This window comes from Paroedura picta, chromosome 1 (assembly GCF_049243985.1).
Source record: "Paroedura picta isolate Pp20150507F chromosome 1, Ppicta_v3.0, whole genome shotgun sequence".
Classification (NCBI taxonomy): Eukaryota; Metazoa; Chordata; class Lepidosauria; order Squamata; family Gekkonidae; genus Paroedura; species Paroedura picta.
This window is the reverse complement of record NC_135369.1, coordinates 120,100,744-120,172,832: the sequence shown is the minus strand read 5'-3', so window position 1 is coordinate 120,172,832 and position 72,089 is coordinate 120,100,744.

The following is a 72,089-nucleotide window of genomic DNA, read 5'->3' as shown; positions in this document are numbered from 1 at the left end:
GTCAAGCATTGAGTGGTCCCCGGTGATAAAAAGGTTGGGGACCACTGGTTTAAACCCATTACTGTATGTCCTTTCCTCTTCAGCCAATGTGAACAGCATCCTGCCCTCCTCCAAATGACAACCTTTCAAATACTTAAAGAGGGCTATCATGTCCCCTCTCAACCTCCTTTTCTCCAGGCTGAACATTCCCAAGTCCCTCAACCTATCTTCATAGGGCTTGGTCCCTTGGCCCCAGATCATCCTCGTTGCTCTCCTCTGTACCCTTTCAATTTTATCTACATCCTTCTTGAAGTGAGGCCTCCAGAACTGTACACAGTACTCCAGGTGTGGTCTGACCAGTGCCGTATACAATGGGACTATGACATCTTGTGATTTTGATGTGATGCCCCTCTTGATACAGCCCAAAATGGCATTCACCTTTTTTACTGCTGCATCACACTACCTGCTCATGTTTAGCTTACAATCCACAAGTACCCCAAGGTCTCGTTCACACACAGTGTTACCTAGAAGCATATCCCCCATCCAGTAGGCATGCTTTTCATTTTTCTGACCCAGATGCAGAACTTTACACTTATCTTTATTAAACTGCATCTTGTTCTCATTTTCCCATTTTTCCATTGTGTTCAGATCTCGTTGAACTCTGTCTCTATCTTCTGGAGTATTTGCCAGTCCTCCCAATTTGGTGTCATCTGCAAACTTGATTAGTCCTTCCACCTCCTCATCTAGATCATTAATAAATATGTTAAAAAGTACCGGGCTGAGCACTGAGCCCTGAGGTACCCCGCTACTTACCTCTCTCCAGTCTGACGAAACACCATTGACAACAACTCTTCGAGTGCGGTTCTCTAACCAGTTCCCTATCCACCTATGTGAAAATCCAGATTGCAGTCCTTCAATTTATCCATCAGAACATCATGGGGAACCTTATCAAAAGCTTTACTAAATTCCAAGTAAACGACATCAACCGATTTTCCCCGATCCAGCAAACCTGTTACTTGGTCAAAAAAGGAAACCAGGTTGGTCTGACAGGACCTGTTGGAGACAAATCCATGCTGACTTCCTTGGATCACCAAATTGTCCTCCAGATGTTTGCAGATCGCTCCCTTTAATATCTGCTCCATTATCTTACTCACAACAGAAGTCAGATTCACTGGTCTGTAGTCTCTTAGTCTCTTTGAATCCTTTTGGAGTAAACTCTCAGCTCGGAGAAGGCATTTAAAGGGACCGTGAACCCTTTAAATGTCTTCAGAGTTCACTTGTGTGCTGCAGCCACCATGGCTTTCAAAAGGCATTTAAATGTTAAAAGGACCACGTTCTCTTTAACATGTAAATGCATTCTCCACCTTCCATGGAAACAGTGAAGTATGGGGGCACCTTTTTGGGGGGATCACCAGTCCAATCTTTTAGAACACCAGTCCAATCTTTTTCAAACTTTGGGGGGGGGGAGTTTTAAGAAGAGGCACCAAATTTGCAGAATTTAAACTTTAATTCCAATATTTTCAGATTTAATTTGCACTCCAACCCTCCAAATTCTGTTTCTTTTCTGCACCCCCCCTCCCATGACAAGGAAAGTATTTCAATTGACTATCATAAACAACTTTAGTTGTTATTTGCCCTATGTATTTGGAAGGCATTTGGGATGACCAAATGATATATATCTTTGCTCAAAATGAGTCAGGTTTACAATAATTAATGTAGATCACTTTTTAACTTGGGAAATGATGTAAAGTTCAGATATTCACCATATCAAAATCAAAATGAAAATCGCATTCTGTGTAGATGGAAGGGATTGAATTGACCTGGGATTGGAATAAAAGTTCCGTGCAAATTCAGTCATGTATCGGTATTTTGGCCATCACTATACAAATAATTAGGCCTGTTTAAAAAGTATAACTGCGTGCTTCTCTTGCTCTAAGCATGCTGATATTAGATAGTATATCTTCATTATGCAAACTGGTTCCATTAGCAAGGAAATAGCTTATTATTTAGCTTATTATTATTCTCTGTCTGTATGTGTGTGTGTATGTATTCACCCTTCAGCTTATAGAGCTGTCAACTTTTAAAATATATGAAATGTTATGGTAAAATTTTACTTTTGCTAGGAGAGAATTTTCAAGAACTCCATCTGCTTACTAATGCCACCTAAGAAAATCAGGAGTGCCATTTTCTTGAGCAATTTCTAAGTGATATTCTTCCACAGAAAAGCAATGTTGTTTTGTATTTTCCTCTCCCCCCCCCCTCTCCAACTGAGAATGGAAGTAGGGAAAGCAGCCAAACAAATGAGCTGTTATTTTTGTTCTTAAATTGCTTTCCTCATTTTGTCATGACAGTAAAAATCAAATATCATTTCAAATTATATTACCCACTTTGTTAGGACATGGATGATTACTCACCTATGCAAAGCTGCAGGCTTACCAAAAGATGAAGCACAGCCAACAGCAGGATTTGGGAGATTTAGAGAGGCAACATACTGGTGTGAGAGTTGCTGTCTTTGGAGATTATTGAAGTGGGTTAAGGGGATGAGGAAATTAGGTCAGAAAGCTGATAATGATACTCTATGTGTGAAATACATCAACTTTAAGACCTTTTGTTTCCCCACTCGTTATTCATCTTCTCTGAAAACAACAGATAGTGAGTGACAAATAAAGCATTATTCCACAGAACTTATGGACAGCTTACTCAGCACTAAAAGCCACTTTGGAAATCTATTGCAAGCTGAAAGTCTGCAGACAATTTGTGTATTGCATACAGTTGGCATAATTTCCATGTCATTTTCATGAACAGAGCAGGAGGTGAACCAATCACAAACATACAGGCAGCAAACATTATCTGGTACCTTTCATCAAGAGACACCAACATTTCTCAACCAAGTTATGAGAAGAAGAAAAGGAATAATTAACATGTGTTTTGGTAAAAACAAACCCAAAGCAATTATTCATAAATCAATCTGCAATGCAAAAACTATAGTGACTCAGTATTTTTGTACGAATGTTAATGCTAAATTGTTAACCTTTATGTTTTACCAAATGTCCCTCAGGAGGAAGCATAGAAAATTTTCTAAATGCATAATTAAATATTTAAATACACCACAAAGAATTTTAGCTTGAAATATGTTGAGGTCAATACGTTCAACACACCCTGCAGCCATAAACCCCATTCAGATATTCATTTTGTATTTTGTACTGATAAGGGTATGGGTAAATATATGCTCACTGTCTCTACGTCCTCACTGGATCCAGTCCTCATGAATTCTAGGCCCTCTCTGCATATGTATCGATTTGACTTTGTGAGTTGCTAAGGGAAGGGTGGGTTCTAAAAATTATTATCTTTATCCTCCATTTTTGAAAGACAGCAAAGACTGATCACTCACACATGTAGGATCACACTCCAAATGTCTGGAAATCTAGTGCAGTAAGGAGCAGTAAGGAGCAAGATGAGCAGGTAAAACCTTTCTCAACCAGGGTTTTGTAAAACCCAGGGGTTTCTTGTTGGCCTTGGAAGGGTTCCCTGAACGGGTGGGAGTAAAATTATTTGATTGATTTATTAAACATTTATTGGTGATATAACACACCCCTCCCTCCTAAAATGGCCAGTGATTTAGACCACATTATTCATAGTAGAAAATAATGTATCCTCCTATTTACATCTCCAACTGTATTTGTTTGGATAGTCTGCCTTTTCAAAAAGAATGATTAGTTGTATGAGGGACTTTATCCAACAGATACGCCACGGAGAAATTCCCTTTCCAGTTTTTGTATACCTACTCAATGGTATAATAAATCCTAGACACAAATATCCACTTTTAAAATTTATGCTCCTATATTGTTTCTCTTCTCCTTCGTATAAACTAAGTACACAGTTGTATTCAGCAGTGTGTGACTATATAAAATGAAACATCATTTATTCTGTAAATAACCCTCAATAGTCATTTTCTGCAGCAAAGTTTGTTCTCTTTTGATGTGCTTGCTTATTTATTCTATATGATGTGAATGGACTAAATCTGTATTGCAGTGAAAGAACTATAGGTACTTAAGAGTGACTGAGGATATTCAGAACTTCATAGGTAAACATTTCTTTATGCTCTGCTATCATGCTTTCTTGTCTGCAAAGGACATGAAATACAAATGTAGAAAAATGCAGATGGGAGCGAAAGTATAGCAGTTGGATAATATAAACTATGTTCCTCTGGAGTGAAAAGCAGTTTTTTGTCTCAATACCAATCTCTCTCAACCATAAGATAGACCTGAATAGAATCTGTCATGGATGGTGAGGATTACTTGCAAGGAAAACCATTATCTTGCCTAAACATTATTGGTAGCCTTCTTACAGTGTTCTGTGACCAAGATAAATAACTGCCATTGGTTCATTCCTATTATTGTTGATCAATAAGAGGTCTGGGGAATAAGTATGCAGAGTTGCTTCTATCGGTGCTTCTTCATCTTTATTACAGGTCAGTCTTTTAAATCTGTTATCCACACGCACATATCTTTGCACTGCAAGCTCCAGCTTTGACTCTTCACTGCTTTCAGCTTCATCTGGATTCTTAGGGTTTTTCTACAGCTTGCTTTCCTCCTGTCTACCACAGCTCATTGTTTCCCTTATAAGAACAAGAGAAGCCATGTTGGATCTGTCCAATTTAGCAAAATATTTATTTATTTAGCAAAATAAAACACATTAATCTATGTGAAAATTACAATAGTTCACATTCTTCAGGATCACATGGCCAAAAATAATAATCTGTTTTCATAAACCATTGCCTTTATGAGTACTGAATCTAGCATACTTGATAATCCTAGATACAGTACTTAAACAAGGAAGTAAATTTGACTCCTGGCTCAAGGAATAGTATACAATTTCTTTTTCATGCCATTCCTGATTCAGTGAGCTCAAGTTGTACCCTTGAGTCCCATGATAGAATGTTGTTTCATAAAAATATAAATTATATAATAAGAACATAAGAGAAGCCATGTTAGATCAGGTCAATGGCCTACCCACTCCAACATTCTGTGTCACACAGTGGTGACTGCCCCCTCAATAAATGGTGCTATCAGGAGGTCCACCAGCAAAGCCAGAACCCCAGAAATCCTCCCATGGTTACTCCCCAGCACCAAGAATAGAGAGCATCACTACCTCAGACTTAGTGTTCCACTAGGCTCACCTAGCGAGCCACAAGAGGCTCTTAGTCTTCCATCTATACTTTGAGGCTAATAGCCATTGATAAACCTCTGCATGATATATTTATCAAATCCTCTCTTGAAACTCTCTATACTTGTAGCTTCCATCACTTTCTACAATAGTAAAATTCTTTTACCTGTTCTAAACTTACTGCTCATTAATTTCATTGAGTGCCCATGAGTTTTTAGCCACTTTACTGCTTACTCCCAACTCCAAATTATTAATGAACATGTACCATGTCCCTGCCCCTGTTGCCGCTAGAGGAATCTGCACCTGAATAATCAGCACCTGTGCCACCAACTCCGTTGCTGGAGGACTTAGAGCTTGCACTGTCAGCCCACTGCTGCTGTCAGAGCATGTGCAGGAAGAGGAAGGGCTGGGCGGCAAGGAGCTGGGGCATGATCAGCAAACCTGAGCTCCAGTTGGGTAGCGCAGCTGAGGACCAGCCACCCTGACATGCTGCCCTTTTTACTGGCTGGACCCTCAACATTGTCTGTTCCCTCCAGCCTGGAAAGTTTGCCAGAGCACAAAAGGCGGTGATGGTGGATTAACTTCACCTAGTGTCAACGGAGCACCTGGCTCATGGCTTGTTGTCAAAGCAGATGAAGGTCAGGTTAGAGCACTTCAGTGGATGATTCCTGAGGCCATAGCTGCAGCCTCGGCTGGTTAATGGAAGTTTTATTTAAGCAAAACAGGGATTGTACTTGTTTGTGGGTACAACAGCATGTTAAACCTACCCATTGCTTGGAACTCTGGTTCCTCCTTTGACTTTGCTTTAGTGAAGCTTTGCCCACCTGCTCCTCAGTTCCTGATGTCAGAAGCACTTGGAGCTTCTGACTTGGCTCTCTCAGTTCCCAACCTCAGCTTGTGCTACAACTTTCCTCTTAGATCACCCTCTAGGTGTGTTGGTCCTTTTTGGTAACTCCCTGAGCATTTCCACACAATGAAAATGTTCCTGGATAGCCCTCACATGTCATCAGCATATTCAGCCCCCTTAGATGACATTGCCAACATCCCGAGGCTGTCAAGTAGCCTGGCCATAATTTGGCCATTTTTAAATCATGAATTTGGGAATCCTGAGGGAATTTTTGTCTCCTGCCCACAATTGTGGGAAAGGCATCTTGCCTTTTCCCCTCTTCACTAGCATGGGGAAAAGGCACAAGAGAGAGCAACACACTCTTTACTCATGGCTCCTCAGCCTGTCAATCACTGGAGGCAACCAACTGGAGGTTTGTGGGTCTCCAAAGTTCCCCCAAGAGCTATTTAAAAAAAAAACCCTGAAACCTCCACGTGGCAATGCATACTCATTGCAATGCATACGGTTTGCCATGGAAGATACAGCCACCCCAAAAAAAATCCAAACATGACCGGCCAGCAGAGGCAATGGTGAGGGAGGCAGATTCCTACCCCTGCAGTAGCTCAACCACTATCTGTAAGGTTCTTTCCAATGGTCCTAATTAACCGCCACCGCGGCCACCTCACTGGCCAAGCTGCCAAACCCCGCTCATCCACTGTGACCTGCCACCCCCTTGAACCTTCAAAGAATCAGCCTCTCTGTCAGATGGCTATCCAGCCTCTGTTTAAAAATTTCAAGAGATGGAGAATCCATCACCTCCTGAGGAAGCCTGCTCCACTGAGAAACCGCTCTGTCAGAAACTTCTTCTGGATGTTTAGTTGGGATTTCTTTTGAATTAATTTATTTTGACATACAGAGCCATTCCACCTCTGACCCTTCACTCCCTAGCCTTCCAATATAATTTATAGGCAGGAATCACTGTATCCCACTGATTTTCCTCAGCCCATCAAGTTTTTGAAATGTAAATGGCCTCCTCTGACACTAACCATCCCAGCTTGCTCCCCCCCCCCACCTACGTCTAGCATTTGTATATACACATCTATAATTTCCCAGATATGTTAGGCCTGCAACCTTCATTTTGTGGCTTCTAGACCTTGCCAGGTAGTCGATATTGTTTTTCACTCTCTCAGTGGTCATTTCCTTGTAGAACAGTAGCAGCTACTCTTTCATCTCTTTGAGATGAGCCAAACCAAATCAGAATCATTTTCCCCAAGATTTAGTTTTAAAATTTATCTACCATCTTTTTTATTTTAAGCACCAGTGGTCTGGTTCCTTCTCAGGACAAGTGGAGGCCATCTCTTTTGTACCATATGGCTATATATATATGGAGCATGCTCTCTTCCCTTTGATAACCACCATATTCCTGATAAAAATAGAAGCCACATGATTGTGAAGCAGATCTCCATGATTCTTGAGTATGTTCAGTATTAATATTGATAGCCAAACAGCCAAATTAGTTCTTTTGCCAGCCCCAATTAATCACACTGAGACAAAAAAACCTTTAAATATTTTTACTGCAGAAGAAATATAGACACAGAGGAATTCCAAAATCTGTGCAGAGAACAATAGGGTTAACATAGTGATAAATACGCTTCCCTTGGAGGTGGGAAAAGATGATGCCTTGCAGGATGAACCAACAGCCTGGGGTCTCTACCTCCTGATTCCACCTCCCCGAAACACCCAGCAGCCCTTCCAGGAATTGCTGACAGGTCCAGAAAGCTGCTCTCATGCTTCCCCCCCCCAACCTCCAATTGTTTACATTAATGGTAGTGACACACTCTTCTTCCATTTCTCTAGCCTTGAGAAGCACTATCTCAGCCATAAAATAAACTTTGGTTTTGTGAGAGATCTTATCAAAAACTACATTCCATGAAAACGTTAGAGGGTGTCACCCCAAGGGTCAGACATGACCCAGTGCTTGCACAGGTGATACCTTTACCTTTACCTAGTAACTGTATGATCAATCAGAAGGTTGCTATCATTTTCTTTACCTCTAGGCCATCAATATGATGATGATGATGATGTATTTTATTGTTAAACTCTCATGAAAATGTTTTTAAATATTCATGAAGTTCTTGATAGTAGCAGGAATCCATAGATCTGTGGTTGTGGGTTGGGAGACTATTCATGCATTTGGGACTAAGTACAATACAATACAATACAATACCTTTATTGGCATAAAGCAGATAAGCAGGATAAACAAAGTTAGTCAGGATACATCAGACAGTTTAAATTTAAAAACTGAGGACAGAAATTCAGCCGTAATAAAAGTGACATCGGCATCCTTATCACTCAGTAAAAATTGGCAAATCAGGTCTCTTGAATGGTTTCTCCATTTTGGTATGAGAGGTATGATATGCCTTCTCTGTTCAGTGAACAAGGGACAATCCAGTAGGATATGTTGGATGGTGTCAGGAGAACTTGATTCACAGGTGCATAGTCTGTTTTCGAAGGGGATCTTGGCAAATCTCCCTTGTAATACTTTAGATGGAAAGGTGTTAAGCCGAGCAAGCGAAAACGCTCTGTGATGGAGGGGATTTGCCAAGTTATGGAAATAAGCCGGCATTATCCCGTGCTTCACTTGGAGACCAAGCGCACACTCCTACCTCAAGAAACCAATTCTGGCTGCGAGAACAACATCAACACTTTTGAGCTTCTAGCCAAACAAATGGAGACAGTCCTAAACATCTATACTAAACTTGACCAAATCAACATAACACTTGACTTGGCTAAAACAACTTTGAAGTCCCTTTCTGAGAAGTTCCTCTCCTCTCCCCCTTGTGGTACCAAAACAGGTCTGCAAGCAAATACTGCCAAGACACCCTCTACTAACTCTAAAACAGTGAAGGCCATCCCACACATGTCGCCCTGCCTGTTAACTGATCCTCCTCGCACAATTAGCCGCTGCTTCCAACCAAAGAAGATGGCCATGCTAATAGGCAATATAAGGTTCAACCACAACAAATGGAACTCTAGAAGATCAATCAATCTCTCTTTTTCTCAGATTTTGGACTGCAAGCTTAATGATATTGATATTACAGACCTTCATTGGCTGCCAAGTGCCCCCTTTTACAGAAGAGTAATAGTTACCTTCGGATCGGAAAGGCTTCCTTCTCAACTTATGAACAAACAACGTTTCTTGAGAAACTTCTGGATATTCCCAACCAGAGTCTTTGCTGACTCAAAACCCTTACCTTTGTGTAGTTCAGGATATTTCGCCGCATATCCAAAAGCCTCTTCCCCTGCTACCGAAGTACCTGGGGACTAAGTATAGTCTCTGTGTACAGCTGTTTATAATTTTCCTTCTAACTCCTGCTATTTCTCCATCCTTCCCTGGTATTTCAAGTAATGCTCTAGTGATTCAAGGCCATTTGAGCTGTCCTGAGTTCTTTGGAGGAAGAGTGGAGTATAAATGGAAATAAGAATTTAAGGATCGTAAGGCTCACCTTCACATTGACAGTGAGCATTGGGAGCTATCAAAATCCATATTCCAATCCCAGAGAGCATGAATTTCAGCAGCTTCAGTACCCAAAAAAATGAATTGTACTTTAAACAAATTCAAAGGAGAAAGCTGCTGGGCTTTAGAATATAATCAGGAGCAATCAGTTGAGTACGAGGCCAGGATTCTCCACTTTCAAAAATGATTGAATATATGTTTGTGCATATTCTATTCCCCCCTTTAAACTATAAGGTTTTAAAACTATGATTAGAAGGGAGCTCATGCAAGTTCAGTATGGCACATCCAATGGAAAGACTTTCTGCATTTGAAAATGGGGATAAGTGGTAGCATCACACTATGGAACAAAGATCCAGAGAAGTTCCAGAGATCATGAAATCTAACATGGATACATTAGTATGATCCTTAAGTAAGGGAGTGTGAAAACAATGACTTGAAACATTAAGTCTCTAATCCTAAACATCTTTTTTTGCATCAAATCTCTATTTGAAACAATTTTTGTTTATGGTGCAGGGATCTGTTCATCCCCCAAACATCATAAAACAAATATTGTTTTGTTTTTTATTTTCCATGACAACATGTAGTAGCACAGGAATCAGCAGACTTTGTAATCCAAAAGGGTGTCAGAAACCCCCATGTATTTCTGCCAGAATTATATCTCTGCTGTAATTTAGTGTGTCCATCTAACCTGACGTATACCTGATGTAACCCAAATGCTTTCGTTCGACACCTCAAGATTGATTTCCTCCTGTTGTATTTTATGCATACCTACCTCCTCAAACATTCTTCACCTGCCTTTCCTTATTGCTTTCTATTTCCTTCCCCGTTCGGGCCCCTTAATCCCACATCTTCCCATCCCTTGATGCCTGTACTGTTATCTACAAATTATGACATCTTTAGAACTGTGCCTGGTTCAAGTTCCCAGGGCTGCCCTCATGCCCCTATATTCCCTACCCTATGCTTTGTGAGCCAGTTATGCTTTCAAAGTAGATGCTTGCATTTCTAATAAAGAAACTTTAATTCAAAGAGTTTACTTATTTAGAATCAAAGTCTCTCACAGGGGGAAATCTTCCCCCTTTCTTTCTCACGGGAACAAAGTTGCCAAAAGCAAAAATGTAAACCATAAGGACAGGCACAACAAGATCAGCTCTCTCTCTCTCTCTCTCCCCTGATCCTGGTGCTTCAGCCCAAAGACAAACCTCTGTTCCTTTTCATGTGCCTCAAGTTTCATACTGCTTTTAAAAAAATTATCTCTCTATTTCCTGCATAGCTCCTGCTGATGGCCAGGATTCTAGACCATGCTCAGTGGATTTCAACCTTAGCAGTTTCTTACTGGGAGTGGGGGTGGTGGTAGAACTCTATGGATCAAAACTATTCTCTGCTACCACATGTTGCCATGAAAAACAAAAACCAAACAATATTTCTTTTATTATGTTTGGAGGAAGGAATAGACACCCACGCCAGATCCTCCCCTCTGTTTTTGCCTGTTTGCATTAGAGACAGTCTCTGTCTGATCTCCATTTTGTAGCAGCATGTAAGAACTGTTTTGCTGTGTAACCTGCATACGTTTTTTGGAGGCCTGATTGACAGGGTTGGCCAATCAGAGAGCATGATATAAACCCAGCAGAGACTTACCTCGGCCAAAAATTGACGAGGTGGAGGGCTTGCTGGGAAGGAGAGGCAACCACCCAGAGGCCCTCTAGTGTGCGTGCAGGCAGAACATGGTTTGCACTGCATCAAGAACTGGGAAGGACCCATGGCGACTATTTAAGTCACCACGTACGTTGGTCGCACCTTCATCGCCCTCAATGCCACTGCTTCCCTCCCTCCCACCCATCCTATGTTGTTGTATACAGAATTGTTCAGGGTTTTGTGGATGTTTTGTTCAACAATTGTCACAGCTTCAGGTTTGCATGGGATGGAGCCTGTTGGCAGGGAGTCTTGTGTGCGATTGGACTCCCTGATGTTTGGAGCCTCTCTATGAGCCTCTCTATGAGGTGGTGCATATATGAGTGCAGCTTACCCAGCTGGGAGGCCAGGGGCTCATTTGCTAGGTGGACTGGGGGCAGTCAAATCAGGTTGGCACCTGGTGGCTCCCCTGCATAGGTTGCTTCCCATAGTGGTGGATTTCAGTTGGCAAGGGGATCTGCTTTCCTGGCTGGGAATGATGCGGGTCCCCTGGGTGCCTCTGGACTCTGGGATGTTGGTGCAGTCTGCTGACTGCTAGTTCAGGCTCCCTCTCCCATGCTGTGCAACCCTCCTGTGAGGAGGTAATAAAGCTGTGGCCTTGTTTATACCCTGGTGTTGCATCTTATTCCAGCACATAATGCCCTCCTGCAATTAAAGTATGTGTAGCAAGTAAAATTTATTTCTTCAGCCTCTATTATTGTTCCTGTGCCTCACTGAAACTATATCTCCAGCATCCAAGGTAAAGCTTTTACTGTGCTCTCTCAAGTTGGGCTAAGAGTGGAAACTTATGCAGTGGGGAAAAGGGCAATCCTCCTCTCTATGTTTTGGTGACTGTTGCCGTTTGTAGCATTTGGGCAAGTGCAGAAGTTATTGAGGACCACAGCCAGATCCATAACAGATTTTGGTAGCAGAGGGTAGGATCTGGTGTGGGCATCTATTCATCCACCCCAAATGTTGTAAAACAAATATAGTTTGGGTTTTGTTTTCCATGTTTGTTTGTTTGTTTTTTAGGCTGCCTCTCTCCAACAACAGTCTCAGGGTGGCTAACAACAATTAAAATGTAGTATATAAAAATTACATTTAAAACAGCCAAATAAAAGGAAAACATGCACCATCAGTAAAAGCTGGAGAACAGATGAAATCAAAAATTATAACACCCAAGCTTAGATGGAGGGGGAGGGAGCAGTAATGCTTCAACAAGAGTATATGCTATGAGCCTGATATCCTTGGATCAGGAGACAGATAAGTCATGAACTTATTGGGTAGCCTTAAGTCAAATATAATATGATCTTTGTTCCATGTTTTGGCAGTTAATCATAATGCAAAGAAATGGTGCACATGCGTGTTTTACAATAGAAACTTAAAGCAACAATAAAATTTAAAGTAAAAAACATTAATAAACTATCAACAACAACCTACCGTGTTTCCCCCAAAATACGACAGTGTCTTATATTAATTTTAGGTTAAAAAATGCACTAGGGCTTATTTTCAGGTAGGTCTTATATTTATTGACATCCAAAAAAATGTTCATTTATTCCAGTCCCCCCCCCCCACACACACACACACAGAGAACCCTGTTAAATCGTACCTGAAGTGCAGGGCAAAGTTTCTGTCAAGCCAGGGTATTCTGGGATTGTAGGCGGAGCTGACAGAGGCTGAGCGAGCAGGGGCAGGGCTCTGCAGTGTGTATCGCTGCCAGTGGGGAGATGAGTGGCACAGCAGCACAGCATACACGTGTGCTGAAAATTTGAATGTCAGCTGCCCTGGCGCCCTGTATGATTGCAAACATCCCTACAAGAACACCCCTAAAGCTGGCCCTGGCTCTAAGGACCAATTAGAGGTACGTCTTATTTTCGGGGGAGGGCTTATACTAGTGGTACACAAAAAAGTACTGCTAGGTCTTACTTTCAGAGTAGGTCTTATTTTTGGAGATACACAGTATCCGTAGTCACACAAATTCAGATCAAAATGTTATGTATAACTATCAAGAAAAAATGAACTGCCATCTGGCCAGTAACCTGTTAATATCCTTCTATGGACTTTGCCAAAGTAAGCAATATTTTTGAAACCTGTCCAGTAACTAATTGGAGAATCTTAACAATGAGCTTCCTTTGAAATTGCATAGTATCTCCTCTCACTACATAAGCACAAGCAAGTATGTAGGGGTATATTTCTATATTGGCTGACACCAGTAGCTGATGGCAAGTTATATTTTGAGCTTAATGTCTTTTCTATCCTTAAAAGTGGAATAAAATGAGTTTCAGTTGATGTGTGTAATTGAGAAAAACCCAACATGGAATTTTGACTTATTTCATTGTGCATAGAAATGGTAGCAGGATACTTACTGGGGAAATAATAAAATCACAATTATAAATCATTTGGATACATTTTCCAAACCAGTTTCTTGAATCTGGAAAGCCTGGATGTTGACTCTTCAAGTAAACAGATGTTTTATATACTCACATTAGAAAATGATATGGCTTATCGTATGGCCAAATATGGTGTATCTTACATAGTTGTTATAATCATTACAAAGAAGATTAGAGTCAGAGTACTTTTTTGGCATAAACACAAAGACGATTATATACAGAGGAACAAATAAGAGTTCTTTAACTAGCAATATCATTTGAAATTACAAAGGAACATTCTTTTGATTATGAAAGAGAGTTGGTTTTTATAACAACTGATTCTATGTCAGATATTGAAAGCTAAGGAAGATCAGCACTTGGATGTGAGACCAACAAGAAAGAATGGGGTTGCTACAAAGAAAACGTAAGAAAAGAACATAAGAGAAGTCAGGTTGGATCAAGCCAATGGTCTATCCAGTCCAACATTCTATCACACAATAACCAAAGCCCAGGTGCTATCAGGAGGTCCAGCAGGGGGGCCAGAACTCTTATTGTTACCCCTCCAGTCCCAGACATAATGTTGCATCTATACCTTCTGGTTAACTGATGGACCTTTGCTCCATGTGTTTATCCAATCCCCTCTTAAATCTATTCTAGTAGCCACCACCACTTCCTATGACAGGGAATTCTATGTGTTAATTACTCTTTGGGTGGAGAAATACTTCTTTTTATCTGTTCTAAGCCAATGGCTCATTAAGGTCATGGAGTGTCTACGAATTCCTGTATTATGACTTCCAGTCTTTATTGCAACTACTTGGGGCTACTGAAAAAAATATATGTAAGTACATCTTACTTTGACCCAGGGAGTTTCAAATTTAGTCTGGTTTTGCTTACAACTGGAACACATGATTGTTGTTTCATGAAAATCTGATGCTAGATTTAAATACCTGCTTTACAACTCTATTTACTTCCTTAAGGCTCAACAAGCATTTGTGTAAATAAGCAAAAGTGTAAATAAGCAAAGACATGCTCAATTTCCATCCTCAATCTCTTTGTTCTGGTACTGCAACTGGTTCACTACGTCTTCAAAGCCAAAAATCCAACCCACATAAACGCATTTCTTAGGACCAACACAATTGCATATAACCATGTGCCAGCATTCTGTTTTTCCGGAATTCCTTATCAGGCCAGATGTTATGAAATAAAAAGAGAGATTAAAAAAAAAGATTTTAAACAGATTATTCAGGTCACCATGATAATATCTTAGGATGCAGCATACAACGGATTTTCTGACAGGCAAAAAAAATTCTAGCATCAGTTTGCTGCAGGCCAGAGGATCTGGGGAACTTGAAAGTCTGTACACTGTCATTGGGCTGGTCCTAATACAAGTGTTACACTGGATGGTGTTTTGGGCCTTTGTACCAACATGACTGTAAAGAACTACAATACCTCCTAAGCACTTGTTTGCAATTTAGAATGATACTTGAACCATAAAGCAGACATGGATTAATTGGTGATTTTCTGGTCTTTTGTAAGTCTCCGCCTGGACTTTCCCCTGCAAAACATGCTTAGTATGGCAGATGTGGCATTAAAAGATCTATCATTACTTAATATCGGGATTCCCAACCAGGGGTCTGTGAACCCCCAGGGGTTCACAGCCTTTCCCCTCCAGCCTTAATGGAATGGGCCACAAGCTAGAGAACTGGCACTTCCTATTGGTTCCCCTCCCAAGCATGAATGGGTTCTCTTTTGGTTTCTGCACCTGGGAGGGTGGGAAACCTGCATGCCTACTCCCACCTTAAACTGCTTCCTGTCTCTTACCCCGCCCCCCACCCCAGTCCTCCTTGAGCCTACCTATTAATGAAGATGGTGATGCCCCTTCTAGTAACATGTCACTTCCAGGGGGTGTGTAAGGAGGAATAGCCAGCTGACATCACTTCTGGGATTCCTCAAAGCCTGAAACATTATGTCACAGGCACCTTCACAGTCAAAAGGTTGAAAATGGCTGACAATATGATATGGGATTGTAAAAATGGAATGGAAGTGATGACAGCTTTACAGCTTTTAAGATCTAAGAAGAAAGCCATGAGTTGTTTAAAAAGTACAGGGCATGCTCTAAGATACGGTAGTAATGCTAACAAATTGAGGGAAACTGATGAAATAGGAAGGATGTACAAAAGACACCTTGGAACAGGTATTGAAAAAGTCGGCAATACTGAACTAAACAGAATACTGCAGGTTTGTCTGAGTCAATTTTTAGTCAATTTCTGATTGAGACAAATAAAACCTAGTCTGAAGTGAATCACACACTCTTCTGACAAACAAATCTGTCACTGCAAACAGCATTTTCTGTGCATTATTTGGGTTCTATAAATAGCTACTGGATATTTTTTTTCCTCTGCATGCTATTTATATCTGCTTTCCTATCTCATGCAGTGTTGCCATGCTAAAGGGAAAACGTTTACCTAAAAGAACCTCAGAGATGCAGATCACAAGTTGAATATTTACATTTTAATATTGATTCTCACATATGGGCGTATCTATTGTGCCTTAATTATGGTACATAGAGCCTCTTGTGGCGGAGTAGTAAGGCAGCCGTCTGAAAGCTTTGCCCATGAGGCTGGGAGTTCGATCCCAGCAGCCGGCTCAAGGTTGACTCAGCCTTCCATCCTTCCGAGGTCGGTAAAATGAGTACCCAGCTTGCTGGGGGGTAAACGGTAATGACTGGGGAAGGCACTGGCAAACCACCCCGTATTGAGTCTGCCATGAAAACGCTAGAGGGCGTCACCCCAAGGGTCAGACATGACTCGGTGCTTGCACAGGGGATACCTTTACCTTTACCTTTACCTATGGTACATGCAATATATTGTGGATATGGAAATGTTGAACAGGCTATACAGTAGAATGGAACTAAATATGAATCAATCTCTGAGAGCAGTGCTTCTCAAACTTCTTTTAAAAACTGGGGATCCCTCTAGAAATTTCATATATCTTGTATGCTTCATCCCCCCTGCCCCCCCAAAAAAAATCACATCTAGAATTTGTTGGGAGTTTTTCATCAGAGCTTAATGCATCTGCATGCAATTTTATATGTAAGTTGTGGAGTGGAGAAATAGTGTTGCATCAGAATATATCAGAAATAACACAAAAGGAATTTATGTAAGAAAAAAGCAGGACTAGCAAAGGAAGAAATATTCCTTCTCTATCATGAGATTTGGTGCCACTGCCAACCAATGGCCTGGATGGCCTTAAGGGAGATTTTACAAATTCATGGATATCTATGCCTATTTAGATAAATGGAGTTTTCAGATGCAGAGTTCTAGTTAGAAGGGAAAACATAGTAGAAGATTATTACTCTGCTGCTCTTCCTATAGTATTCCCAGGTAGATATCAGATGCTGGCTAAATGCACACTTGTGAACTACAAGATACTTGGCATATTTTGATGACAATCTTTTTGCTTTATATATTTGGATCTGAAATAAAAGGAATTAATTGGGGACAAATCTCTTGAATAATTAATTAAAGGTGTTTATTCCAATAAACAATCCTCTCTACACCTTAGAACTTTCCATAGAATAACATCACAATTTAAGATATAGCATGTTTCAAGAAAATAGCATGTATACCTGTGGAGTAGAACAGAAATAAATTTGCTCCAATTTTCTTCTCAGAATTCTAATTAATGTTGTGTCAACTATTAAATTAAAATTCAACAAATATGTTATGGGACATCCAAAGATGCATTTAATACCTGATAATTATTCAATGTTGGATATAAATAAGATTTTGGTGGGGACACCCATATAATTTAGATGTTAATTTGGGCCTCAACCATGGCCTGGTGGACTAGCTCTGTTCAAGATCCCACAAGGCTCTGATTTGCAATAGCGTTCCACCAGGCTGGGGCCAGGACTGAAAACGTGCTACACTGCAAAACTATGTACATGGAAATACGATATTAAACCACACAAATCAACTTTTCACAGAAGACACTAATGAGAACAATGAAACTTAGGAACCACATAAAAGCTTATACATTCAAGTGACACTCATTATAGATTTGAGTTTGGGAAAAGAATTATGCTTGTGCAGCAGCATCATTGGACTACAAAAGATACCACACATGCATGAAAGCTGAGAGTTTATGTTGTGGAGCTACCCGACAATTAGTCAATCTGATCATCATAAAAAGAAAAAGGACACATTTCTGTGTCTGGTGATTACAAGGTAATATTAACTCACAGTAGTTCACAGTAGTTCTGGATGCCTTAACTGGGAAGAAAAAAATAATATAAACGTTGTAAATAAATATATAAACTAAATAAGATGGTACCCAGATTCGTACAGAATGATAGTGTAAGGGTGGGGAAGGGGAGCAGGCATGCGGCTATATAAGAGAGAGGCAAATATGAGAGAGGCAAATAAATTTAATATAAACAAACAAATAAATAACCTTGGCATGCTTAGTCAAATTCAAAATCAAGAATAATCAATAACATCATAAAATGTGAATTTGGAAATTATGGGCATATTATAGAGTGGAGTGGTTGGGTATGGGGTCCTCAAGTCAGATGCACATTATTTGTGTGGTGCTCCATTCAAATTGGGTCTTTGGTGTTAATGAAGCTATTTTCCCAACCAGAAACAGTCCTAGAAGGCATTATTTGACTCACTGAGTCACTGAGGAAATGCACGTATTCTTTGTGAGTTGGCCTTTTTGGTGGCTCCTCATGGAGGGAATGATTGGGTCACTTCTTTTATGCCTTCATCAGCTACTTTCTTCCCAAGACAAGCCAATATTTCACTACTAATGCACTTACTATTAAAAGTGGGCTTCACATTTCATTTCAAATGACATGTTTATGTTCAGTAAGCATTTTATAATCAAATACACCACCTCTTAAAATATAGTAAATGCATTTGCTATAGTTCCAGACCAGTTATAACTCTTTTGTAAACCATTCCTAGCAACCATGCAGATATCAGCATTCCATAATTATTTAACAAGTCATTTATAAAGAAATGTATCCCTTTAAAATAAAGTAAGCACAGTAATGCTGATGTGTTATAACTATTCTGCTCTGTAAATACATCATAAATTATTTCTAAGGTATTTTATGTAATGCAGTGCACTAGCTCTAGTGTGATTATATGTTATTAATTCTTTGTAACTCATTTGCAAGTCCCTCTTAAAATAAAGCATTGCTGCTTCTAGATAAAGATAGAGGAGACAATGTAAATCAACCTGCAGTGTAAAAATACATGCCTCTTTCAGCATGCACAAAGAGAATGAATACAGGCTGGGTTCATTCATTGGGTATTCTCTAAAGCCTCTGGTATCATCATATGATGATGTCATCAACTCTTTCTCATGTTGGAACCTCTGATTTTATTGGGCTTGAGTGCCAATATAACGCACAGGCGTGTCTCTCCTCCCGAGCACTTTTCTGGATGTAAATGATATACAGGTATACAGCCTCTGGACATGGATGCTACATTAATTCATCAATCCTGTCTTGATCTCTGCTTGATGGGTAGACACTACTGCAAGAAGCAAAAAGGAAGAAATGGCACAATATGGTACCTGATAATGGCCATGAGTGGTGGTATAAGGTATGAATTTAGAAGTGCAAGGGCAGTGTCACATTCCATTGAAACTTCTGTTGTGACCAGATTCTAAAATGTTCTAGGTAAGTTCTGGGAACAGCACAGAAAAAAGTATAGCATGGTCTAGAGATGTCCCCAGTTCACACTAGACTTTGTCTTGAATGCCCAGTGGCCCTGTTACCAGTGCAATCACATCTCTGAAATGTAACCAGTGCTACCAGACCCTGGACTATAACCAGTGACAACCAGACCCACTGGACTGTATTCCATGGTGCTAGAAACCCTGAATCAGCACCTATAATAAGAGACCCCAGAAGTGGCATGATCATGCAGAATATGGTTGGGAAGCAGAGCCCCTCCCCATCACTGGCCATTTTGAGAGAGGGGGCCAATTGACATGACCATATATGATGATATCACTTGATAGATGTTTAACACATGTTTAAATATATATAATTAACTTCAACTCTGCCCCCCCTGGTTTTCACAAAACCCTGGTTGAGACTGTACTATGGCTATGATAGTCCTTTCTTGTGTCCATTCCAGAAATCTTTTGTTCCCCTGGAATCCAGGTTTACAATCTTTATTCTGATCTGGGAAGGAATTTGTTTCATTTCTGCACTTATTTGAACTCTTTAAAGTGAGGGCAATTCTTTGAAAGGGGTGGTAGGGTGTGCGTGTGTTAATTACAATTCAAAATAGTTGCCAATTTTGTCATGCTGATTACAGCATTCCTTTGGTGTACAATGTGAAGCTGTACTTTACTTACATTTATCAGAAATTAACTTGGAAGCAAACAGGCAATTCCTGCAAAGGCATTAACTTTTCCAGCTGGAGCTAACTTCTACATGATAAAATAAGACTTTCAGTCTTTACCACTGAACATATATGCACCACAGTTTTCCCTGAAATGTGAGAGTAGCCTGATCTCCCTTGGGGAATACACAGTAGCTCGATCTACTTTTCTGTGATATATTACCTTTCAAAAGCTCTTCCTTCACATACATTAAGTAACCATTTAAAAGTACTAAAACAATAGCTTATGCCTGGTAGCAAAAGCACAAAGAAATACAGGAAAATGCAGAGCAAACAAAAGCCATTAACATTTAACTCTTGGGCTTTTGGGAAATATCTACAATGCAAATAATCTACAAAAATGAAGTGAACTAGTTGGGGACTACAAAAAAGGTAGGAATGAATTCTATGTTCTCTTGAAGTGGATATACTGAAGTATTTCTTTTAAAAAGGCGAGAGAAGGAAATATTGATTTTATTCAAACTCTCTCTTCTCTACAGATATTTTGGGTTAAGTAGTGTAAGATGCTGCAAACACTTTGGAAGATGTCAAAGGTTTTCTTAAGTAAACAAAGTATATCTTTATTCAGAATAACGAAATAAAAGAACACAGAGGTTAACAGTTCTTCATAGTAGTTTGCCTACTCAAACTACCCTGAGTCCTAAGTAAAGCCTGGTCTGGGAACAGCTCCAGATTTTAGTAACCTGGAACTAAAATAAAGCATGAAATGGACTTCTGAATATTACACGTACATTCATAGTCAATCACCAGAAAAAGTATGCATCAGATCAGTGCTTGGGTAAGACTCAAGCACAGTATACCAGATTTTACCACCACCAGGAGAAATCTACATAAAATAATTATTGTGATTAGAAAAGTAATCATTTATAGGTTACTGGTTACATAGGGTCCAGCTGTGTGAGCATGCTCAAATTCAGTGTATATCATGGAGATGGAGAGAAATTCAGTGAAACTGCTAGATGGGGGGCAAACCTCCCATTATTGCTTGATTTAAATCAGAGCAAGCAAAATTTAGACAGATGAAGTTCTCCATATCAAAGGTACATATATAGATACGGTGGCATACCATGAGCTCCCAAACACCCCCTTTCCCTTTAAGAAAGGTTTTTTTTTTAAAAAAACAGACCCATTGTAACGAATCTGTGTAGATTCGTTGCAACGGAGAGACCCATCCAGCTGCCTAATGTGAGCTGTCGTTTGATCGTATGATCGTTGCCACGCTGCCTCGAGTGATTAAAAAAAAATCCCCCCCCTCTCACGGGCCCGATTTTCGGCTGAATTAATGTGTAAAAAATAAAGGGACTTTATTTCAGCAAACGGGCTTTTATGTGGTTTGTGCTTAGTGACTAAAGGTGAAGGACTGAAGCCAGGGAAGCCTCTAAACAGAAAGAGGCTCGCTGGTGCGTTTATCCCCGCTCGCTCGGAGAAAAAAAAATGGCGATCGCTTCGCCGGAAGTTTGGAGGACATGCTCAGGAGGAGGGACTTTGAAGAAACCGCAACAATGTTAACGCACAGGTCTTTATCGCTAGTGTTGCAGATTGTTTGCAAGAGTGTAGCGCTTTCCGGAGGGTGAATCCACTTTTTGGGATTCCCCTGAAAGCGCTACAATGAAGCGCTTTTTGCTGATCGGTTTCAGGAGTGTTGCAGATTGTCTACGACGTCGTGCGTTATGGCAAATCAATAGCGTTTCCAATTGGCAACCATTGTGCAATTTTGAAGCCGTGCAAAAAGCCCCTGAGAATCACAAAAAGCACTCTAGGATCCGTTAGACGTTTCTTTCTCCAAACTGAAGCAACCCAACTTAACAGCAACTGAACCAGGATACTGGTAGCTGCTTAAAACTAATTGCCAACCTGCAGGTCATTTTCTCCAACAGTCTAGTTTTTCTGTCTTCCTTTCCTTGTACCCAGCTCAGACAGATCTTGCAAAGCAGTAGTTAGGTTATTGCAGCAAGATAAAACCACCCTTTCCCTCTCTTAATTTCTCTCCCTTTCCCACATGTTTGTATGCATCCTCCCCCTTTTATTTTAATGTCTTGGTCTCAAGACTTTCTCATCACCATCATGCTTGCTGACAGAATGTATTTAAGAGTTGTATTGTACCAAAACTTTGTTAATATTATGGGTTTGCTGGGCTCTGTACACTGGTCTGGTTCAGCTGGCCTTCCAACCTGTCCTCCTTGCTTGGACTGTAATTCTATGTTAGACATCAGTCCTGTTGAATTGGCATTGCTACAATGACACTGGGTTCTGCTGGGCACCCTGCTAGTACTGCTTTGTACTTCATACATTGCAAAAATTCTGCTGGGCTGGTAAAAATGCGGCCCTGCCTTCAGTGTCTATTGCAGAGATTCTATGGTTTGACTGTAGTCCTTTGGAAACAAAGGAAGATTGCGTCACTTTCTTTGGGCAATACTATGTTTCTTAATATCTAGTCTGGTGAAGTTTGTGATCACTATTTTGTGATAAGTTAGCTAGCAATGGTTAATGAAAGTATGTACAAAAGTATGTACAAAAGTATGTACAAAAGTAGCTTTCAAAAGTGTCTTGTAGATATTTGGGATGGTCAGCTTCTGGACTTCAAAATGGAGAATAGAACCCTCTAAGTTGCCTGCTCAGAACATGAGTACAGTGATAGATTTTTTTTTTGCCATCAAGTCACAGCTGATTTATGGTGACCCTGTAGGTCATAGAGCTGGTCCAGAGGCAGGGCAGGGCAAACCATTTCTGAATGACTCTTGCTTTGAAAACCCTACAGAGTGGTCATACAGAGAGCCAGAGAGAGAGCCAGTTTGGTATAGTGCAGAGGTAGTCAAACTTCGGCCCTCCAGATGTCCATGGACTACATTTCTCATGAGCCCCTGCCAGCATTTGCTGGCAGGGGCTCATGGGAATTGTAGTCCATGGACATCTGGAGGGCCACAGTTTGACTACCCCTGGTATAGTGGTTATGAGTGCAGACCTCTAATCTGGCATGCTGGGTTCGATTCTGCACTCCCCCACATGCAACCAGCTGGGTGACCTTGGGCTCACCATGGCACTGATAAAGCTGTTCTGACCGGGCAGTGATATCAGCTCTCTCTCAGCCTCACCCACCCCACAGGGTGTCTGTTGTGGGGAGAGCAAAGTGAAGGTGACTATAAGCTGCTTTGAGCCTCCTTCAGGTAGAGAAAAGTGACATATAAGAACCAACTTTTCTTCTTCATCATCATCATAAGTCAGCTGTGCCTTCACTGCACTAAATAGACTAGGTATTCCACTTTATGGATGAGCACTTTTAGGCGGGAAGGAGAAGTACTCTACACACTACACATGTGACCAAAAAGAATTCTGTCTTTATCATAAGAGACCTGGAACAGCATAGCATGTCTCTAAATTCCAGTTCTCATCCCAGCCATTAGAATAATAGCATGCAAATGACATTTCTACAAGCTGCTTGTCCTTCAGCTATCAATGATCCATACCAGACTCAAATTTGTGAACTTCTAGTTAAGTGGCTTGGCTTTCAGACAGATTTGTATGAATTCAATACTTATTTATTTAGAGATTAAGCACAGCAGCCACATTATTAAAAATGCAAACATTCTTAGGATGGTCAGTCTTATTCTTTCTCTCTACCTTACTGCAATTTGACATTGCTTCATGTATACATTAAGAAACTTTTATTGGCCTAAGTGTTATTATCAAGGAATGTCATGTTTACAGCATGGTTTACTATGCCTCCCTGACAGAGGAAACCACATCCCAGAAGCATTTCAGGTTGGGGGAGGGCATCATAGGGAGTAGGCAGGAGCCCCTCCTTTCCCTGATCCAAGGTGGAAAGCAGAATTGGGCCCCAGTGGTACTTGTAAATACTTCCCAGGGAGAAATTACAGCTGGGATATGGCAGCAAATCCTTCTCATAGCTCTGTAGAAAACATAATGTGTGATTTGGCCCCTATACAAAGGCATGCCAAATGCAGTGCAAGTTCATCCAATATCTGTGTCAACCTGTTACTAGATAATTGAAAAAAGTTACAAAGTTTCAAAAGCACTAAATCTGGAGAAATGAAGCTGAAGGGCTGAGCCAAACGACCATAAAAATGTTCTTTTCCACTATTTGCTCCTTCAAGATGTGACCTCAAGACAAATTGCCTGTAATTGCTGATCTTTAAAGCGTGTGACAGGATTTAAACAGAGGAGGAAGCAAAGGTTTCTTGATTTTACTTCATTATGTTCCTCTTTATTGCTTTTCATTTTGCCTAGTGACGGCCTATGCAAGTATTACATCTCCCCTGAAGTCTCCTACCTCACTATACGTTAGACATTATGTCAATGGAACATTCATGGGGTTGGATTTTACTGTAATTACCAGATCTGGTATTGCACATTAACACTGATGGCATTTAAAAAAAAATCTTCACTGGACATTTTAGATGATCATTAATGTCTGTCCCAACATAGGCAACAAAACAGACTTGCAAATCTCTCATGTGTTGTCTTCCCTGCCAGACATTCTACATTAATCCCACAACTGCATCTGCAGTTAACATACCATGGTTTGAGAAGTCTGTAAATATCCCCTTAATTTCAGAGATGACAATAAACTGAGTTTCTCTTCTCTTAGGCAGGCAAAAGTCATTTTATTTTCTTTCCCAGTGTTTCTCTGGGTGGAGACCAGGGAGAGCCCATTGTTTTATGGGCTCATCCTTTCCTGTCGTTCTATACACCATTGATTTATTTCTTTCATTATTGTTTCATGGAACATCAAAGTTAGTGAGTGGGGGCTTCTTTTCAAGCAAGGACTTTTCTTTAATTACACACAATGTGGATGTTCTGCCTCTCCCCTCACTCACCTTTACCCATGCCAGCATCTTATCGATGAAAGAAGAATATTTACTGTAGAACCCAAATGGTATTCAGATCTTCACCATACTATAGAATTGGGCACCCAAGATAGGTTCTGTATACACAGAGCTCTTCTTCACCTGCATGGCAGAAACATCTTGAATTTCCATTACTCTCCCCCATCCCTGTCTATCCAACAAAGCAGAGATTTATGTTTCCAAAAGGTATGTTAACCTGGGAAATGAGCAGGCAGGGTAGTGAAGTGTGTCTTCTGCTGATTGGCAGATACTGAAGATGATTTCCTATGTAGTCCAGTTCATCCACCAGAGAAAAGTCAGGCTGTACCTGCAATATATGAGTGACAGGGGAATAGCTGGTATCAGATCCTAATAATTTGTCTCTTAACATTCCATGTGATACTGAACCTTTATGTTCAGGGAGGAGGGATGGTAATGTGCGATAAAACAATGTATTGTACTGCAGTATGATACTGCATAGACTAACAATAAATTTATCTCCCATGGCCAGATTTGACCCTAGATCAGCAATGTGGAACAGGACATTTTGTGTGTCATCACTATAACATGAGAATACTGGACTGGTGTTTGTATGTTCTGTTTGGGGCAGGAGAAAGTAGAATTCAATGTGTAGGCTGATGGTGTGATGAATGGCACTGAATGCAAACACTGAAATCAGAGTAGAATTTTTTTCCTGGTCAGAAGAAAGGTATCCTGCCTCTAGTAATGGATGATTTAAAGGAAGTGATGGTTAGATCATGAAATGGTGGTGATTGATCCCTAACTCAGCAGAGATTTAGGACCCAACCCATGGCTCCAGTCACACCATGGCATAAACAGCTTATCTATTACTCTACCTCTACCCTTCCTTTTAATTAAAATAGTTCAGAGCAGTGAATACATGATTCTAATAGTCTCCCATGCAGGCTGCTTACAAGGCAAAATTTGGATAAAATAGTAGAAAGACATCATATATCTTCAGACAATCATTGCCATCTGCAGTCAGAGAATCCATTTTAGTTTCATGGCTCTTCTAAGTACAGTACTGGCATATGATGAAAACTCCCCCAGTGATGTATACGGATAATACCTTTCATCAAGCATTTTTTTTCTTGACTAATTGTGGTTGCAACTATTTTGCTCTGTTGGAAATATTGATGATTGAGGGGATTTCTTTAACAATATTTTATATGTTAACATGACAACAATGATGGGTATTGAATCGATTGGTATAATATAAATTTAAATAGAAAATAAATCAGTTTTTCCCATTTAATATTAGAACAAACAGCTTCTCTGTTTCTCTCATGTCCCTTTTATGTTATTATTTCTGGAAATCCAAAGAATTTCTAACAGCCATTCCATTTTTGTGTTTTGTGAACAGCAGAAATCTTCATGAAAAATAGCTGTTTGGTTTAAATGGCTGGGAGCCATTTAATCTTCTGCTTTCTGCTCCCCAGTCTTTAAACAGGGGGAAGAAAGCAGTGGTCTAAATAGGTCCCAGACACTTTAAACCAGTCAGCTGAGCAATAGAAATCTTCCCCCTGCTTTGCCATTTGGTTTAACTGGTCCCCTGCTTTCTGCTCCCTATGACCGATTATGCACGGGCCGGAATGCCCGATGTGGTGGCAACAGGGCTTCGGGGAAAATCCACGATTATGCCTGATGTCACCACCATCCGAGGCCTGGCCTGACTTCTGGCTCTGCGTTGCCTGCGCTGGGTCATTGGGCCGGGGCAGCCAACACACACACAGGAAACTCCACCCCCAGCGCAATGGCTCGGCGCCAGCTCGGCCTAGCTGCCGCCATGTATAATAGGTCTATGAAAAACCACAGGGGGCAGAAAGCAGGGTTTAAACTATCAATCATGAACTGAACTGCAATAGAAGTGGTTTATGCCCATTCCTATATACATCCATCTCAATCCATGTAGGACTTTAAATATGAAAACTAACACCTTGAATTGGGCTTGTGAGAAGATTGGTGTAATTGCTGTAGTATCAGAATCACATGCTCATGACATCTGACACTGACCAGCAGTCTAGCTACAATGTCCTTCCGTAGGCACAGCTTGCAAACACTCCAAGGGTAGCTTCAAACTGAGCACATTGCTGCAGTTCAGTCTAGATATAAGTAAGACATGAATCTCTGGGACTACAGCTGGCTGAACAAAAGCTAGGTAAAAGTAACTATCTCAGCATGATCCCCTGGTTCTCTAAGGTAGAACTACAGTACATTGGGTAGAACTACAAAGCTGCAAATTTGGCTTTTTAAATACAGGAGAGATCTGAAGTCCCTGATCTTCCTTTCTATTACTCTAGGGAACCATGTCAGGGTTAAATTTCAGTTTGGTCATCTTCATACAGCACATTACGTATTATAAGCATTGGTTCAGAATTAGGTGGAAAAGAAAGGTAGAGCTCGGTATCATCCATATATTGGTGACACCATAGCCTATACTTTCTGATGACTTCTAGTCACAACCTCCTTGAGCATGGATGACACAAGTCTTGACCTCAAGGAAGCATTTACTACTCCCCCTCTCTACTCATCCAGTACCCCTCTGGCAACCTTTACCATCTTGGAAGTTCAAGTTTCAAAAACACAGGTGGCAGGTCTCACCTATCCATACCCTTGGGCTTCACAAACTGAGATATATCCATGTAGATTGGACAAAGAAAGGTACATTATCTAAACATGTACCCATGCATGCATCTAACCCAGAGCTTATCTGGCAATTTTGGCTGCACTGTAAGTTGCAAATTGATATCAGTTGGCCATTGGTCAGAATCCACTTCTCTGGGCCTATAATGTAAAAGCCTTGAACCACAAAAAACAATTCAGCTGGACAACTATGTGCAGACACAACAATGGCAGAGAGATAATGCCTCTTTGCTATCATCACTGTCATGAAACGGGGCCCTGAATCCCCTCCCATTCAAACAGGTCTGTTAAGTTGCGGATGTAATGGTAATTATATGATGATAACATTGCATGGTGTGGGTCATATTGCTTGGTGGGCCTGGTTTGGAATACCCCAATATGCACAAATCACTAACCTCAGGTGAGGGAGCCATCACTGGCACCCAGGATTATGCAAGGGGACTTTGATAAATGGGTGCACACTCCCAGACCATGACAGTTGGATTCCTGCCCCTGTTCACCAGTCAGGGCATGGTTGTCCCATCATGTTAGGTATCTCTTAGGGTTCTGAAAGTATTCATGTTAGCCACATAGCATGGACTTTATTCTCCTCCTTGGATGAATGTTAGTGCTAAGTGTTCTGTCAGTGACGCTCTGTGGCTATCCCATCACAAAAGTGTACACCAGAAAGCTTCCAAACAGAGTTCCATGCTGCATGTCCTACCTTTTAAACTGCAAGACATTCCAGCTCATTCCAACTCATGTTTATGTGAATTGAGGCAGCTGTAATGGATTGAACAAGAGACTGTTTGGCCACCACTGGTGAGGGCATGATTCCAAATATTGTTGGTATTCTATGTTCCACTAGGGTTTGTATCTGATTATATGGATGGCTATGGACTATGTGTAGCTTGGAAGGCATAACTTTCTAATGGTTTGGAGGGCATTACTAGGTTTTGGCATCTTAGGGAGCCATCTAACTCCTGCAGATCTCTGGATCTGCCCCTTCCCCAGCTGGCACAGCCTCATGTTCTAGTGATATACCATAACATAGCCACATCAGCAGCTGGACCTGTGCAGTGGAGATGGGGAGCTCCATTGTGTCTCTGAGATAGACCGATGTTGGCTCCTGTCATCCCCTGACAAGATGGTTCTGTTAGTCTGCCAAGTAGAACCTAGAAATATTAAGAACACTGATTATGCCGCAATGTACTGATGTTAATCTTTAAGGTACCACAAGATTATTGTTGCAGCTGAAAAATACAGCCAATTTTTTTGGAATAGTAAGTAACCTCAGATTATGTTACCACAGGCCAGGAGAGTGAAAACTTAAAGATACTGGTAAAAGCTATATGTAAGCAACCAATGGATAAAAATCAACTTATAATGAATAATATATGAAACTTCTAACATGGAACACTCAAAAGTTAAAAAAAGATGGTGCATATTTGAGTAGGTAATATAAAACCGCATAGAGGAAATGTCAGATGATCTTATTTCTAGAAGATCAAAACATCCCACAGACTTTTAAACATCATGCTTTACTTTCCCGTATCATTTGAAATAAGGCCATGAAGAATATATGGGCATGCAAAATTATGCATGATGGAAATGGACTATGAATTAGTAGATGGATAGTATTACACGTGCTCCCATTGGAAGTCTGGCTACACAGAAGAGAAAATGAAGTTGCAGAACTGAAAAGTTTTCAGCTTTGATTGCCAGTGAAAGGTTACCATTAAAAGAATCCTTGATTACGAGGCAAGTTAACAAAACCCATTGCATGCAGGCCTTGAATAAATTAAAACTGGTGTCTCTGTTCCTGTTATCTTCAGCATTGAACTGTGCCTTGTACAGTCACATGAATCTATATAGAAAACGAAAGCACTTTGCACTCAGGAAGGATGTTGGTCAAGTAGTAAGAAGAATTTCAGGTTTGGCCAGATATGTAGGAAAAGTTTGCAGCAGAGTGTGTGGTTATTTTGTGGCCTAATTGGACTTACTGTGTGTCCTTTTAAAACTAGGTTGTCTGAATGGAATACTACCCACAGAATCAACTCCTTCATGGGCTTTTGAAGGAAGATTGGCTGCTTGTTTTTAATATTACTGTTAAAAACTATGTCTTAACCTAATCAACAATATATGTATTTTTATATATAGCTCAAGGACAGCTTTGGTGGAGGTGAGAGGCAGTAGATGAGGATAATAAAGGCAAAGACAACAACAAAATGAGGACACCAAAATAATGGGAAAAAATATGAATTTGGGAATTCTTCACTTGGAAATTGTGAGTCAAGATCAGAAGGGAAAAAAATAGAATCATAGAATCATAGAATCATAGAGTTGGAAGGGGCCATAGAGGCCATCTAGTCCAACCCCCTGCTCAACGCAGGATTAGCCCTAAGCATCCTAATGCATCCAAGAAAAGTGTGTATCCAACCTTTCCTTGAAGACTGCCAGTGAGGGGGAGCTCACCACCTCCTTAGGCAGCCTATTCCACTGCTGAACTACTATGACTGTGAAAATTTTTTTCCTTATATCTAGCCTATATCGTTGTACTTGAAGTTTAAACCCATTACTGCGTGTCCTCTCCTCTGCAGCCAACAGAAACAGCATCCTGCCCTCCTCCAAGTGACAACCTTTCAAATACTTAAAGAGGGCTATCATGTCCCCTCTCAACCTCCTTTTCTCCAGGCTGAACATTCCCAAGTCCCTCAACCTATCTTCATAGGGCTTGGTCCCTTGGCCCCAGATCATCTTCGTTGCTCTCCTCTGTACCCTTTCAATTTTATCTATGTCCTTCTTGAAGTGAGGCCTCCAGAACTGCACACAGTACTCCAGGTGTGGTCTGACCAGTGGCTTATACAATGGGACTATGACATCTTGTGATTTTGATGTGATGCCTCTGTTGATACAGCCCCAAATGGCATTTGCCTTTTTTACCGCTGCATCACACTGCCTGCTCATGTTTAGTTTACAATCCACAAGTACCCCAAGGTCTCGTTCACACACAGTGTTACCTAGAAGCGTATCCCCCATCCAGTAGGCATGCTTTTCATTTGTCTGACCCAGATGCAGAACTTTACACGTATCTTTATTAAATTGCATCTTGTTCTCATTTGCCCATTTTTCCAATGTGTTCAGATCTCGTTGAACTCTGTCTCTATCTTCCGGAGTATTTGCCAGTCCTCCCAATTTGGTGTCATCTGCAAACTTGATGAGTAGTCCCTCCACCCCCTCATCTAGATCATTAATAAATATGTTAAAAAGTACCGGGCTGAGCACTGAGCCCTGAGGTACCCCGCTACTCACCTCTCTCCAGTCTGATAAAACACCATTGACAACAACTCTTTGAGTGCGGTTCTCTAACCCTATCCACCTAACTATCTGAAAATCCAGATTGCAGTCCTTCAACTTATCCCTCAGAACATCATGGGGAACCTTGTCAAAAGCTTTACTAAAATCCAAGTAAATGACATCAACCGAATTTCCCCGATCCAGCAAACCTGTTACTTGGTCAAAAAAGGAAACTAAGTTGGTCTGGCAGGACCTGTTGGAGACAAATCCATGCTGACTTCCTTGGATCACCAAATTGTCCTCCAGATGTTTGCAGATCTCTCCCTTTAATATCTGCTCCATTATCTTCCCCACAACAGAGGTCAGACTCACTGGTCTGTAGTTTCCCGGGTCATCTTTCCTCCCTTTTTTGAAGATCGGAATAACGTTTGCTCTCTTCCAGTCCTCCGGGACATCTAGAGTCCTTAAAGAGGTTCCGAAGATGATGGACAAGGGCTGTGCAAGTTCTCTGGAATGTTCTTTGAGTACTCTCGGGTGCATTTCGTCCAGACCAGGGGATTTGAACTCATCCAGTGCAGCTAAATGCCTCTCGACAAGCTCTCTATCAATGTTATCCTGCCACCCAGACACTATCCTTTGGCTACGGCCATCTCTAGATGTGCCTAAACCCTTTGACTTGTGGGGAAAAACAGATGTAAAATAGGCACTAAGCCTTTCTGTTTTCTCTGCATCTTCCATTAGAGTTTGTCCATCCGCACCCAACAGTGGGCCTATTGCCTCCTTTACTTTACGTTTGCTCCTCACATAACTGAAAAATCTTTTCTTGTTACAATGGGCTTCCCTGGCCAATCTTAGCTCACTCTCAGCTTTGGCCTTTCTGATGATTGATCTACAGTGCCTAGTAACCTAACTCTTCTTTAGAGCTCTGTCCTTCCCTCCATTTCCCTCCATTTTCCTTTTCTTTATTAGTTCCTCTTGAAGTTCTCTGTTCATCCAAATAGGCTTCTTAGAGCTCCTGCAGTGTTTTCGTATTTCTGGAATAGTCATTGATTGAGCATGCAATAGCTCTTGTTTGAGTAGTGCCCACCCTTCACATGCTCCCTTCCCTTCCAGCATTCTCATCCATGGTATGACACTCATCATGTCTCTGAGTTTATTAAAGTTTGCCCTACGAAAATCCAACATCCGCGTCTGGCTACAAGCTTCCTTGGCTCCCCATCTCAAAAGGAATTCTATGAGAACATGGTCGCTTCCCCCTAGGGTCCCCACCTCCTTCACCTCATCCACCAACTCTTGCCTGTTGGTCAGTATTAAGTCCAGTATGGCTGAACCTCTTGTGGGTTCATCTACCATTTGATAAATGAAATTGTCAGCCAGGCAGGTCAGAAACTTGCATGACTGAGGACGCTTCGCAGAGTTTGTTTCCCAGCACACATCTGGGAAATTGAAGTCACTGAAAGGGAGGCATCAGAAAGTGTGAAGTAAGGGAGCATGGAATTCAGGTCTACTGCTGAGGAGTGAAAAATCTGTGTGGAAATTTTGATTTTTGATACTTGAATAATTCATGTGGGGCACGGGGGGGGGGAGGGTTACTTCTATGGAAATGGTCTCAGCAAAGTCTTTTTCCATAGTCCAGGGGTGTGTGTGCAGCACGGAGTTCCTGCAGGAAATGTTTCCAGAATTTCCCTCCATCTCACATAGTATCCAACTTCCTCTTGATGAGTTTGGCCTCCAATCAACTGCTGTCCAGGTAAAGGTCACTAAGTCCAGGCAATGAAATCCCCTCTGATTGTAGCCATATTTGAGAAACACTCTGACATCATTGTTTTTTACTCAGAAACTCCCTGCTCGGGTTATAACAGTTCTTTAGACTTATCAGATCCATATGTAACTTGAGACAAAGTTCCCACTTAAGTTCCTGGCCACAGGGATTGCTACAGCTGATCTTCTTTGTCTACATCAGCCTTTCTCAACTATTTTACCATTGATAAACACCTGAAACATTCTTCAAACTTTGAGAAATCCCGGAAGTGGCAAAATTGTGCAGAATATGGTTGGGAAGCATAGATGTGTACATGCCCACCTGGGGTCTTTCTCCTTCCCACCCCCTCCAGCCCATCATGGCCAATTTTGAGAGGGGGAGGCAGGTCAACATGACCACATATGATCATATCACCCAATAAATGATTAACAATTTTTTTAAATATATTAAAAAAATTAATTAACTCCCACCCATTCAGCAAACCCTTCCAGGGTCATCAAGAAATCCCAGGATTTCACAAATCCCTGCTTGAGAAAGCCTGATCTACAGAAAGGATTACCTTTGCCTCCATCATTCTGAATGGTCACTAATTTTAAAAACTTTAGGACCACAAGAGAAATACATGCTCCTACTGGAGGTAAAAAAAACCCAATATTCAGTAATCAGAGACATTGAAACTGAACTCTTTTGGAAGAAAATGCTGAGAACTGATCTGGCCAATTACATCCTGAAGTGAGAGCAATAAGAACACTAAATGAGCAAATGGAAATTATCTTTCAGGCCACATTTTCTCATAAATGTTCATGTGTCTAGTGTTTTATATGTCATTGCAGTAGACAACTAATTCCAATTTAATATCATTCTGGTAAAATCCCATTTCATAATCCCCTTTGTGCCATTATAATATGACCAAGATATAGGAAAGAGGTAACATAAATAATAGTATGGTTTAGTAGTTTTTGTCCTTATGATATCAGCCTTATATGGAGCTATATAATGAAAAAGGCAGCTTAGCTCTGTAAGCCCTATCATCTCTCTCTCTCTCTCTCTAATATAGTGTAGTTATTAAAGTGGCAACACTAGACAACATTGTCTTCATCCAACGACCACTTAATCTCTATTACCTGAGGGTCAAAAGCCACAGAACCATCATGCATGTCAGTGATTCCTGCAGCAGATTGTTTCTGAACCATGTAAGGCCATTTTAATGGGGGGAATTAGTTCTCAACGGCGTCTCAAGTCACAGATATTAGAGTCCTCTGCCTTCCTCACCCCTGTCAAAAACAATAACAGGTCCTCCAGTCTTCTTAGCAAGGATTTCTTATTAAATCAAAATAAGAAGCTCTAGGTTGTTGTTTTCCCCCTTGCAGTTTTTCCCCTTGACAAAATGAGTTCTATGCAAAATTTTACAGGTGAAACTGAGCTTGGTAAATATATAGGTTGATGCTTCTGTAATAGAGCTGATGTAATGAAGAAGGGTACTATTACCGTGGATCTTTAAATGCCGGAACTTGGTAAATTAACATTTTGATATCAAGCTGTATTCATTCTTTTCATAAGCAACACCATTGAGAGCAAGTTTGGGGTAGAGTGGGGGCCTCTAATCTGGAGAACCGAGCAGGATTCCCCCCTTTTCCTCCACATGCAGCCAGCAGGGTGACCTTGGGCCAGTCACAGTTCTCTCAGAGCTTTCTCAGTCCCACCCACCTCACAGGGTGTCTGTTGTGGAGAGAAGAAGGGAAAAGTGTCTGTAAGCCGCTTTGGGAATCCTTTGGGTAGTGAAAAGCCAGGTACAAAAAGCAGCTCATCTCTTCTTCTAAATTTGATTCAAAAGAAAAACAAGACGGTTGTCAGCAATATCTCAAAAAGAGATTGTTTGACCAGCAGATCATGCTATGAATCAATCTGGCCAAGCCACATTAACTTCAAATGATGAACAAGCTGCAATTGGTTCACAGCAAATCTGTTCAGCCAATCAAGAGTGGGAGGCAGGTCTTCTTATTCAGCATCACTCTCACCAACAGAATTTTGCTATGGCTGATCCCCTCCATAAGGGCATCGCACAATTAGATCGCCACAATATTTACAGCAAAGCAGGAAGGGGGTGCCACCTTGGCTAAGTGGAAAACTCTCTCTCTCTCTCTCTCTCTCTCTCTCTCACTCACTCCCCTCCAATTCCTCTGTGCTATCCTTGCACACTGGGGCCTTTTTCTTTTTAGATAGGATGGCAATCTCCAGGTTGGAAATTCCTGGAGATTTTAGGGGTAGAACCTGGGGAAGTGAGAGGGGAGGGGAGGGAATGCAGCATCTTCTAATGCCATACCATAGGAGCCTTGCAACACAGCAGAAAAGAGGAGTGAAGCTTGACCTCTCTCTGCACATACATCTGGGCAGGCAGTGATAAGAAAAAGCAGCAGAAGTACTAGCTGAATTTGGAGCTGGCATGGATCTGTCAAAAATGTAGCCCAGTGCATCTTGCCCTAAAAATGGTTGGTTTATTGAAATAGGCAATGGTATGGATCATCCATTTAATTAACTTAATAATTTAAATAAACTAGTGGAACCTGGCTTGTTGTCTTATATCACCAGTTGCTGAAGGAAGATACTGTAAAAACTTGAAAGTCCTAGACTGCTATTTCATGCTTGCTTGCAATACTCCCTCCCCCCGCCCCACTTGGGCTCTATAGAAATGCTATTTATGTGCATTGGCACCACCTCATGGGACTGTATATCTGGCTACTGAGATTTGTATGAGTATCATCATTTTAAAGGGGGTGAGTGCAATTGCGGAAGTAGCCATAAATATGAATATATGAAGCTACGTTATTCCGAGCCATACCATCTAGCTCAGCACTGCTTCTTCCAGTTGTCGGAAACACTCCAAGGACAAGGCAATAGACAAGCCTTCCTACCCACACCTATTACCTGAGAATTCTTTCTACTGGAGATGCCTTCAGCATACAAAAAAGATGGTCTGCTTGCTAACTTACTCTTTGAGATGCCAACCTCCAGGTGGGGCCTGGCAATCTCCAAGAATTACAGCTGATCTCCAGATGATACAAATCAGTTCCCCTGTAGAAAATGGCTCCATGGGAGGCGGACTTTATGGCATTATACCGTACTAAGATCCCTCCTCTCCATAAGCTCCCCAAACACTTCTTCATAAAGAAAAGAGAAGCATCATAACTATCCAGTATCACTTCCACTTCATAGCTGGCAGCAAGCCGCTTAAATGGACAAGTGGAAACTCCAGCTGTTTCCTTGCCTGTGTCTGGAAGCAAGATTAATAGAGTCAGAGGGCACAGTCATCCAGCTGAAATCAACCCTTGGCCACCTCAGCATGGAGGCCAGCCTGGAAGTCATTTTGTGGCACTTCTGCTCTGCAAACGCACAGCAAGGTGTCAATCGCCTTGTGAGCAGATGGCAACGGGTGCCCTCTGGAATTATTAGGGTCGTTAATAACAGCGATAAAGTGATGACTTGAATTGAGTTGTTGTTTTTTTTTAGTTCTACAAGACTGTGAATCAAATCTGAAAGAAAGTATAAGTGTCAGGCACCATATGTTAAACAATGCTGAAAATGGTGTCGTACAAGAAGAGCAAGATTATAAACAGATAATACATATTACGTGCAGCAGTATAGACCAGAGTCCTCACTGGAATAATTCCCATCCTTATATAAAACCTTGAAACAATTTTGTTTTACACAGCTTGTGTTGTAATGGAAGCATGATAGCCTTTTTGCCCTCCTTGGGCACATTCTTGGAGGTTCTTGGAGGTTCTAGGAGAATGCACATGAATAAACAGGTACTGATCTTGACCATCTGAGGGTGGCCCCTGCATAAGGTCCTGCTTACATGAGTGAATCTATACTGTAGGACAGTATAGGACACTGTATATAGTACTGTATAGAAGAAGAGGCAGTCATGCACATATGAAGGCCAAAAGCCATGAAGGGCTTTGTATGTGGTAGCCAGCACCTTTAACTGAACCCAGTAACAGGGTTTAATGAGTACCCAACGTAGTGACTGAAGAATGGGAATAATCTGCAGACCCATCTATCTCCTGATTTTAAAAACAAAACAAAAACAAGCTGCAACATTTTGCCCCAGTGTCTCCAGGCTGACTTCAAGGGCAGACTCCTGTGGCATGCATTAGGGATATGCATTCAAATGTTGCCAGTCTGAATCTATAACTGAAGAATACTTATCAATAATTTTATGTTATATCTGAGCATCTGGAGCAATATTCAGATTTTTTGGAATATATTCAGGTTCTGAAAAATTCTGGGAATATTTGGGGCTGGCATTTTAAGGCTACAAAGCATATTTTTTCTTCCGTTTACGAGGTTCTAGAGCTGCCTTTCTCTACTTTCTTGCCATCAAGAAAGCCTTGAAACATTCTTCAGGCTTTGAGAAGCACCAGAAATGATACAATTATGCAGAATATGGTTGAGAAACATAACTGTATATATGCCCACCCCCTCCAGGCCCATTTTGGGATGGGGAATCAACATGACTATATTTGATTATATTACTCAATACATATTTAACAGATTTAAGAAATATATAAAATAATTAATTTTTAATGTGTATATAAAAGTTGTTTGGGAAACCCTTCATCAAGAAACCTCAAGGTTTCTTGAAACCCTGGTTGAGAAAGTCTATTCTTAGGAAATGGGAGGAAGAGGGAAGGGAGGAAGCTCTCCCAGGCAATGGGATCAGGTATTAGGGGAGTATTTGAACTATCTGTCCAATCATGACCTCTCACAGTCCACTGTGGCTGAGCATGGGCAAAAAAGACAAGAAGCAGGCCTGCAGCTTGACTATTTCTTGAATGCTGCTGTTGCTCTGGTCTCCGCCTTTGGGTTTCTGCTACCTACCTAGGAAAATTTTGTTCTGTGCCTGATGATCTCCTTTGTGATTAGTTTGTCCACAGTGGGCTTTATTTTAAAAGACTATCGGACATTCCCTCCCTTTTGAGATAGTAGAAGAGAGTTTCTCTTTCAGTTCTACTAAAAATAGGTTGGGGGGGGGGGGGGCGAGGTGATATTTCTAAGAGATTTAAAAGACCTGAGCTGTTGGTTTCTAGTATCTTCAGTTGTTTTACAATTTTAAATTGCTTTGCATCTTCTCTGTTTCTAAAAGGCTTTCAATTTGTAACGGGTTTGTGTTTTTAGGAGGAAGGGACTTCTCAAATAGCCAGAGCTTAAAACACTTTATCTTTTTGCATTCTTCAGGCCTGGAGGGAAAAACAAATTGAGAAACCCATGCTTACATAACAGGTAGTAATTACAAAAAAAGTTAGATTTTAGGCTAGAATGAACTTCAAATCAGGGTGAAACAGGTTTTGAAAAATAAGTCAACTCAAGTAAGGCTTGGTATAGTTTTACAAAACATAGAAATTTAGATTGTGTGGATTTGGGAGGAAAAGGCAACTGCAAAGTAAGGCAGACAGGTAGACAAAAAAACCCCAGGTTAATTAGTCAGGTTTAAGAGCAGGTTAGTTATTGTTGAAACTCAGAATGCAGTGCAACAGTGAGCTTAGTTTGGTGAAGGAGTACATAGGACAGAAGGAGTGATAGCAAGGGAGTACAGAAGGCCATGCAGGTTGGAGGGAAGGGCTGCATTGTTTCTTCCACCTCTGTGGAATTGTTTCTTTCTTCTGCCACCCTGACTTTTGGCTATGTGGATGAAATAAGGAGGTTTCACAACCTTCATTGCAGCTGTCTCCATTGAGGTGCCTGAGGTAGATGTTGCCACTCAGATGTTGCCACTGCCACTCAGGTTTCTTCTCCTCTAGCTGTTATGATTCAGCAGGAGGTGGAGGAGCACCTGTCATTTGAGTTGAACTTAGGGGACAAGAGTTTTCAAGCTCTCAAGTTCATCACAGGGATCCAGATAATGCCTTCATTACTGGACAGTTAAGATGAAGTTTCCTGAAATTATGATATCATTTATTTGAAAAGCAGCCAGCCCCCTGGAGATCAACCCTGTTAGGGATTAATGGACCAGGAAAAAATCAGATTTCTAGAAAAAGCACACACCCACACCTGAATCTGAATTTCAGAATAATTTTGTTGCTCGAATAACATGGAGTACCAGTATGGATATCATTTGCCAGAGAGTTTCCAGAAAGAGGGTGGTTAATGAATATTATTATTATTGCTTTACAGTTATTATTATCTGAAAGCTGAAAGATTTTTTTTAAGTGAACATCTGGAGAGGCTGTTACAAGATTCTAATTTCAATGTCACTGTGGCATGGATCCAGGTGGCCTGACTGGAAGATGTTCCTTTGCTTTGGCTCAAACTAAACTGAACTGAACTGAACTGAACTGAACTGAACTGAAGGAAATGTTTTTTTTTTTCATCTGCATTAGCTTGCAGCACTTGTGGTGGGTCCAGTGAAATATCTAGGCTCTCAACCAAGTCAGCAAAGGTGATTAGAACCCCATCAAAATTGGGAAGCTCAATGTCATGCAAGATGTCAGATTACTATACCAGAATTTTTGTAAGCAATAAAACCAGCAACAGTAGAATTCAGCAAACATTATACTATTGATAAAACTTTGTACACTGCACAATAAATAATTGTGATAAGGTTAATAAGGATATAGGTTAACATCCAATACATTTGATTTAGGTTTTGACTTTAAAAAACAAAACAGAACAAGCCAATTTTTTTGTTGTGCAGGCAAAAATGTTTACCCATTTCAGTGGTCCTTTAGAATTTCATGAATGTAAACAAACAGCATAAAATTCCATAGAAAAAAATCTTATAGTGCAACAAACCAACAAAACCATTAGCTAATTAAATGATATAAGAGTTAAAGCTTTCAGAAATTTTCTGCTTGAATAGTGTCCATTACACACTCATCTACTCATGCTGAATCACTGCCTTCCGTTGTTGGTGTAACCCTTCTACCGCCCACTGTGAGAGAAATCAAACTTACGCCTGTTGAGTCAAATGCCTGTCTCTATTTGCTATTCCAGCCTATTTTGCCTTCTGTTTCCCAAGATAATTAGCCAGACAATTGAAGTGCCAAAATAACTACCAAATGAGCTCTCAAATGTCAGAAATAACTGAATAGGATATGTCTAATGTGTCTGACTAGGACATGATTTTGTTTCAAACATCATTAGAAAAAAATGAGCACACATCTCTCATGAATATCAGAAATTCAGAGAAGCAGTGGAATAATAACATTCAACTCAAAACAGGTCAATGTATCTGAAGTACTTACTGTCATGAACCCCCCTAGGTTCCTGCCATGTCAGTGCCCACAGACCCTGCTTATTCTCACACTTTCCTGACTTCCCTGGCCAAGGCCATAAAGCCATAAATGTGTCTCTTGAGAACCTTACTCCCTTCCTTTCCCAGCGGGAAGACAACCCCAATGAATGTATCAATCTTACTGTAAGTGTCCTTGCGGAGACAGCAAAGTCTCAACAACGTGCCAACCTCCCGATAAGGCGCCGGGCCATCTGGCAGCCTGGGAATGCTTTCATGCTTTCATTTTTGTCACCTGTACCTCCTCTCCCGCTTTACCCGTTCAATCCCCCCTCCCTTATTCGGTGCACCCTATATCTACCCTCCATGGTTCCTTTGTACTTTGTTATTATCAAGATCTTTGCTTAGGAAGATCTTGGCCTGCTTAAGCTTTCTGTGGACTTTGCCTAATAAAGCTCTTTTGGAAATTTGCAACCGGCTGTTGGATTTCGAATGTGCTTTCACCTGGGACTCCACAGGCTGGGCTCAGCCTGATTCCTGACAAATTGATAATAACCAACCCTCCCTGTTAATCCTCCTGTTGGTGCGCCTCGCTACCCATGGCTGCGGCAGCCCCGGAGGACTCAGGGTCAGACATCGTGGAACAGTCCCCGGACGGGGGCCGTCGGCACCTGATCATCCACGTCCCCATCGAGGAACGAGCGGAGGACGGCGCGACCACGGTGCCCCTGGACACTTCCCCTGGCACAGGAGCCCGCGACGTCCCTCCAGACGCCGGGGACCACCGACCCTTGCCATGCCCGAGCCCTGCGAAGGATACTGCGAGTGCGACGGGGAAGTCGCCCCCCCCCCCCGTCTCTCGAGGAGGAGGACGAGGACGAGGCGATCCCCGAGGACCCCGAAGAACTGGAGCGACTGGTCGAAATGGGCCGTCAGGTGGGGGTCGATTTCACCCGAGAAGGGCGCCAACACCTTGTTCCTGCCGAGGAACTGGAGAGCCTCATGCTGCGCGTGGGAGAGCAACCCCGGGAGAACGAAGCCCTTCGCCAAGCTTTGCGAGAGGCCGAGGCCGCCCGGGATCGCCTGAGCGCCCTCCCCGCCTTCGAGAAGGAGAAGAAGGGCCGACTTTCCCTCCCCGCGTCCCTGCCCGGCGCCTCCGCTGCCCCGGGCACCCGAGCTGCTACGCGCCCCCCTGTGGGCCCCGGTGCCAAGCCCAAGCTCCACAGCACCCCTTCGCTAGGGTACGGGACTCTCGAATCCCTGGGGGGGACAGCCACCGCGGGCCTCCTCTCCACGTTTGCCCCCCCCCAACGCCTGGCCTATTCACGCCCGGTCGGCACCATGACTTGGCTGGAGGAGGACGATGCCGACACCGAACCCGAGCCCCGGCTGGGGCCCGACCGGGTCGCCACTTTCAACGAGCCTCCCCCCCAAGAGCCTCGCCGCCAACTGAGGGGAGCCTCACCATCACATTCCCGGCCGGGAGCCCCGGACCCCGTTACGTTTCTGTCGGGTCCTTGGGGGGAGCCCCCGGCCCGGACCCCGACCCCCCCGGACGTGGCCCCGGTGCCCCGGGGGGACCGCCGAGCGGAGGAGTGGGACCCTCCCGCGAACCCGAGGAGGGGAACCTATGCCCCACTCATCGTGAACACCCAGACCCACCGACCTCGACAGCCACCCCCTGCCGCCCCGCCACCCTCTCCGGCTCGCCAGCCACCTCCTCGACAGCAGGACGACACAGCCGCGCCCGGGGGGCGCCACAACCATCTGGGTGGCCGGAAATTCAAGGTGAAGTTCGATGGTACCTCCGAGAGGCTCACCTACTTTTTGATTATGGTGGATGGCTTCTTAGCGGAGTGGGGGGACTCCTTCACGGACGAAGCCGATCTTGTCCGCACCCTGGGCTGCAACTTAGAGGGCAAGGCAATGGACTGGTGGGTCACACAGTACGAGAGGGGGACGGCGGCAGCTACCTCCTTAGAATCCTTCAGGACCGCCCTCCGGGAAGCTTTCAGGGACCCTTTTCGTGAGCAGAAAGCGACGGAGGCCCTGGCCAAGCTAAAGCAGCGGGGCAGGCCACTAATGGACTATGTCATCGACTTCCGCGCCATTGCAGCCCGAATCACCACCATGAACGACAATCAGGTCATCACCGCATTCCTCGACGGCTTGGACCGCCTGGTGGCCGACGGAATTTTCAACCGGGGCCCGCCTGAGGACGGGGACCTCCAACAGTGGATAGAGGCCGCGGGGGTGATCGAGGCGAACCTCGTGCGGTACCGCGCCTATCAGCGCCGCCAAGAGGCGGCCCGCCTGCTGCGCACCTCGAAGACCGAGAGGACCCCCAGCGCGCCCAAGCCGATCGCGGCCCCGCCCGCCTCCGCGTCGGCGCCGGATCGGGAGAAGCGTAAGCAACTGGGACTCTGCCACGAATGTGGGGGAAAGGGGCACTTCGCTTCCGTCTGCCCGACACGCCTGGCAAAGGCCAAGTCCCCCTCCCAACCGGAGAAAGGCAAGCCTCGCCCTCCCTCTGATCGACCGCGCCCGTCCGACAAGCCGGCTGGCAAGTCAAGCGGGCCCAGGGCGCTCCTCGCCCCCGCCGTCGCCTCCCCGGACGAGGAGTTCTCGCCTCAGGCGAGTCCCGAATCTTCCCAGTCTGACAGTTCGGGAAACGAGGACGGTCCGTCCTGCCGGGCGCCCCTCGGCGGACCCTCCCAGTCGGCACACCGGCGCCCCCACGACGAATCTTACCCCCCATCCTCCTCCCGGCGATTCTGATGAATGAGGAAGCGGACACCCGGGTAGAAGTCCAAGTTTGCGTGGACTCCGGGTGCTCTACTTCCCTGGTGGCCCCCGGCATCGCCCAAGCTCTAGGGGCCCGGCAGGAGGACCTCGCCAAACCGATCATCATGCGGCAAGTGGACGGCGGCCCGGTCGGCGGGGGGGCCATTCGCCACGCCACCAACGCCCTCGCCCTCAACCTGGGGCCTCACTGGGAACGCATCTCGCTCACCATCGCCCCCGTGACTGGCTTCTCCATCCTACTCGGCATGGACTGGATGGATCTCCACCGACCCGAAATCGACTGGGACGAAAAACGCCTCGTCTTTTCCCACCCGAACTGCAAGCTGCATTTTTGGTACCGGGACCGACCCGAGGAGCCTCCAGTCGCCATCGCGGGGACCGTGGTCCCTTGGTCCGAGAGTCCTGCCACGCTCAACCCCTGGCTGCGAGCGATGGGCCTCTACCCTGGGACGGACGAGGGGATCCCCGCCTGCTACCGGGACCTCGCCGAGGCATTCTCTGAGGAGGAGTGTAACCAGCTCCCGCCCCACCGTCCAACCGACTGCGCCATCGAGCTGGTTCCCGGGGCGAAACTCCCGAAGGCCAAACTCTACAACATGAGTCCGGCTGAACTTCGCGAGCTCCGCGCCTTTGTGGACAAGAACCTGGCCCGGGGTTTCATCCGCCCTGCCACGTCCTACATGGCCGCGCCCGTCTTGTTCGCCAAGAAGAAGGACGGCACCCTCCGGCTCTGCACGGACTACAGAGCAATCAACGCTGTTTCCCGCGTCAACGCCTACCCCATCCCGCTCATCAAGGACCTGCTCAGCCGCTTGGGTGAGGGGCGCATCTTTACCAAATTGGACCTAAGGGACGCCTACTTCCGCGTCCGGGTGGCGGAGGGGGATGAGTGGAAGACGGCCTTTAACACTCCCCTCGGACAATTCGAGTACCTCGTCATGCCGTTCGGTTTAAGCGGTTCTCCCGGCGTGTTCATGAATGTAATCAACGAGGTTTTGCATGACCTGTTGTACCGGGGGGTGGTGGTTTACCTGGATGACGTGTTGATTTACTCTAAGGACGAGGCGGAGCACACTGCGCTGGTGAGGGAGGTTCTGCGCCGCCTTGCCGACCACAAGCTGTACGCTAAGCTCCCTAAATGTGAGTTTCACAAACCCCAAGTGGATTTCCTGGGCTACCGGGTTTCCGGGGAGGGAATTGGGATGGACCCTGCTAAGGTCCAAGCGGTCCTCGATTGGGAGGTCCCCCGAACCCGCCGCCAGCTGCAATCCTTCCTGGGGTTCGCCAACTTCTATCGTGACTTCCTCCCGGGGTTTTCCAAGGTCACCCTCCCCCTCACTGATCTCCTAAAAACAAAGGGGAAGGGAGCTAGGGACGGCCGCCCCGGGGCGCCTCTCCCTTGGACCCAGGACTGCACCCAGGCCTTTGAGCACCTCAAGCGGTTGTTCACCTCAGAGCCCATCCTGGCCCACCCCGAAACCGACCGGCCCTTCGTGGTGCAGGTCGATGCCTCGAACGAGGCCATTGGCGGGGTGCTCCTACAGCGGGGGGAAGGGGGTAGACTCCGGCCTTGCGCCTACCTCTCCCGTAAATTCTCCCCGACCGAACAGAATTGGCCCATCTGGGAAAAAGAGGCGTCTGCGGTGAAAACCGCCCTCTCCACCTGGCGCCACTTCTTAGAGGGCTCCACCGTCCCCTTTGAGGTTTGGACCGACCACAAAAACCTCGAAGCCCTGCGGAAGCCCCGCACGCTAAGCGCAAAGCAAATCCGCTGGGCAGACTTTTTCTCGAGGTTTGACTTCACGCTCGTGCACATCCCTGGGCGGAAGAACTTCATGGCGGACGCCCTCTCCCGCATGCACCCGGGCGAGCACCGCCCCCCCCGGGTTGACACAATCTTCACCCCCAAGCAATTAGGCTTGCTGGCCCAAACCCGCAGCCAAACCAAGGCGGGAAAGCCCACACCGGACCCCACCCCGGGGCCTCCGGGGGCCCCCCCAGCGGTTCCGCTGGCCGAATTCCGTTCAGCCTTGGGTCCCGACCCTCAACTCGCCGACCTCCGCTCGCAGCTCCGAGCCCACGAGGGGGTCTGGTACAAGGGGGACCGTTTGTATGTCCCTGCTTCTTTGCGCAAAGCAATCCTGGAATTGTGCCACGACAGCAAGGCCGCGGGGCACTTCGGCTTCCTGAAAACGTGGGGGCTGCTCCGTCGCCAATTCTGGTGGCCGGGGGCTCGCCGGGACGTGGGCAAATACGTCGCCGGCTGCCCTGTGTGCCTCGCACACAAGAGGGGGGTGGGAAAACCCCAAGGGCTCCTCAAACCCCTGGAAATCCCGGACCGCCCCTGGGAGATCATCTCCATGGATTTTATCACGGACTTGCCCCTCAGCCAGGGGAAGACGGTGATTTGGGTGGTGGTGGATCAGTTCTCGAAGCAGGCACACTTCGTCCCCTGCGCGGGTCTGCCCACCGCGCAGCGCCTGGCCGAACTATTCGTATCCCACGTGGTACGGCTCCACGGGTTCCCCCGTAAGGTTGTGAGCGACCGGGGGGCCCAGTTCGTTGCCAAATTTTGGGGGGCTCTCATGTCCCTGGCGGGGGTGTCCCGGGGGCTTAGCTCCGCCTACCACCCCGCCACGAACGGCCAAACCGAGCGGGTGAACCAGGTCCTAGAGCAGTACCTCCGCTGTTTCCTGAACTACCACCAGGATGATTGGGTGTCTCTCCTGCCCCTGGCGGAGTACGCTTACAACAATGCGCCCCACTCCAGCACGGGGAAGTCTCCCTTCGAGGTGGTGCATGGGTACGCCTCGCCCCCGTTCCCTACGCTCACCAAACCCCCGGGGGACCCAACAGCATCCCCCCGGGGGTGGACGAATGGGCGACCCGGGTGCGGGAAGCGTGGGGGGAGGTGACAGAGTCCCTTGCCAAAGCCAAGGCCGATTTCAAACGCTGGGCTGATCGTAAGCGGCAAAAGCCCCCTCCCTACAGCGTGGGGGATGAGGTCTATATTTCCACTAAGCACCTGAAAAACAGGCGCCCCTGCAAGAAACTGAGCTACCAGTTTGTGGGCCCCTTCAAGGTGGTACAAGTGCTAAACGAAGTCACGGTGCGGGTGGAGTTACCAAAGGCTTATCGCAAAGTGCACCCCGTTTTCCATGTAAGTTTGGTCAAAAAAGCCCCCCCTCTGGATGACTGGCACCCGCAGTCTCCCCCTCCTCCCCCCATCATGGTGGGGGAGGAAACCCACTATGAGTTGTCCGACATAGTTGACTCCCGTCTTTTCCGCAAACAGCTGCAATACTTGGTCTCTTGGAAAGGTTTCCCTGACTCTGACAATGAATGGATTAACGCAGAGGACGTGGCCGCCCCCATCCTCCTGCGGAAATTCCACTCCAAATTCCCGGACAAACCCGGCCCCGACCCCACGGCCGCAGGCGCCTAGGCGAGGCAGGTGGAGGAGGGGGCTGTAAGGGGAGGCGAGTGTCATGAACCCCCCTAGGTTCCTGCCATGTCAGTGCCCACAGACCCTGCTTATTCTCACACTTTCCTGACTTCCCTGGCCAAGGCCATAAAGCCATAAATGTGTCTCTTGAGAACCTTACTCCCTTCCTTTCCCAGCGGGAAGACAACCCCAATGAATGTATCAATCTTACTGTAAGTGTCCTTGCGGAGACAGCAAAGTCTCAACAACGTGCCAACCTCCCGATAAGGCGCCGGGCCATCTGGCAGCCTGGGAATGCTTTCATGCTTTCATTTTTGTCACCTGTACCTCCTCTCCCACTTTACCCGTTCAATCCCCCCTCCCTTATTCGGTGCACCCGATATCTACCCTCCATGGTTCCTTTGTACTTTGTTATTATCAAGATCTTTGCTTAGGAAGATCTTGGCCTGCTTAAGCTTTCTGTGGACTTTGCCTAATAAAGCTCTTTTGGAAATTTGCAACCGGCTGTTGGATTTCGAATGTGCTTTCACCTGGGACTCCACAGGCTGGGCTCAGCCTGATTCCTGACACTTACCATATGATTACTCCTACACACAGGTAAGTCATTATTTGGTAAAATATCCCTGTATTGTTTAGCTAGACACTAAGGATTATTATATATGGGTATTTATCCTCACTTTCACCGTGAATGTTCATTGGGTTTTCTATGTCATTCTGCATTGATTTTCCTCCTTTTAGTGTTTACTTCAGTTTCCGGTTGCTGTTTGCCCAGGTTTTCTGAGACTGCTTTTGTACTGATTTCCCCCATGTTTTGCTTCCAAGTTGAAGATATTTCAAAAGCATGCAAATTCATTTGGATTCCCTCCCTTTTGCCACCCCTCCAAGGTCATTCCCCACCCACATCAAGATTCTTTTATCCAAATTACATCTGCCACCATCCTTCTTTCTTAATTGGTGTACAAGTTCCATTTTTCCTTAATTGATTTACTTTTTTTTTGATGACTGGCAAGATGAGACTATTGATAGCCTTGGATTGCTGAATTTAAAAAAAATTAAATGAGGGGGAGTTTAAAAGAAAATGTATGAGGTTTAGTTCCCTGCAGGTGTTGACTTTAAAGGGGGATTGGAGAGGAGACAAATGGCAGCATCCCCAATACAAAAAAGGAGGATTTCAGTGCTGTATACCAGTGGTCCGCAACCTTTATTAGGCTGTGGACCGGTGAGGGGGAGGGTGATCTGGCTGTCGTGCATGCGCGGCAGCCCATGCGCAAACATGCATACACGGCAGGTCCACGCATGCGCGTTTGCGCCATGTGCGGCCACAAATGCGCGAAAGTGCTGCACATGCACTTTTGCGTACACGCATGGCGCAGACGTGCATATGCGGACCTACCACACATGCGTGTTTGAGCTGGCGGGCACACTTCCCTCTTCCCCCTCCTGCAAAACGAAGCTTCCCAGGCCGCAAGCTTGTGGCCTGGGAAGTTTCTCACTGCGGGGGGGAGCGGGGGGAAGGAGCCGCAGCCCGGTGCCGGGGCCTTTGCATCCCAGCACTGGGCCGCGGCCCAGTGGTTGGGGACCACCGCTGTATACAAACAAGATAAGGGGGAAAGGGGAAAGGGGGGATCATCTGAACTGAATGAAATTGATATGAGATGTAAAGAGAGAAACCTGAGGCTCTGAAAACATTTCCCCCTTTAATGATTTAGTGAACAAAGTTTTTGGGAGAACCATTTTGGGTGTTTTCTAGAAGCCTAACATTAAAACGGCAGCTGAGCCACATGGATGTTTTGTAAACTGCCAAACTTAAGAACACCTTGCGATTGATCAATTTGCAGGATAGAATGCAATCAGCACAGGACAGGCTTTAAAAAACTGCCAAGATCACAACTAGTGTGCAGGATCAACTTAGATAATTACAAAATGAAAACTACTCACATTTGCAAGGAAGGGCAGGAAATTAGCATTAGTATTCAACTGCAAGAGAGCGTCAGCAAAAATAACTCTCATTTTTTTAAATGTAATGGCACAAGGCTAAAAAAGTTCTCCAGAGCTTCTACTAGAGGGCTCCTCCCCCAGAAAAGTTGCAGCCCCATGCTGCATGGTGGAGTTGCAACTGACTTTGCACAGGTTTGTGAATGTACAACAACACACAAATGTTGTTAATGATCACAGCTGGCATTGTCAGTATTAAAGGGCTCTACCATGCATTCTGTACACTCGACACATTTCCCCATATTATGAGATTATGTGACTCTTTCCCATTTTTTACAGTGACTGATAACTTGGGAGAGAATCACTCAGTGACTGGCAATCTGGGAAATGGGACTTCAAAACTGCTTGTCAGTTTCAAAGCAGTCTTGACAATTTCAGCATCAGGTTTCCCCCCTTTGCCTGCATTCCTTTTCCCTTTCATCCAATGAACTAATGCTAAAATGCATGTGCAAAACCTGAACAACAGGGATTTAAATGGAGAGTATTTGCTGTGAGCTACTGGGCAGCTGCAATAGGGCAGTAGCAAAATTTTGTTTAAAAAACTAAACACCACCCCCACACAACAGAAAAAATGTTCCACCGTGACTGAGAAAAGTGTGTTTTTAAAACTGTATTTGCAGAATAAATACAACAGAGGAAAAAGAGTAGTCTATAAGGTGAACACAGAATCTGAAGTCAAGATTGAAGGCCTACTGCTCTGAAAATCTGCAGTAATATGTGTGTGCATAATGGGTCTAAGTCTGTTTTGAAATTAAAAATAGAAAAGAAAAATTTAACAGAACCATATTTCTGGCTCCATTTGTCATATATCATTCATTCACTCTGCGAGAATCATAGAAGTTAATGAATTGCAGCATGTACCTTTCATTGAGCAATTACAATCATAGCTAAAATCTTCCAGATGCTTTCTTTTAGCAATTTCATAAATCATTCTATACTTCATCAATCTATGGAAACTAGGACGTGCTAAAGGCATTTGTGCTATGGGCTTGTGTTTATTATTTTGCTTTACAGTGCATCTCCTTTTAGCAGATATATTTTCTGACATGCCTTGTATTATATATACATGATTAGGGATCCATAATCAGTTACAATGATATAGGCTAATTTACCTTTGTACTATGTTTTATCTTCCTTTGCTAAGTAGTAGTAAAATGAAATTATGGTATGTAGACTTGCAAGCCCAAAATATATGGATTTCGAGGTACCATTCTGCTGCACACTCATGTAAACCAGGTTTTCTCAACCAGTGTTTTGTGTAACCCTGAGGTTTCTTGAGAGCCCTGGGTTTCCTGAATGGGTGGGAGTTTATTAACTTTTAAATTTTGCTATACATGTATTGTGTGATTTGACCATATATGGTCATGTCAACCTGCCTCCACCTTAAAGGGCCAATGATGGGCTGGGAGGGGCCCTGGGTGAGCATGTACACAGGTATGTTTCCCAACCATATTCTGCATGGTTGTACCACTTCTGGGGTTTCTCGAAGCCTGAAAGCTTTTTCAGTGGTTTCTCAACAGTAAAAAAGTTGAGAAAGTCTGGTATAAAGAAATAAAGACACAGTTTCTTCTAACTGCATTGTTTTGAATGCGATCCACACCCTGATGTATTGTACATTAAAATACATATCATCATTTATGTTCTTAACCAATTAAAATGCAAAAAATACTTTCTCCTTATTGATTCTGCATTGTGGTGCATGCACAAAATCCCCCCCACTTTTTCTATTTCTATCATCGTTTTTTTTTTTAAGTATCAGGTAGCAGATCTTTCTCTCTCAATATGGCTGTACCTGACTGGCCTCTAGGAGAAGACTGTTAGGTATAAGAAATTATGCGTGCTGTGTGGTCGAACATTGGAAAAACTCTTGTTTTCTAATGCCATGTAACCATTTTAGGAGGCAAGACTGGGACCTTTGAACACTCTTACTGATAAAACTTGGGTGATGGGGTACAGGCAAACTTGTCTTCAACCACAGTGTGAGTTTTCTGAATTAACCTTTGTGAAGACTCTAATGTATTCAGTGTTCAGACCCATCACATGAAGCTACGTTATACTCAGTCAGACTCCTGGGCCTACCAAGGTCAGAATTGTCTATTCAAACTGCCAGTGGCTTTCCAATGTCTGAGGCAGAGGTCTTCCACCTCATTTACTTTCTTATCCTGTTTAAAAAGTAGATGCTGGGTCTGAGACTGGAACACTCTGTCGACAAAACAAATGCTCTACCAGTGAACCACAGACCTACACTATATCTTTGCTGGGTTTGCCAATTGCAAGGTAGTCTATGAGCTGGATCAGCACCATTAATTAATTCACCCGATGATGAAGTTCCCAGTGTAGAGTGCTTCAGAAAACAAATCACCTTCTCATGTAAGGAAAACTACCTCTATTAATCCACCCTGAGTTAGCAGTTGAAGCTAAGATGCAGCAACAATCTTTTATGGCAGACCTAACACTAGTTTAACCTCAGTAATATACATCCACCTCAGGGTTCTGAACAAAGTCCCCTCCCCGCCACCTTCTTGGCAAGTAGCAGCTAATCCAGTTAAGCAATTATTCCTACTCAGTAATTATTTATGCAAAGTAATTATTAGGAACACGGTTTCATCAACACACCTGTTATGCTTCTTTGCAGGGGAGGGGGACAAATCACCATCAAAGTTCTGATAGGCCTTCTTGAAACAGTCATGCTGTTAGCAAATTAAAGTGCTTGCATTCCAAAACAAGAAGCTGTTTCCACCAAACATTATTAAGAGACATTGTGCAGAGCTTAATTGATCTGACTTCCTCTCCAGGTAAAAATTAGAAAGCCACTGTACTGTTCACGAGAGTTTCTCTTCAGCTTCCCCCTCCCCATTCTTCCTTGTTTGATAAACAATCTGCTGCCTCCTCTCCCCCTTGCTTTGCTTTCCAGTTGCAACTCAAAGAGCAGAGCAAAATAGGCCTAACCTCGATTTCTTGTGTTGAACATGCAGCTGCCTGATGGATGGTCCTATGAATTATGAATGAAAGGACCTTGTGTGCATAATCATGCTGATGTCTCTTTATTAATTCATAAAGCAGCTGCTGCTGCTACTGCAGCCGCAGAGAGAGAGTGAGAGAAGGCGTCAGTCTCCGCCCCTTGTTAGAATCCCTTCTTTCCTGGCCTCTCACATTCACTGTCTCTGCACCAGCTTGGCTTTTATTAGTAAGTGATGACAACATTTCATCCCTCCCCCCTTTTAGAAAAAAGCAACGCTTCCCTCAATGCTCAGGAAAATGTCTGAGCTCATCAGCCAGCCATCAGCTGGGAGGAGTGAGAAGGTTCTTTAGCTCCCAGCTAAGGTTGCTTAAAAAAAACAACACCATTTAATGGGCATACTAAAGGCCACGACTCATTTCAATTAGTTTTAATTGTTTTCAGATGCTGCTCTACATGCTTCATTTACCTCTACAATCAACACTACATGCTGCACAGTGAGGTTTGCCACGGGAGAGGGGGAAAATATATCAAAACATCCCATAGGAAATGATGAAAAATAATAAGATGGTTACCTATGTGTGGATATGCTTTTCAGTGAAATGAAACAGAAAACCCTGGAGAATGGGTAAAAAAAATATGTTCATGAAGTATACAGATTCACAATGAGACTTACTAAAGAACCTGAAAATCAGGTAAGTGCATTAGTGCTATGCAGAAGATTCTTATTTCCATTTGGACAGAAATCTGCAGAGATCCTTGTTCACATGCTTTTCAACTGCATATCACTTTCATGATTTAGATTGTATGATAGCTGCTGCATTATGTCCCTTTTATCTGATTCTTCCTCGTTTAGGAGCCCAGAAAATATGTCAATCTTGTGTTTCACTCGTTTCCTTCAAATGTGCTGTACAGAAGCTCTAGTTAAGGTTGCTAGCTCTGGGGAAACATTTGGAGATTGGGGGGCAGAGCCTGGAGAGGGCAGGGTTTGGAGAGGGGAGGAACCTCAACAGGCTATAATGACTCACTCTCTAGTGGAGCTGTTTTCTCCAGGAAAACTGATCTTAGTCCCCTGGAGATCAACTGTAACAGCAGAAGATCTCCAGATGCCACCTAGACATTGCTACTGCATGTATAGTTAAGTGTTTGCAGATGCACTTGGTGATCCTAAAGAACAATATGGTTGGAGATGGGATCGAAGCTCAGATTTTTGAATTGCAAACTTGTCATTATAGATCATGCAGCCACAGGAGCAATGGTATAAAGTATTCTTGGAGCCCTCACTTCAAATGAAAGACACATTAAGAGCAAGGAAATATTTCAGGGCTCTTCAGATATTTGACAAATAATCCAAGACATAAATTGGATCTGTTGTGGACTGGATACACTGGGTCCAATGGAACTTATACAATGGTCTCAGAAATAGTCTTCCCTTCACTGAATTCTCTTAGTGGATCAGGTGGCAGCAGGGAGGGCTTTTGGTTGGTGTAGGCCATCATAAGGCAACATCATGGAACACTGAGATCCATCTCCCTGTGTTCAGCATCTCTGTACACTGCCACAGGCATACACATCAAAGTCTAAAAGTGGGCTCTTCTCGTGGTTCTTTATGCTTCTAGATTCAGCTGTGTGGTCTAGAGTCTAAATTTTGAACCTCTAATATCAGGATAGAAAAGCGAGTCCACTGCCAAAATTAAATTTGGAAAGAACAAAAGGGTAATAGAGTGCTGGAAACAAATTTTCTCAGGATAACCCAGTCTCCAAAGTCTAGATAATAATCATGAAATCCAAACAGACAATCTATTATTCGAATCCTTGCTTTCACTAACTGCAGATAGTTTGCAACAGAGTAGCACCACTATTAATTTGTAAAAAATACAAGGAATGTTTACGCTACCAGCTGAATCTGTTATTCATCAGCTAAACTGCCAAGGAGTATTAGAAATGATAATTTGGTGAGGCTGCAAAAAATTCTTCATCGAAGATTTCTGGGCATCTACTTGCAGAAGTAAATTGTTAGAATTCCTTAGACATGGAAAATATATTCCCCATTGGATCATGGAGCCCTTGGCAGGGGATTTCCCACCACTATTGCTCCCTGCTACTCAGATGTTTTAAACATTAAAAGGACTGCAGAAGACAGCCTGAATCAGTCTGCTCCCCACTGCTCAGCTGTTTTTTTTTGAGGGGGGGGGCTTTCTTCATTCCTCATCTAAAGAAACTGCAGTCCCTGTCAACTGAGTTTGCATGGCCATGAAACACAAACCAGTTCAGTTTGCTAATAAACCTTAATTTGGTTCATGGTTCAGTTTGTCTTTTGCCCATGAACTACAAAATGATATTAACTGAATTTTTCTGGTTCATGCCCATCCGTATCTGTTAACCAGTCTTTGGCTTTGTGATGTCTTGTACATGGAAGAAGAGGGAAGAGACCTACTTAGAAGTTTTAAAAAATCCAATTATCAAAGCAGCATAGTTGAGTGCTGGCAACTATTAGAAATATTTTGTGGGCAGTTACTTAGGAGGCAATGCCATATCAAATCCAGTTGAACCACCTCTGATTCTGAGGAAGGCAACTATAACAGCTATACATTTGGTAAAGACCCACAGGTGGGTGCTAGGCTAAATGGTAGAACTGAATACTAAAAGATTTCCAGTCCATAACAAAAATGCAGGTACCTGTAATATGTAATGTATTGAGCAAATTGGGCAACTGCCCCTTTAAGGCATTGCAGAAGGTTCCTGTGCCTGTGAACGGAGCCTATATAAGTAATGAACATGTGTTAAATAGTGGCTAGTTGATAGGTGCCCCTGTTGTGTTAATAATGGTTTTTTGGAGTGTATGTGTCTCTCTCTCACTACATAATACTGGTGAGGAGGATGGGATAATGGCCCAGAGAGAGAGAGAGAGAGAGAGAGAGAGAGAAGTGATGGCGACGCAGGGGCACATTGAGGAGTTCAGTGTGATTGACCCAGGAAAGTGGGAAAGCTGTATTGAGCGGTTCGAGTTCTATGTAGTTGTGAATGGCATCACCAATGGCAACAGGAGGAGGGCACTTTTCTTCAGCGTGTGTGGAGCCTGGGCTTACGAACTGGCAAAGGCTCTAGTGGCCCCGGCCCTACTGACGGTAACATCGATAGAGAATGTACTGACCACGCTGATGGCCTTGTTAAAACCTCATTGTCTGAGTAACTTTTCATTTAAAAATCTATGTCATTCATTTTATTCTTTGAGTCCTTTTGTCTAATATTTGTAGCTAAAATTTCTATTACTATGATAAGTAATAGAAGAGACTGGTGTGTTCCTTTTTTGACCAAACTTTTCCATTCAGTAAAAATGGTCATGCTAAATTATCAATTGCTTTCTCTACATCCAAAAATAAAAATGTTGATTTCATTTTTCCCCCTTATTCACAAGTGCAATTGCATCTGTAATAAATGATATATCTTTCATGTACCTCTTTGGTATATAGCCTGTTTGATCAACATATATTAAATTCAGTGTACATCTTCTTAATCGTTAAAGAAAAATTTCCCTGTTTTTGATGTTAAGCTAGATATCCAGGAAAGGTGACTAAGAGTTTTCCTCATGTTTCTCATCATTATGTTAACTTACAAATGCTATATTTGGAAATACTTTCATGTTTTATTTTGCTCCTTCACCATGATTACAGATTCATGTACATCACTGGGCTGTCTCACCATTTGGTAATCCCTCACTTGATGACTTGCAGTAGAATATGTGAACTTTCTTCACTGAAATACACGGAGCTTGAAATAATGTCAGACTTTAATCTACTTGTTTTCATACTTATAAACAATTGAGCTTTTTGCTATTCTAGTCACATCCTTTCTGCCCCCCATGCCGGGTCCCTTTCCATTTTCTTCCCCCCTTTCCTTGTGCAATATTTCTGTTCAAGTATCGGTTGACATTGCAACATAATGATTGCAGAGAGTTAGGTTGGGTGTGTGTGTTGGTGACAGGATTCCCAATTGTTTGAAGAAGAAAAAAACTTCTGTTCCTTAAATAGAGGCCTAAAGGGATGTTATTTACCAGATAGTATTATTTATTTCAAAGAGCCTCTTGTGGCGCAGAGTGGTAAGGCAGCGACATGCTGTCTGAAGCTGTCTACCCATGAGGTTGGGAGTTTGATCCCAGCAGCCAGCTCAAGGTTGACTCAGCCTTCCATCCTTCCGAGGTCAGTAAAATGAGTACCCAGCTTTCTTGGGGGGTAAACGGTAATGACTGGGGAAGTCACTGGTATTGAGTCTGCCATGAAAACGCTGGAGGGCGTCACCCCAAGGGTCAGACATGACTCGGTGCTTGCACAGGGGATACCTTTACCTTTACCTATTATTTATTTCCACATTATGCAAAACCTCTGCTACCCATTTCCACATGTCAAAACTGTATTAAAGAGACAGGATTTTTTCTCCAATGCTACTGGCAATTCTAGTCAAGGGGTACATCTTTGATTTCTCCCTTCTGCCTTGAAATAAGGACACAAATGGCTTAAATGTATAGTTATAACTCTTTGCATACACATATTATTATGCAAATGTCTCTTTACATATAAGAACATGAATAGCTTAAGGAGAGGGCAAGCTTAAGTAGGTCTACTCAGAAATGTGCCGCTTTATTCAGGGGTGCTTACCCCCAGGAAAGTGTTCTGAGGTTTGCAGCTGTAACCTTCATTTGCCATCTTAAAAAAATCCTCAAACAGCATTAAAGAAACTAGAATAATGAGTCAACATCTGCTATGTAGCTTAAGTGATGATGCCTTTCTCAGTAAGCAAAAAAAATAAAATAAAATAAAACAGATAGCAAGCGTTAATTCCTGGAAAAATTGGGCTAGCCTGCCACAGGTGTTTCTAAGTTCACCCAGCAATTTGCCTCTGCATTGACTCCATCTATCTGTTTATATCATGCTCATCACCATGACATCTGAGTGTTTGTGCTGGAAGGCACCCTGCTCTGCCTCTAGCATTCTAGCACCTTCCCCACTGTATCACTTTTCTTTTTCTGTCACTTCCTCTGAGAGTTGATCTGTCCATCATGTGTGACCTCAGTGCTCATTATTAAGACACAGATAGCATAGTCAGATGGCTAAGAGCCACCAAGCCAATTGTAACAAAGCTTGCACTCTCTGTACAGCTTATTGTGCATGATAAGGAAAGAATAAAAATAGGTCAATGGTAATTCATTTCATGAAATGAAAGGTGTGTGTGGGGGGAGGGAAACAATCCTGCAGGATAAAGAAAAGCAAAATGCATTTTAATTTTACCCCAGCTAAAGGTGAAGAGATGCTTAATCTTCCGTTGAACAGCTGAATAAGTTAATGTGGTTTTCTTAATGTCAATACCTTTTATTATATCTTAAACATTATTTAAAAATCAACAAAAATTATGGCAACAGAAAGCCTTGAGGTTTTCATAATGAACCTTAAAGACAAAGTTATGTAGCTAAGCAGCCATCCAGCTACCCAGGGTTTAGGACTTCATGTTATATGCAAACAAGCAACCTGCTTGGTGGAAATTGTTAGTAGATGCTCAGTGCAATATGCTCTTGGCCTTTAGTATGTTCCCTTCAGGCCAAGGCAGCAGACTTAAAACTGGAAGTGCTAGAGAGATGTAAATAAGACCTTGAGAGAAATGATGGAAATGTCCCTCTCCTACACTGACAGCTCATCTGTTGCCATAGAAATTTGGTGTCCTGAGGCAGGTATCATACTAAGGAAGAGAGAAATCCCTAGAAGAGATCACATATTTTATTACATGATACTGGGAAATGCCCCCTTCAAGGATCGCTGCCTTGTTGTGGCAAGGGGGCTTGCGTAGTTCAGTGAAGCTATGAGCTATGCCGTGCAGGGCCACCCAAGACGGACAGGTCATAGCTGAGAGCTCTGACAAAAGGTGATCCACTGGAGAAGGCAATGGCAAACCACTCCAGTATCTTTGCCATGAAAACTCTATGGACAGTTCCAATAGGCATAACGATATGACGCTGGAAGATGAGCCCCTCAGGTCGGAAGGTGTCCAATATGCTACTGGGGATGAGCAGACGGCTAGTACGAGTAGCGCCAGAATGAATGAAGCGGCTGGGCCAAAGCCGAAAGGACGCTCAGTTGTGGAAGTAACTGGTGGCGAAAAGACAGTCCGATGCTGTAAAGATTTTTATTCCATAGGAACCTGGAACGTCAGATCCATGAATCAAGGCAAGCTGGACGTGGTTAAACAAGAAATGAGAAGACTGAACATCGACATTTTAGGAATCAGTGAACTAAAATGGACAGGAATGGGTGAATTTAATTCAGATGACCATCAGGTATACTACTGTGGACAAGAATCTCGCAGAAGAAATGGAGTAGCATTCATAATCAATAAGAGAGTAGGAAAAGCAGTCTTGGGATACAATCCCCAAAATGACAGAATGATCTCAGTTCGAATCCAAGGCAAACCATTCAACATCACAGTGATCCAGGTCTACGCCCCAACCACTGCTGCTGAAGAGGATGAAGTTGATCAGTTCTATGAAGCCCTACAACACCTTCTAGAAGCAACGCCCAAAAATGATGTGCTTATCATCATGGGGGATTGGAATGCTAAAGTAGGAAGCCAAAAGATAACCGGGATAACAGGCAAGTTTGGCCTTGGAGTACAAAATGAAGCAGGGCACAGGCTGGTAGAATTTTGTCAAGAGAATACAATGGTCATAGCAAACACTCTTTTCCAGCAACCCAAGAGACGACTCTACACATGGACATCACCAGACGGTCAACACAGAAATCAGATTGACTATGTGCTCTGCAGCCAAAGATGGAAAAGTTCTATCCAGTCAATAAAAACAAGACCAGGAGCTGATTGTGGTTCAGATCATGAGCTTCTTGTTGCAAAATTTAGGCTTAAATTGAAGAAAGTAGGGAAAAGCACTAGGCCACACAGGTATGAACTAAATCATATCCCTGACGAATACACAGTGGAGGTGACAAATAGATTTAAGGAATTAGATCTGATAGACAGAGTGCCTGAAGAACTATGGACGGAGGTTCGCAACATTGTACAAGAGGTAGCAACTAAAACCATCCCAAAGAAAAAGAAATGCAAGAAATCAAAATGGCTATCTGAGGAAGCTTTACAAATAGCTAAGGAGAGAAGGGAAGTGAAAGGCAAGGGAGAAAGAGAAAGATACACCCAATTGAATGCAGAATTCCAGAGAAAAGCTAGAAGAGATAAGAATGCCTTCTTAAATGAACAGTGCAAACAAATAGAAGAAAACAATAGAATGGGGAGGACCAGAGATCTTTTCAAGAAAATTGGAGATATGAAGAGAACGTTTCATGCAAAGATGGGTATGATAAGGGACCAAAATGGTAGGGACCTCACAGAAACAGAAGAGATCAAACAAAGGTGGCAAAATTATACAGAAGAACTATACAAGAGCGAGCTTAACATCCCTGATGACCACAATGGGGTAGTTACTGATCTGGAGCCAGACATCCTGGAATGTGAAGTCAAATGGGCCTTAGGAAGTCTGAGCAACAATAAAGCTAGTGGTAGTGACAGCATTCCAGTTGAACTATTCAAAATCTTAAAGGACGATGCAGTAAAAGTGCTACACTCAATATGCCAGCAAATTTGGAAAACTCAACAATGGCCACAGGATTGGAAAAGGTCAGTTTACATTCCAATCCCAAAGAAGGGCAATTCCAAAGAATGTTCAAACTACCGCACCATCGCACTAATTTCTCATGCTAGCAAAGTTATGCTCAAAATACTACAAGCTAGGATCCAGCAATATGTGGACCGAGAACTTCCAGAAGTACAGGCAGGATTTCGAAGAGGCAGAGGAACTAGAGATCAAATTGCCAACATACGCTGGATCATGGAGAAATCTAGGGAGTACCAGAAGAACGTCTACTTCTGCTTCATTGACTATGCTAAAGCCTTTGATTGTGTGGAGCACAACAAATTGTGGCAAATTCTTAAAGAGATGGGAATACCAGAGCATCTTATTTGTCTCTTGAGAAATTTATATGCAGGTCAAGAAGCAACAGTGAGAACTGAACATGGAATCACTGACTGGTTCAAAATTGAGAAAGGAGTTCGGCAAGGCTGTATACTGTCGCCTTGCCTATTTAACTTGTATGCAGAGCACATCATGAGAAATGCGGGATTAGAGGAGTCACAAATTGGGATCAAGATTGCAGGGAGAAATATCAACAACCTCAGATATGCAGATGATACCACTCTAATGGCAGAAAGTGAAGAGGAACTAAAGAGCCTGTTGATGCGGGTGAAGGAGGAGAGTGCCAAAGTTGGCTTGAAACTCAACATCAAGAAAACAAAGATCATGGCATCCGGCCCTCTCAATTCCTGGCAAATAGAAGGGGAAGAAATGGAGATAGTGACAGATTTTATTTTCCTGGGCTCCAAGATCACTGCAGATGGGGACTGCAGCAAAGAAATTAAAAGACGCTTGCTCCTGGGGAGGAAAGCTATGGCAAATCTAGACAGCATCCTAAAAAGCAGAGACATCACCCTGCCAACAAAAGTGCGTTTAGTCAAGGCTATGGTCTTCCCAGTTGCAATGTATGGCTGCGAAAGTTGGACCATAAGGAAGGCCGAGCGTCAAAGAATTGAGGCTTTTGAACTCTGGTGCTGGAGAAGACTCTTGCGAGTCCCTTGGACTGCAAGGCGAACAAACCAGTCAGTCCTAGAGGAGATCAGCCCTGACTGCTCTTTAGAAGGCCAGATCCTGAAGATGAAACTCAAATATTTTGGCCACCTCATGAGAAGGAAGGACTCCCTGGAGAAGAGCCTAATGCTGGGAGAGATCGAGGGCAAAAGAAGAAGGGGACGACAGAGAATGAGGTGGATGGATGGAGTCACTGAAGCAGTAGGTGCAAACTTAAATGGACTCCGGGGAATGGTAGAGGACAGGAAGGCCTGGAGGATCATTGTCCATGGGGTCGCGATGGGTCGGACACGACTTCGCACATAACAACAACAACAACTGGGAAATGAGAGCCAGTGTTGTATAGAGGTTACAGTGTCAAACTAGACTCTGGAATACCCAAGTTCAAATCCCTACTCTGTCATGAAAGTTTGCGGAGTGACATTGGGCCAATCACTCTTTCTCAACCTAACCTAACTCAGTGTATAAAAATGTAAACAATAATAAATACATAAATAATCTTATGAGGAGAAAATTCAGACTATTAGGGTTTTAAAGTAATCTGTGGTAGCATTTCAGAAATGCTACAAATAGTACATGCAGAAAGACAGAGAACTATCGAGTCTGAATACATGATGTGGCTACATGTCTCTTCTCTTTCAGGACCCTGGACAGTGACCCGTTTGGGATAACTTGAGAAACTAACAGAATTCAGAGCAGAAAGTTGATGTTTTCCTTGCTTTCATGACAGAGTGAGGACAAGGGCTTTGTGAGTCAGAGAGCTCATTAAACACACACACACAATATCAATATTCCAGACAATGACAAAGAAGTTTATGTACAAAATAAAGAAAGATTTGGGGAGGGGGAGTAACTTGTATTATTTAGATTAAAATGAGTAGCCATGTTGGTCTGAAGTAGCACAATAAAATCAGAGTCCAGTAGCACCTTTAAGAGGAAGGGTGCTTGCACTCGAAAGCTCACGCCTTGAATAAATCTTTGTTGGTCTTAAAGGTGCTACTGGACTCTGATTTTATTGTATTATTTATTTACTTTATTTATACCCTGTCTTTTCCCCCAATTGGAGATGCAGAATGGTTTACATCATTCTTCTTTTCTCCATTTTCTCCTCACAACATCCTTGTGACGCAAGTTGATCTGAGGGCATTTGACTGGCTCAAAGTCACCCTGCGATCTTCCATGACAGAGTAGATGAGACCTAGTTGTCCCAGATCTTATGATTCTATTACACCACATTGAGTCTCCAATCTAACTGAGCCCTCTTTTCACTGTTCCAGGACATGGTACATTTTAAAACTCAGTTATTCAACTGGGTCAATTCTGTCATAAAACATGGTGGAAGGATAAGGATTCAGACTCCATTATGGGCCAGATATAAATGGTTTAATAAATAAAATAAAATGAATTAGGGAAGCTGCAAATGGAAACTATTGATATAAAAGGTTGCTTCAACTAAGATTGTATTGCTTGGATACATATATTTTCAAGTTATGATAAAGGAGATAAGGGCATTTTCCCATCTTTGCCAGGCGAGGATACTAGCGCCCTATCTGTCCTCCGAGCATCTGGCCATGGTGATCCATGCGACGGTCACCACCAGGATTGATTTCTGTAACTCACTGTATGCTGGCCTACCCATGTCTCTGACATAGAAATTGCAATTGGTGCAGAATGCAGATGCTAGGGTCCTCACAGGACCCATATCCAGCCTGTACTGAGGCAGCTGCATTGGTTGCCAGTTGCAGCCCGGATCAGGTTCAGTGTTCTGGTATTAACCTTCAAGGCCTTACGTGGTCTGGGACCCACATATCTGTGAGACCGCCTGTTGCCCTATGCTCCCCACAGGGCCTTGTGCTCTGTGGTTTCCAACTTATTGGTCATTCCTGGCCCTAGGGAGGCTCACCTGGCCTCAACTAGGACCACGGCCTTTTTGGTCCTGGCCCCTACCTGGTGGAATGAGCTCCCAGAGGAGCTGCGGGCCTGGCCGGAGATTCCAGCTTTCCACAGGGCCCTGAAAATGGAGCTCTACCACCAGGCTTATGGTTGAGGCCAGGGTGAAGAGAAGATCTATGGGGATCCCCAATGAATACCCCACCATGTGCCATCGGTAGGGGTCATCCTCTCCCTGATTCCCCAGCAAGGCGGGTGGGTTGATTACCACCAGTTGTTGTTGTTGGGTAGCTCATTTTAACTGTTGGTTTTGAGGGAAATATATATATATATATTTGCGAAACACACCGGTGGGTGGAATGTGTCTGGGTCGCTGAGATGGTCCGATCTCGAAAATGGGACAATCAGGGTGCGGCCAGAAAAGCTGGATACACCCTGATTGGGCTGGCCCCTACACAGATCACCCTCCCTGGCTGCCCACTTGCCTCTTCAGTGGCATCTCATCCAAGTTGTTTCCGTGCTTAAATACTGAGAGATGACAAGTCCAAGCTATACCATGTTACCTCCCTTCCTGATGGGCAAAGTGCTAAAGGATTAAAATAAGGAAGGAAATAATAAAGCAATCCACATTTATTTTACCCTCTGTAAAATAACTTTAAAAGGGTCATCCAAAAATTTCAGTTTCAACATTCATAACTTTTAGATTGTGTGTGGAATTTCTACTTGCAGAATTTATCAATTTGCCTGAGTCATGAAACTAATATGCAATATGCAGTCTCCAACAGAATTTAATTTGACAAAAGAACCTTTTGTTCCTTAAAAAAATATGCTTAAATATTTACAAGCAAGGGACCCAAAAGGACTTGAGGAGAGCATCTCATCTTTCCCTCTCCCACTATTTCCACTTTCCCCGCCCTAAAAGCCCACATAGCATTTTCCCTTGTCCTGCTTCCTTATCTCCAAGACACCCATCATCTGTCCCTACCATCTTCAGCTTTTCCTCCTTCCCTTCCCGTGCAGCTTTTACATTAGAATCTCCCATGTACCTTTTGAGATTTTTCTGCAAACCTACTTTGATCTGTCTTGCCTATTCATGGCTGATCTTGCTAATCATTAGATATATAGATAAGAGACAGTGAAATTCCTGAGACTCACTCATTATGCTACAGAATGTTGTTATGCATCTCTATCTTGCACCATTGTTTTGCATCTCTATCTTGCACCAATGGAACAAATCTGTAACATTTGGTAGATCCTCCAGCATTCTTATGCTCTCCTTCATTCTGTGTTAACCCCAATGTGTTTGCCTTTTGTTCTGGTTGTCCTACAGCAGGTCTTTTATTGCCTTTGGTTTTAATAAAAATGCCTTCTGGTACTCTAGCAGCAGGGCTGCAACACCTGTTTCCCTGCTGATAGGCTTCCTTACAGGTGCCAAGCCGCTCATCCAGCAATCCTTCCAGCTCCTGAGCCTGATGCTCTCCGTCTTGCTTGTTCTCCTTTTTTCCCTATGCTAAAACAATGCCTTGATTAAATTTTGAAGAGAAATTGCTCATATAAGCTTATATAAAATCTCTCTGGTGTTTTAAGTGCTGGATGCTTATTAAAGATACAGTTGGCCACTACCAGAACAGTACTAGCAATTTAGTCCTAACAAACAGTCCTGTGCCACTTTGAAGATAATACTTTTGTTAGTCTTTCTTATGCTACAGCACTTTTAGTTGGCAGATAACGCATGAAAAATGCTAAGTATCTTTCTTTGACAGGAACTGACTCCTAAATTGCAAGGAACAGACATGTAAAGCATCAGGAAATGCAGGTAAGGGGGGAAGAATGAAACAATATGCTTTTAAACGAGTGGGTCATTCTTGCTCCCTGAGTCCCTTCTCTTATTATAACTAGTGCCTGCTCTTGGAGATACTGCAATGTGATTTAACGTCCAAAATTTGCCCTCAGACATACTGGAATATATCAGGAGCTCTTCCACTGAAATCAAGCGTAGTGGTTCTGATTTATGTTGACATAACTGTATTTCCCTCAGAAGTGAACCTTGTAGGTTTTTTGTTGAGTGTTATATACTTGAGCCTTGTTTGTTGTTTAAAGGGTGAGGTCATTTTATGTAACTGCCATGGAGTCAAGATGATCCTATAAATCTATGATCTCTGCAGAGGCACACAGCATCACAGTTCTCAGTGTTTCTTGATATGACAGATATTTTCATAATTCTATGACTCCAAACCTCTTTGCTAGATGAAGCTCTATTCATATAATCAGCATTCCATTATATATATTTTCTTTGTTCTATATATGATTTTGTGTAGATAAGGCTTGGGTTATCAACCTCAAGGTGGGATCTGGAATTGCCTGGAATCACAACTGATCTTTGTTCCCCTGGAGGAAATGGCAGCTTTAGAGGGCACACTGCAGTGGTATTATGTTTCCACTGAGCTCTCTCTCCTTTCACTGAACTTCACCTTCCCGAACCACTGCCTCCAAATCTCCAGGTATATCCCAAACTGGAGTTGGCATCCCTGATTAAGGCTTATATAGCTTTAAAATCCTATCATAATCAAGGTATCTGTTTTCAAGTGGGACCATAATAGCCTAAAGCTCAGATATAGCCTTGTGAGCCATCCAGAACGGAGTGAGTTCATACTTCAGGCAGCTACAGAGTACAGGGATATATAGTATTACCCTTGGAGGTATTCTGGGTTGGTCAAGAGGTATTCCACAAAGACCATTCTCTAGTGCTAAGAAAACAATTTCAGTCCTGAGTCAGAAATAACATTGGATTGAAAGAGGCAAAGTACTGAAATCCTATCTAAGAATGTCTGAAGCTGTGTAAATTTCCTCAAACACCATCCAGGACCAGTGAGACAGAATATGTTTTCCCTTCACTGCTCTCCCTTTGTGAATTGTAAGACACAGTCATATTGCTACTTTCTCAATAGGAGATGAGACTGTGTTGTCCCTTAATGAAGCAATGACAACCTCAATGGAAAATGGGCAAAATGATTTCTAATACTTTTGGTCAGCCATGATGGAACCAGGGCAAATATACGTGTGTGAGTAACTTTCTTAGTAAGAGAAAATACACTGAAAATGACTTAACAAAATTGACAAATGGTCAAATGCTGATCAAAATTGTGCCACTCCAGGCTACATATGTCTGCTAGTAGACATTTCATAGGGTAATTTTGACCACAGGTTGGACAAGACTAGGACCAGCGTTATATACATAGGAAGCAAAATGGGCATTTTATCAAATATTTAGGCATATGACCAGTTATAATATCTTCTCGTTCTATATCCATCCACTATATTGACAACTTGCACAGAAATGAAACCAACAGAATTTAATTTGACAAAAGAACCACCTTACTTGTTTTAATTCATTTTATATTACTTCTGCATGTCAGTGCACAGAAATTCAGACTTGCCTGCAGTTATGCTGGATAGGTGGCACATATTCATTATCTGGAAGTGACATTTCTAACCTGGGTAGCTATCCCCACAAACATCTATATATAATAAGTTATGTCAGAGCATATATGGTGGGACACTGAGCACAGGAACACAGGAGGAAAACAGCTTCCTGATACGAATGTGCTCTCCGTCACTCTGCCTGCTGTCATGGTCCCCTTCCAACCCCTCTCTGCTGTGACAGCAGCTTTAAGGGGTTAGCAACACATTGCCTTTTGATCTTATTTCAGCAGCTGTGATTAAAAAGACACACACCACTTGCTGTGCCAAACTGTGAGGAACCCAGGGTTCACCTTCAGTGAATCAGTGCCCGCTGAGCACCGCAAATATTTGAAATGTCAATCCATTTGATAATGTCAGGGAGGGCTGCAAATACCACAAAATGGCACCAAAGAAACACTCAAGACATGCAGTGGCATATATAATATCTCTTTTCTTCTAGACAAAAACAAAATTACAATTCAACAGAAACAGCAATCCCCAAAAGAGGTGACTAAGGTCAATAGATTTAATAACCCAAAGTGGAACATGTTCCTGAAACTTGGCACCTTAATATTTCAATGTGAAAATAATATGCTCCAAAATTTCAGCCCTTGACTGTTCTGGAAAATTAATTTTATTATGACAAAAGCTTGGGGAGTTCCTTCCACTACACTATAAGCATTATGTATTCAGTAGATATGTGCATTTTCAGCTCATCCTTAATTTCTACTTTGACATCCTTAATATATTCTTCCAACTAATGGGCCAGGATTAGTAGGTGCCTGGTAGCAATACTTTAATTGAACTGGATGGGAATTTCCAAGCATTTCCACATGTTATGCTAAAACTGTCTAGGAATATATCTCTCCTGAAGGTTCTTAAGGCTATACAGACAGAAGAAAAAGTCATTTAAATATCAGATATATGTGTTCAATCAATATTTATTCACGGTCATTCAGACCAAAACCCAAATACATGCAGTTAAAACCAAGACAATCCAAAAAGCAGGAAAACTGCCAATACTATAAAAATGTTAAAAGTCTGACATCATAGTCAGTATTAAAAAAAAATAGCTTTGTACTTATAAGGTTGGATCATAAATAATTTTTTGATTCATGTACCGAGTACGCAGTTTCATGGCGGCGGTGCAAAATTTAGCTGTGCAGAGAGTTGTTTGCTTATCTGCGTCTTGAAGCAGTACTTTGATTTTCTCCTTTGTGGAAGATCTCAGGTAAGTGTTCAGAATTGGCTGGATAAAGGTGCGTCTGATAGTGTCATATATAGGGCAGAACAGAAACACATGTTCATTTGACTCTATCCCTCCGCTGGCACAAGGACAGAGTCTCTGAGCAAGGGGCTTCTTTCGGTAGCGCCCCTCCAGCACGGCAGTGGGTAGAGTTGAGCATCTTGCTTGGGCGAAGGCCCTTCTATGGGTGATAAGTTCTAGGTCTGACAGGTATGGAGCTGGAACAAGCGTGTATCGGATCCTATCTGGACACAGAAATTCTGGTGTTTTGGCTAGATCCCTTTGCCGGCTGATGTCCTTGACCCTTTGTTTAATTATGGATTTAGCTTGATCTTGCTGTATGAAGGCTAGCTGTTGTTCCATAAAGCCAAGCTGTGATAATTTGCATTTCACAGTTTTTAGCCAAATTGGCTGAAAGTTGTCTCTTAAGATCAAGGCAGACAATCGCTTTGGGTCATAGGTTAGCTTCAGCCAATATAGGATCGATGACACATAGATCTTATCTTCAGATATATGTGTTAAATGACATGACTTTTTTCATTCAATTGATATACAAAGAGAGCTACTGGTATCATTTGTTAAAATCTGAAAGGTGTTTGAATGGGCCACCAAACAATAGTGCAAGAAAGAAAAAACAGATATTTGTAAACCAAAGCTCAGACAACTGGATTATTAGGATCTGCACCAGATTCCTGAACTTATATTCTATATCAAATATGTTTTAGGATGCAGTTAGAAGCTCTCTGTTCATCATCATTTTTGGTACAATAACTTTTGAGTCCAATGACACTTTTAAGTCCAACAAAGGACGCTTTTGTGTGCACAGCACACTTCATCAGATAATGAAATGGAAATAACCAAACCACATATAGTCAGTTGTGGGTTAGTACACAGCATCATGAAGATTTTTTCCAGATACACAGTCCTCATAGGAATAACAAACTAAAGTCATTTGGATTCAAATCTGGGAAAAACTATTAGTAAACACCTAGACCATTTCTGCATAGAGGACTCACCCAGCTGTTATGTCATAATATCCCCTGGTTTTTTTTGCTTCTGGATGGTTCCTCAAACCTTCTTCCATGTCCACATGGGGGAGCATTTGTCCCCCTTACCTGTGTCTGCCCCCAGATTTGTGTCTGTACGTGATAGCTGACTGATAGGAAGTGAAAACTCCCAACCATCTTTTTAACTTGTCAATCATTGTCATGTGGTGAAAACTTCCAGTGATCTTCCAGTGCCATTTTGTTGCATTTGAGTGCCCTCTCCAAGTCTGTAATTGTTTTTTTTAATTACTATAATCATTGCATTATAATGCAAAATTGTAACACAAAGGTATACAAAAGGTAGGCTATGGATATTAACATTTCATTTTCTGATGAAGTATCTTGTGCACATGAAAGCTTACAACTTGAATAAAACTTTGCTGGTCTAGAAGGTGCCATTGGACTCAAAAGTTGTTTGTCTCTACTTCAGACCAACATGGCTACCTACTTGAATCCTTTTTGGTAATATATGTATTAGATGCTTTTGAATCACTCCCCATCTGGACACTAATCTATCTACTTTATGGAAACGTGGCTGAGATTTAATATATGGTTCAAAAGTGTTTCTCATTCTTCAGAGAACTTGGTACTTAATTACTCTGACAATATAGAAAAAATAATTACTTATGAGTGCAAATTATTATTTATCATATGTCATTTGTCATGTAGCCAGGAGAACTGAAGATTGTCTGGCAGCCACGCAGGAAACGTTCAGAACTTGAAGTAGTTTGCCATTTCCAGTCTCTGCATCTTGACCCCTAGTGTTCCTTGGAAGAACTACCTCCCAAATCCTTGGAAGTCTTCCATCCAAATACTAGCCAGGGTTGGTCATACTTAGCTTCTGAGATCTGACAAGACTGAGCTTGCAAAGCCATCAGGGTAACCTGCTACTATGTATGTGCATTAACAATAATCCTTTAAATATATAACTTTTCTTTTTAATAAAAATCAAGCAAGAAAGATTGTAGTTTCACCAAAGAACCGTTATATTGCCAAGGGATTTGTTTAAGTGTGATTCATGAAGCAAAGTACTCATGACAGTATCCTGTGAATGCCTTGAGTGTATGTGTGATAGAGAGAGACAATACTTAACTTCTGTCAATTTACATCAAATCATTTTAGTCCAATTGAGATTGGATTGAGATGTCTCCTACTCAACAGTACATAGTTATATCTTACCATTTTGTCTGTAATCCATTTTTTCAGTTACTCAGCCTCTCCAGTTGTGTTGGGCACAATACAAATTCTAACACTGAAGCTTCATAGATAAATGCATAAAACTGACAGAATGAATTAAATTTGTAAGCATCATAGAGAGATCAAAATTAGTATTTCCATTAGCTATTATATCATTAATTTAATAAAAAGAAGTCTCATAGACCTTTGAAACTCTAACATATGTCTTGTACAATATTGTGGCAGCTGTTGGGGTTGGGGGGAGTCCCTGAGGCAACTGCCCAAAGGACTGAAGAATGTCCAGATCCAAACTCATAGATTCTTTAAACCCCAATTTACCACGATCAAAAAAGGGGGCAAAAGCTTTGATTAAAGGATTAGTAGCATATAGATGTCTGACCAACAATAAAGCTAGTGGTGGTGACAGCATTCCAGTTGAACTAATCAAAATCATAAAAGACGATGTAGTAAAAGTGCTACACTCAATATGCCAGCAAATTTGGAAAGCTCAACAATGGCCACAAAATTGGAAAAGGTCAGTTTACATCCCAATCTCAAAGAAGGGCAATGCCAAAGAATGTTCAAACTACAGCACCATTGCACTCATTTCTCATGCTAGCAAAGTAATGCTCAAAATCCTACAAGCTAGGCTCCAGCAATATGTGGACCAAAAACATCCAGAAGTACCAGCAGGATTTCGAAGAGGCAGAGGAACTAGAGATCAAATTGCCAATATACACTGGATCATGGAGAAAGCTAGGGAGTTCCAGAAAAACATCTACTTCTGCTTCATTGACTATGCTAAAGCCTTTGATTGTGTAACAAACTGTGGCAAGTTTTTAAAGAGATGGGAATACCAGAGCATCTTATTTGTCTTTTGAGAAACCTATATGCAGGTCAAGAAGCAACAGTGAGAACGGGGCATGGAATCACTGATTGGTTCAAAATTGAGAAAGGTTGTATACTGTCGCCTTCTCTAACTTATATGGAGAGCACATCATGAGAAAGTCAGGGTTAGATGAGTCACAAATTGGGATCAAGATTGCAGGGAGAAATATCAACAACCTCAGATATGCAGATGACGCCACTCTAATGGCAGAAAGTGAAGAGGAACTAAAGAGCCTGTTGATGCGGGTGAAGGAGGAGAGTGCAAAAATTGGCTTGAAACTCAACATCAAGAAAATGAAGATCATGGCATCCGGCCCTCTCAAGTCCTGGCAAATAGATGGGGAAGAAATGGAGATAGTGACAGATTTTATTTTCCTGGGCTCCAAGATCACTGCAGATGGGGACTGCAGTAAAGAAATTAAAAGACGCTTGCTTCTGGGGAGGAAAGCTATGGCAAATCTAGACAGCATCCTAAAAAGCAGAGACATCACCCTGCCAACAAAAGTGTGTCTAGTCAAGTCTATGGTCTTCCCAGTTGCAATGTATGGCTGTGAAAGTTGGACCATAAGGAAGGCCGATCTTGAAAGAATTGAGGCTTTTGAACTCTGGTGCTGGAGAAGACTCTTGCGAGTCCCTTGGACTGCAAGGCGAACAAACCAGTCAGACCTAGAGGAGATCAGCCTTGACTGCTCCTTAGAAGGCCAGATCCTGAAGATGAAACTGAAATACTTTGGCCACCTCATGAGAAGGAAGGACTCCCGGGAGAAGAGCCTAATGCTGGGAGCAATTGAGGGCAAAAGAAGAAGGGGATGACAGAGAATGAGGTGGCTGGATGGAGTCACTGAAGCATTAGGTGCAAACTTAAATGGACTTAAGCAGTAGGTGCAAACTTAAATCCGGGGAATGGTAGAGGACAGGAAAGCCTGGAGGATCATTGTCCATGGGGTCACGATGGGTTGGACACAACTTTGCACCTAACAACAACAACAAAGCATACAAATAATATGCATCTTAAGAGTCTCTTATTTAAGAAACTGCTAATGGTGAAGAGATCGAATGCATTCAAGAATTCATTTTTCTTGGATCACAAATTGATGTGAGTGGCAATTGCAGTACAAAAACAAAACGTTGAATTCCTCTGGCTCCCTCAGCAGTGATGAGCTTGAACTGAACATGGAAAAGCAAGGACATAAGCCTGACTACCAGCTATAGATTAGTTAGATCTATCATATTTCCAATAGCCAATTATGGATGTGTAAGTTGAACAACGAAAAAATCGGACATGAGAAGAATCGATTCATTTGATCTATAATGTTGGAGAAGGCTTCTGTGGGTTCCATGGACAGCAAAAGTCACAAACAAGGAAATACTACAGTGCATAAAGTCTGATATATCATTGGTAGGCAAGATCACCAAACTCTGGCTCACTTACTTTGGCCATATCATGGGATCAAACTCAATGGAAAAAGCAATTATGCTAGGATTGGTCAGTGGAAAAAGAAAACCAAGGCCCATTCTGCACAAGGACCAATGTTGCCAATTGCTTTCACAAAGCAATTATGGTATTTTAAATAGTGGAATCTTAGTGTTCCACATACCTTCATTTGTAGTGGAATCCAGTAGCGTTTAATTCGTTCCCCACAGGTTTCCGGTCTTGCAGGAATCGCTAGAAAGGAAGTGATTTTTTCTGTGTTTGTTCCCGCCCCTGGCCGTCAATCAAACGAACAGCCAATGGGCGGTTGCCATCATGCTCCCGAAAAGCCCCTTTCCCTTTAAGCACAGGTTAAAAAAAAACACGTTTCAATGAATATGCCTTGATTCTTCCTAACGTAGAGACCCATCTAGCTGGTGTGTGAGCTGCTGAGTCATCATTACCATGCTCCCCTGAGTGAAAAAAAAATTCCCCCCCCCGCACGGGCACGATTTTTGCCCAAAATTAAAAGGATCTGGCAAATAGGGGGCTGTGTTGTGCTTGGGGACTTAGGGTAGCTTTAAAGCACTTCTGTGGTGGGACTGTAGCCGGAGAAGTCTCCCTGGGTGAATGAGAAGCCTCGCTGGGTTGTTTATTGCTTTTCCCGCTCGCTCTGAGGGAAAAAAATGGTGATCGCTTCGCCGGAAGTTCGGAGGAGAGAGCCAGGGGGAGGAACTTTGTTGAAACCACTACATTGAGAACGCATATGTCTTTTTCGCAAGTGTTGCTGGTTGTTGGCAGGAGTGTAGCAATTTTCTGAGGGTGAATCCACTTTTCCCGATTCCCCGGAAATCACTACAACGAAGCGATTTTAGCGCTAGTGTTGCAGATTGCTCACGATGTCATGAGGAACGTCAAATTTGTAGCATTTACCATTTGTAAGACTTCTGCTACTTTTAACTCGTGCGGAATGGACCCTGGTTGACAGAGAGCATGATGGTTGGACATGACCGAAGAGGACACTGGCCAGAACATTGCACTGCTGAGGGAGGCAGTGCTAGATCTGGGACCATGTTGACAGCTGTGCCATGGGATCTTCAAGCATTGGACATGATTAAATGGCTGACAACAACAAACCAATTATTTGTAATTATTTATGAGGTAAATAGAAATCCCCCCACAATGTACATATGAAACATGGCATAGATCATATGGTTATTAAGACTGCACTTATCACTTGTCTTCATTAACATTATTCTCAAAACAAATGTTTGCTTTTTCTCATTGACTATATCCCAGCCAGGGCATCCTACCACTCTTCTTGTGCTGAGAAATATGGCTGCA